Source organism: Neltuma alba, unplaced genomic scaffold (assembly GCF_004799145.2).
Source record: "Neltuma alba isolate B1F8T4 unplaced genomic scaffold, ASM479914v2 tig00011441_pilon, whole genome shotgun sequence".
NCBI classification, from domain to species: Eukaryota; Viridiplantae; Streptophyta; class Magnoliopsida; order Fabales; family Fabaceae; genus Neltuma; species Neltuma alba.
Window position 1 is genome coordinate 98,114 of NW_021636123.1, and position 54,583 is coordinate 152,696.

At 33.8% G+C, this 54,583-nt stretch overlaps 2 protein-coding genes and 1 long non-coding RNA gene across 4 annotated transcripts; all 3 read left to right on the top strand.

Annotated features, from left to right (window-relative positions):
• Positions 1-11,360: 11,360 nt before the first annotated feature.
• Positions 11,361-13,348, top strand: LOC114713624 (probable LRR receptor-like serine/threonine-protein kinase At4g29180). Its single transcript, XM_028898298.1, has 4 exons — positions 11,361-11,571; positions 12,343-12,910; positions 13,014-13,116; positions 13,340-13,348. The coding sequence occupies exons 1-4, from the start codon at positions 11,361-11,363 to the stop codon at positions 13,346-13,348; spliced, it is 891 nt and encodes a 296-aa protein (XP_028754131.1).
• A 32-nt stretch (positions 13,349-13,380) lies between these two features.
• On the top strand, positions 13,381-14,235 carry LOC114713637 (uncharacterized). 2 transcript variants are annotated; one of them, XR_003737356.1, is made up of 4 exons: positions 13,381-13,513; positions 13,617-13,764; positions 14,006-14,077; positions 14,164-14,235. It is a non-coding gene; the product is annotated as an uncharacterized LOC114713637 (long non-coding RNA). The 2 variants fall into 2 exon arrangements; XR_003737355.1 differs by having other exon boundaries at positions 13,381-13,764.
• Positions 14,236-14,302: 67 nt separating this feature from the next.
• Positions 14,303-22,203, top strand: LOC114713626 (receptor-like protein kinase At3g21340). The gene is made up of 7 exons (XM_028898299.1): positions 14,303-14,409; positions 14,606-14,757; positions 15,929-16,149; positions 16,260-16,386; positions 21,145-21,207; positions 21,284-21,473; positions 21,776-22,203. Exons 1-7 carry the CDS (start codon positions 14,303-14,305, stop codon positions 22,179-22,181), a joined length of 1,266 nt encoding a protein of 421 aa, XP_028754132.1. The 3' UTR covers positions 22,182-22,203.
• Positions 22,204-54,583: the final 32,380 nt, after the last annotated feature.

The following is a 54,583-nucleotide window of genomic DNA, read 5'->3' on the forward strand; positions in this document are numbered from 1 at the left end:
GTTGGATCTTTCGGTTTGATATTAGACATTGCAAGTCTACAGCATGCCATTAAGACATTATGAAAATGTCTGCTAATTGTCTCTCCTGAATGTTGAAATCTTTCTTGTTGCATTCTACTACTAAGTGCATGGCCAACGGTATCTAAAAACATTGCAACTGATTCATGTATCCCTATATATTTAGTTTCTTTTAGACCATGTTGTTGCAATTATTCCACTAGACTTAAGAACACACCCTGTTCCATCCTAAACATGTTATAACAACGACTGGGGTTGCCATCTAAAACGTCCCTTACCCATAAGCTTCCTGTATAAGCACTTGTATAGCGAGGCTCTTTACACAAGTTCAAAGTAGCGTATGCATTGACCAATGCTGCAACTTTGTTAACCCTTTTTTTTCGTCCCTTAGCATGCTCTTCCGCACATTTAATTTCAGCATCCATATTCGTTTTATCCTGTGCACATACACATAAAGTTTAGAATTCTTATGTAGAAATTACGAAACATTTATAAAAGTTACAGAGTTGTCTGATTCATATAACAAACCACTAGTCACATAAAACGATACACATATGAAACTATCTAATATAATAAACAAGTCATAAATCCCTAGTGTAATACTCCAAAATAGGCAGAAGTTGTTCCTTTTGATCCTTCAGAACTGCATACATTTCCCGTGCCTCCGGTTGAGTTGTGTGCACCGTCTAAAGAAATCAGGATCACTGACAACTTCAGGAACTGTTTTGAGGTGAGACAGGACTCCCCTAATTGAAATCTCATGAGAACGTGCTTCTTCTTCCAACCTTCTAGCTGCTTCTTCCAACCTTCTAGCTTCTACTTGTGAAATGACCTCATTTCCACGCTCAGTCTCAGAACTATTTGTTTCAGCAATCTTGCTAAGTGCATCCGCTATTTTCATAGAGGGAGATGTGCGTTTTTTCATGACTTCACTCTTCCTTCTGACTCCCAATGAGCTACAAGGTTGACTCCCACCTCTGCTTGTACCCCCACCACTGTTATCTTGCCTCAATTCAGTGTTGCCCCCACTACCTCTACTATTCTCATTGAAGTTCACTGAGTTAAATTCCCCACTTATACCAGTTGGTGCACCTAAAATTTCATCACTATCTTCGGACCCTTCTTCCAAATCTTCATTCGGTGTTCCTTCACTTGGAAGTGTCATGGAAGAAGGTGCCCATGCTTGTGGTCCAGTTGCAACCACATTCCCGAACAGTTGAGTTAATTGATCCCTAAATTGAAGTCTTCTTTCTCTGAATTTTTTATAGTTTGGAACTTCCTGCACATTAGACACCAATAATATCATAAAATATTCAAAAAACAGTAAATATACACAAAACATTAACAGGTAGAGAAAATATAAGATCAAAAGGTTCAATAATTACCCTTATTTTTCTCTCCCACCAATCATCAGTTGCACTGACAGTATTCCTTTCAGTATCCCATCCTAATCCTGTCTCACGAAGCAGCCTATCTCATGTCTGCCACTCCTTTCGTAGGGAATCATATTTATTCTTAAATTCAGATTTTTCATACACTCTCCCAGTTTTGGCAGTAAACTTATCACCAAGAATATCCCAAGCTCTCTTTGTTAAGCTAGTACCTTTTCTTTCTCCTTGTTGCACAAGTTCAATGCACAGGTCAAGAAACACTTTTGTGGTTCGTAGGTCCTAGGAAGCTTTCACCGTATCCTTACCCATTATGCTATAGCACAAGTACAGCTCTTCAGTCATCACAGGTTAATCAACAAAAAATCAATTGAAATAACAAGTGTCATTGTTACCTAAATCAACTATGAATACCATATTAACATTTTTCTTTCCTTCATTATTATGTAAAACAAAAAGAAATTCAATCTATGTATTTATAACATGTAATTAATTTTTTTAATCCAACATAAAATGAAACTATGTTCCCATTCCTTTCATGACTAGAAAAAAATTAAATAAATTAATTTTAATTACCACAAATACAACATCCTATAATTTCATTTAAAACAAGATTACAAAAAATAAAACATAAGGATTACAAATATGTCTTTGGAAAAACCAGTCAAACTATATGGACCGAAAACCGATCCTTTGGCCCCAAAAACAAATGAATCCACGAATGAAAATCAACCCACCACTAAAAGCAAAACGTCAGCCACGACTATCAACCAAGCAAAATCAGCACCAACCAAACACCCCAAGCCAGCACTGAAAAAAAAAATTTACTATGGTCAAACTATAAACCATGATGCGACAAAAATTATGAATGTTGAACATTTTTATTATCATGATTCAAACATTAAACACAAAGATTTGTATTTGGTATATTTGTGCGTATGAGAGTCCGGTGAAGGAGCAAGAACGAAGTAAAGAGAGATGTGGAGCTAGATAAACAGATCTCAGAACCAAAAAAAATATTCAGAGATTATAAACCAACAGAAAATACCATATATCACGCTCAAACCAACCAAATAATTTCTGTCGTATGGCACACACAAACCAACCAAAAATATCATAAATTAGGCTCAACCCCAGATTATAATTAACAAAAGCAAATTCCATTATTGGTTTGTAAAGCAAAGCATCTCTCTTTTGTAAATACACGATCGAAGATCTAATGGAGATTCCTGCCTATGAATCACAAAAGACTGAGACTGACATTGAGATTAAGCAAGATTAAGCCGTGAGCGAAAGGGACTGAGAGATCGAAAGACAGAGCTGGAGCTTGAGAGAAAGAGCTAAGAGAGATTGATGGAGTTTGTGGGTGAGGTGCCGAACAAGTGAGGGACAAAGGGAACTAGTAGACCCTGTTTGGCTTCACTTTCATAGAATGTTTCTTGATAACAGACAAAAGAAGAAGACCCAGAAGCAGAAGAAGGTCCAACTCGCAACACGCCGAATAATTGGAGTCGTAGAGGAAGAGACAGAGGCGGCTCCGGTTTTGGCTTGCAAGTTGCAAATTTGCAATTGCAAATATGATCCAGAATCCACAAATACTGAAACGAAAATTGAGCTAACAGTAGGAAATTAACAGAAATTAACAGAAGAGCATGAAAACTCCAAAGGCATCGAGTAGCAGAGGATAATAGCAGGGACTATTTCAACGCCATGGAGAAGAAGAAAATGCCGGATCGGAGCCACCTTACCTGAGCACCGATTCTGAGCCAGGGAACACCGACCACCGCCAAATGCTTCACAGTGAACCTGAGCATCGGAACTCACAACTGATAGCTGCGATCTTCTTCTGCGGAGCTGCGATTACTCTCACCGGCACCTTCAAACTGTGGCTGGACGGCGACTCATTCTGTGAAGGAGGAAAGGAAGACCGTGGATGACTGGGGAATGAACCACTGGATTGACTGGGAAAGAAAGCGTGAAAGAGGAGAGGAAGAGCAATTATTTGAACACGAACCTAATAATTGGAGCCTTTGGTCATTTGTTGAGGGGCCCACCGTGAGCTTTCAGTAATCAAGCCGAGAAGCAGATCAGAGTTGCTTCTGATAAAACCATGGTTTCACTGGTTGAAACCATGGTTTTACTTGGACCAAGGTTTGAAAATTTTATTTGCCTGTTTGGATGACATTTTGTGCAAACCATGGTTTGCAATGTTATCCAAACAAGGCCTTAATATAAGATCTAAATAACTAATTTTTAGATATTAAAAAATTAATAAAGTTAATTATATATAATAAATTTGTAATTAATATGCATATTTTGAACAAAGATTATAAACTTGAGAATCCAAGTAGATTGAAGTATTATATTTAAGATCAAAGTGAATTTCATGTCTAACTCCTATATTTAGGATAGGAGTTAGTACAGTACCTTTGTAACTTAGTTTGGACAAGCATATGATTAAAATGCTATGTATACATTAATTAAATGAAATAATTCGAAGTTATTATTAATTGATTCGTTCAGCTCATATTTTGGTAAGCCAATATTCCGGGAATATTGTAAAATGGAAAAGATGTTGATGTAATTCGTTGACAATAAACAATTGGAAATTGAGTTTTCTTTACTTTTTCATTGATCAGCAAGTAAAATCAACATCGATAGGTTCTACCAAACCCCCCCCCCCCAAAAAAAGGGAAAATTGTATTAAGGTTCTACCTAAGAAAATAAATATAAAAAAGTCTCTTAAAATTATTAAATTAATTTGAAGTCCAAGAAATCTCATTGATAAGAGATTCTACTTATTCAATTACTAAACTATCTTTATTTTCTTTTTCAACTATATGTTAACAATTGAAAGAGCAGTCATTAACAATTTAAGTTGAAACAATTAACAACTATTACGGCTAGTATTTCTTAGTGCATGACACATAAGCATATTTAACTTGAAATCCTTGTGATGCATTGAGAAAATATATTATTAATAATTGCGATGATAGTTGTTAATTATTACATATTGAGTTGTTAACTATTACCTTTTGAATTGTTAACGCATAGTACTAAAAAAAGATTATACTTAAAAAGATAAGACCAGTTTATTAATTGAATAAGTGAAGTCTCTTACAATAAGCTCCCTTAAAATTTCAAATTAATTTCATGATTTCAAAAATAATTTTTTATTTATTTTTCTCAGATGAAATCTTAATGCAATCTTCCCTTGATTTTAGGGATAAAATCAAGGGAGAATTTTAGTTAAGGACCGCAGAAAACAATTTATATCAGTCAAGGACCAAAACTTTCTGAAATTTCACTGAAGGACCAAGGAACCAAATTGAAATTAAAATTTAGAGTGAGATTACAATAATACCCTTCCCTTTTATTTTATTAAAAAATAAATATTTACTGGAGTTACTGTTCTTGCCACTGGAGGTCGGAGGTCCGGCCATTGGCGCTCAGGTGGCCGCCACCGGGGGTCCAGCCACCGGTGGTCGGAACAGTAGCTCCAGCTAGACCTTCGGTGGTAGGAGTTTTTTTTTGTTTAAAACAAAGCGGCCAAGGAAGGGTTTGAACCTATGACCCTTGGCACACCAAAAAACTTGTAACCACCAAGCCAAGCAACCCATTCAATCATAGGATGCAAATAAAACTATATATAACAAAACAAATGCAATTGTCCAAATATAAGTGAATAAGTAAAATTTGACGATTTACAAGTAGAATTCAGCAATTTACAATAAAAATTAGACAATTTACAAATAACATAATAGAAGTCATAACCCCAAATGCAAGTGTCTAAGTGCAAATGAACAAGTGAAATTTGAAGATTTGCAATAAAAGTTTATGGATTTACAACCCAAATTTAGCAAACACAAGAGAATTCACAACCCAAAATGTAAGTGTTTGAGTGTAAGTGAACAAGTGAAATTCGACGATTTAGAAGTGGAATTCAGCAATTTACAACAAAAATTAGGTAATTTACAAATAACATAATAGAAGTCATAACCCCAAATGCAAGTGTTTAAGTGCAAATGAGCAAGTGAAATTGTCGAATTTCACTTGCAAATCTATAAACTTTTGTTGTAAATCTTCAAATTTCATTTGCTCATTTACACTTAAACACTTGTATTTGGGATTGTGAGTTCCATTATGTTATTTGTAAATTTCTTAATTTTTGTTGTAAATTATCGAATTTCACTTGCAAATCTATAAACTTTTGTTGTAAATCTTCAAATTTCACTTGCTCATTTGCACTTAAACACTTGCATTTGAGTTTATGACTTCTATTATGTTATTTCAATATTGCCTAATTTTTGTTGTAAATTGCTGAATTCCACTTGTAAATCGTCGAATTTCACTTACACTTAAACACTTACATTTTGAGTTGTGAATTCTCTTGTGTTTGCCAAATTTGGGTTGTAAATCCATAAACTTTTATTGTAAATCTTCAAATTTCACTTGCTTATTGTAACACCCTATCTAAAAACTTGACATATTTAATATAATATAGGAATATCAACACTATTACCATGGTAATTAAAGAAAACATGTTGCAAACTTTATTTCAAAATTTTCTTACTTATTATGTCATAACCATGATATAAAAGAATGGGAGATACAGTTACCAATATAACATATCATGGTTATAAAAGGATTATACTTACTCATTATGCATAACCATGTTAGGAAAGGATTATACCCCTAACATGGTTATAAAAAGCCTTTCATATACCTGATTGACACAGTTTATCACAATTAATCTAACAAAATTAAGTTTAACTCGTTTCGAAGACATCCTCATAAATGTATAATCATAAATTTTTCAACATTGATAATATAAAAAGAGATGCGTAATGATATCCTAGGTGGCAAATAACTAATGACTAAACATAACCAGAGTTCGGGGTGTGATCACCAATGAAGGTGACCTCACACCTTCGATTCCTTCCCCGCTGCGGCTCCTCTGTTACGCTTACCTGAAAATTGTAGATGTAACGGAATGAGACTACCGTCTCAGTAACGAAAACTCCTACCTACCTCACCTACCAGCACCCCTAAGAGGCTCCAAGTGGGACTAACAATTAATATAATCATTAAATATGTTACTATCACATAACATATACCAGATATCATAAACATATAAGCTAAAAGAAAATATCAACATATGTGCTTGCTTTACTCATTATTTATTATCATTATTCATCATTCGATTCTTGCCTTATATCCTCCTTATACCTGCCGACTTGAACCCATGGGCTAAGTCTTAATCATGTGACTGATGACTCTCACGAGCTTCCCACGCGTGTGATGCGGACCGGCCAAAGTCGGCAGAGCACACGTGGGCCATGGGTTCCTCCAGAAAAGGGGGATTCTGCCCCGATGGGTTTACTGCCCAGTATCCTGATGGGGATGCTGCCCTCGGGGGATACTGCCCCAGGATACTCCTGGAGTGTCGCAAATGAGGGGATACTGCCCTCTCTAATAGGCCAACCATAGTGCGCGCTATAGAGGCGAACCATGTGGTAATAAATGTATATCAGGCTTTATCACCACACCTCTTCCCGAATATTAAACGAATTAATCACAGTCATGATAGTTCTAAATTCTCATCAGGTATCTCCAGAACATGTATCTTAGGATATTCAAGACATACATTAACCATATAAGATACTTAATATCATACCATACAATAGCATTCTTAGATAATCAAGGGTATAAACATATCATTCCAGAAGCTCATGCTAACATATAAAACACAATCAAATAAAATAGCAACTTGGATAAATCACCTTGGTCAACAAATAACCTTTCGCCACAACAGACTACACAGTACATCCCAAGTCCACAATTTCATCCAAAAATCACTCATCAGGCTCCTATCCAATTCTAAAGTTGTAGCAATTCATTCATTTTTCACAAATCACTCCCATCAAGCAACTTCCAAATGTCTATAAAGTTTTCTGATAGTTTCAAAACAGCTTTCCTATTCCATATTATTCAAGTCTATCCTAAAAGGGTTCAATTTAATTAAAAACTTCTCTTAGAGGAACCGATAGGAGAAAACAAGTAAGAATTCACGTTACCTGGTGCCCAACAAGTGCTTACAAGTTAAAGATTAAGACCATGAACTTGGGATTGTCAAACCAATTATCATATCTACAAACAGAAAATATACGTTACTACAGTATCTTATGGGTAAGCTACGTATCAAATTTTAACCCATAACTCCCTCTTTAAGGTTTCTGAATTGTTACTCAGAATTCTAGCTCGTACAATTTTTCTAAGATCTGGAGTAAGAACATGGATACTATGCTTTAGATTCAATTCTTAAGTTTCTTTAGCTTATATTATCTTTAAATTTCTAAATCATGTCATTATAATTTATTCATAACCCAAGTACAAAACCTTCAACTTATAGCCTATGTTCTATTTTCGAAAACTTAGGAAAACATATTTAATACAAGTTAAATTATTCTCACTACAGATGTTTAATTATTAATCTAACCGTTGAAATTAAAATATTATATGTCTTGAGTCTATTCTCCAAATTTTGGCTTCATCTAACGGTGAAAAAATTTAAAAATGATACTTTACTACTCAGTGTTCTATCCATAAAATCTGAAAATAAAGAGTTTAATGCATATCTAGTAACTCATACCTTAGATATTGAACCACTAATCCAACCGTTGAAATTGACGAAATAGATGTCTCGGACTGGAAGACCAAATTTTGGCCCGATCCAACGGTTTACGGACTTGTACATGGCACTTTACTGAGACAGTCTCAATTTTGTGAGAAAATATTTAACTTATTCTTAATTCTTCTATACTACCACCTATTTATAGGCTCATAGAATCCCATCTTCATATCATTTAGTTGATGTGAGACTTCTTAAACTTTTTTTTTATCAGTTCATATATAAATAGTTATATATAGACACACACATATAATCACAAATATTTTAATTGTTTATATATATAATTAACCACTATTAAAATGATGTCAATAAATATTTACTCACAAATTTACTTGAGTCTTAGAGACTAAAATTGGGATGTTACACTCATTTGCACTTAGACACTTGCATTTGGGATTATGAATTCTATTATGTTATTTGTAAATTGTCTAATTTTTGTTGTAAATTGCTGAATTCCACTTGTAAATCGTCAAATTTCACTTGTTTACTTATATTTGGACAATTGTGTTTGTTTTGTTATATATAGTTTTATTTACATCTTATGATTGAATGGGTTGCTTGGCTTGGTGGTTACAAGCCTTTTAGTGTGTCAAGGGGGTCATGGGTTCAAACCCTCCCTTAGGCACTTTGTTTTAAACAAAAAAAAACTCTGGCCACCGAAGGTCCGGCCAGAGCTACTGTTTCGGCCACCAGTGGCCGGACCCCAGGCAGTGGCCACCTGAGCACCGGTGGCCGAAACAGTAACTCCGATAAATATTTATTTTTTAATAAAATAAAAAGGACGGGTATTATTGTAATCTCACTCTAAATTCTAATTTCAATTTGGTCCATTGGTCCTGCAGTGAAATTTCAAAAAGTTTTGTTGACTGATATAAATTGTCTTCTGCGGTCCTTAACTGAAATTCTCCCTAAAATCAATGTCACCATCAAATTCAAAACTCAACAATTCCTCGAATGACCTGCAGATGTCATTTACGCATAACTTGTTTGACTTTGGTTAATTAGTTTAAGTCTGCGAGTTTAGTCTTGTTGGTCGATCTTGACGGACTAACTAGCAATTAGGACTATTACACTCGGATTAGTAATTATGACAGTTATCAAATTTATACATTTCATAATTAATATTTTATAGGATCAATATTATTAAAATATTTCAGTGAAAATAAATAATTCTGGACTGTCAAAATTTGGCCAAAATGCTTAATACCGGAATTATATTGGAGATAAAACAAATTGACTTAGGTCTCCCGCATACATTTAAAAGATGAAATAAAAAGAGGGTGAATAAACTTCGTTATTTGAATGATTTGGGGGAAAAAAAAAAGAGTCTTAGATCTATATCAGTTAATAGATGAATTTACAAATACACATTCGGATTCTAATAATTAACAATATCACAATAACAAGTGTCTACATGAAAATTTATAAATTTACAAGAAATTCAAAGGTACATTTATAAGTTTGTGTGTGGGTGTGGGTGTGTGTGTTTTAACAACCAACAATAACCAAAAAAAAAAAACGTGATTAGGGAACTTCACCTAAAGTTAGCTACACCTAAAGTTGACGTAAGTTTTGCCATTCAAAAAAGTGCATATCTATCCAAATTTGAAAACCAAAAGGAAAGCATTTTATTTTTGTTTTTAATTAATAACATATATTACGTACGTTGCGAGAGTAATTATTATACCAGATTTATAAAGTTTTTGTTATTGCCAGCATCTATTTATATAAAGTTCCACCACTAACGTATTCAAGAAATTTACCGTGCTTCTTAATATTTGCTGTGTCAAAACGTTAAGCCACACCCAAAATTCTTTGGAGTTGGGGGGGAGGGGTAGTTATCTTTAAGAAGGAATAAATCATCCACATTAGTGAATAATTTGTTTATATATAAATTTTATGCGGAAAGTCCACAATAAAGCCTCTTGCAGTAGAAAAATCCCAAATCGTGTCAATGGCAAAGCACCTTCTGCCACTACTGTTGGCAATTAGAGCTCTGACAAGCGACAACAATTTTATTATAAAAGTTTTATATGGAATAGCTAATAGGAACTTGTAAATTAATAAATTAGACTTGTTAATTTTTAAGATTGTGTTGTTGTAATTGAATACCAATAAAAGTTTATATATTGAAGAGCCCCATTTTAATTTATTATAAAAATTTTGTTATGAATAGCTAATGGGCGACTTGTGAAGTACTAAATTAGACTTGTTAATTTCTAAATTTATCTTGTGATTGAATAATAATAATAGATGTTTATTAGAGAATGTAACTTTATGGCAAAAATTTTGTTATGAATAGCTAATAAAACTTGTGAATTGCTAAATGATAATGTTGATGGTTTTTCACAATAAGTGCTGATTCTTACTTGTTGTTTAGAGCAGTTTAAAATAACTTTTTTGTGACCAATTGAGTCGGTTTTAGCAGAAAGTATCAATTATTCGTAGTGAACCAAGATTTAAATTCTTATTGAAAGAGTTGTCTACATTTAAAAAATATTCCTACTCATTTTTTCCTAATTTTTTTCTTCTTCATTTTCTCTTCTTCCAAACTAGGGGTTAGTGTCCATTTGTTCCCCAAACATGATTAAGGCAAAAAAAAGAACCTTTCCAAATTAAGGGAGCAACCAAAAATAAAATAAACAAAAATCCAAATGAAAGATTGACATTATTGGTAATAACCAAATAACTAATTTTGTCTATTTATATTTAGACCGCGCATAGAAAAGTCGTGTGATTATGTAGGATACTAATATTTATGCTCACTACTCCTTTTCTCTTCTGAAAGCACATCATTTCTCTATCCCTTTTCCATCTAAACTTGAACACATGATGAAGAAAACACCACTCTGGATTCTGGTTCTGCATGTGCTTGTTTCGTTCGTCATTATTGTTAGCCACTCAGCCCATGATTCAGCAGGTAACAGATTAACCACTGAACGTGCATGCTTTTCTGTTATTCCTTTTTCCTCCTAAATCTACATTGAGGAATTTTTATTTAAAACAAGGAAAATAATTAATATATTGGTTCAGGTTTCATAGGCATAGATTGTGGAGCAAGGGGAGATTACTTGGACAGTCAAACCGGGATCTGGTACCAGACAGATGAAGACTTCGTTGGCAGTGGAGAAAACCATGAAATATCAACCACCTTCGAAGACTTTCCGCACCTACGCCGACAACTAAAGACGTTAAGAATTTTTCCAGAGGGAAAAAGGAACTGTTAAGTTATGAAACCAAAACAACAACAACAACAACAGAAGATGAATCAAATGTATCTGATCAGAGCAATATTTTCATATGGGAATTATGACAACAAAAACACAGTTGCAGTCTTCGATCTCTACGTTGGGGCCAATTATTGGACAACAATTCGGCTGCCTAATGCAGCTTACTTCCAATCCGAAGAAATCATAATCCAACAGCTTCCTTCTGATCACTTGTTTCAAGTGTGTCTGGTGAATATTGGACTAGGTACTCCTTTCATTAACACTCTGAAATTAAGGCCACTTAACAACTCTCCCTATTCGGCAGCTTCACTTCCCTTGTATGCACGGTCCTGACTCAATTGTGGCTCTACGCTTGGGATCCTTTTTGCTAGGTAGGTGCTCTTTCATTTTTGTTACGCTACAATAATTAACCAGCTTTTCTCAACATTTTGTGAGACTTTATGTGAATAATATATATATATATATTTGAGCAGTCAAAGATGTACAGTAAATAAAAAGTAAAAACTACTATTATTTGAAAGTATAAAATACTATTATTTTATATGACCTTGAAAATTGATCTTTTATATACATTCGTACATGTACATATAGGTGGACTGAATGATGGAAAAGTAAAAAAATATTATTAACTCTTCATAATATCAAAGATTTCCTCACTTTTTTTTTTTTTTGGTTTGTTATCATTAGATTTTATATAAAATGGGTGACACTTTGATATCTTATAGGCAAAAAATGGTGATGTTTTAAAATTTTTTTAACGATTTTTCAGAGAAAAGATACACTAAAATTGTGTAGTTTCTTTTTAATTTAGATACAACATTTTTTAACAAAAATCATTAAAAAAAATTCGAGAAGTGGGAAAAATCAAGAGGCAGAGAAGGGCTGTTGACACCCTAAATCTCACGAAGTTTCTGCTTATGTGGAGTGAAGCTTATGAGTGGCTAAACTTTTGCTTCGATGGTTAAATATAAAACTAACCATAAACTACAATTTGTGCCAACTTTTGCGCACACAGATTTCATACACATTGACTGTGGAGAAAGTCGGGGATACATTGATCCTGAAACTGTAATCCCGTATCAGGCAGACATGGATTTCGTAGAAACAGGAAAAAATTCAATGGTGGCCCCTGATTTAAGAACTGACTTAGATCATTTTGTTTTCGGAAGACAACTGAAGACGCTGAGATTTTTCCCAGAAGGAAAAAGGAACTGCTACACCCTGAAACCAAAACTGGGCAACAATTACCTCATCAGAGCTTTCTTCGCATACGGAAATTATGATGCCCAAAATCGAAGTCATACATTTGACTTGTACCTCAATGTCGATTTTTGGGAAACTGTTCATTTTAACGATGACACTGATGGTTATGAATTTGCAGAGATTATCCATACTCCCACAACTGACACCATCCTCGTTTGCCTAGTCAACACTGGCCTAGGAATCCCTTTCATTTCTATGTTGGAACTACGACCTCTTATCAACTCTGTTTATATAATACCATCTCCTTCTCAATCACTACTAGTCCTTGATACGAGAATCGATGTTGGTTCCACCGAGTTTATTTCAGGCCTGTTTACAAGGTGACTCTAGTCTTATATTTGTTGTTGGTGTTTTGCATGCTCTCATCATCTAGGTTTCTTCAATGATATGCGTATTGATTTATCTAATACTGCAAGCATATAGGTTTAAGGATGACGTGTTTGATCGTGTGTGGCATGTGGACGATGTTTTTGAAGATCAAGGTTTGGAAAAGATCAATACGTCGCAATATATTGAAGTTGGAAGCGTAAACGATTCTTACAAATTACCAGTAGAAGTCCTCATGTGTGCGACCGCATCATTGAATCTCTCCTTTAATTTAAGCTTTGACTATGATTTTGTCTGGACGCGACCACTTGAAAAGTCTTTCAGATATTATGTCTACTTTCACTTTTTTGAAATCGAGGAGCTTCCCGCCGGGCAAAAGAGAGTAATTGATATTACTGTTAATGGTGAAAATATCAATTCAGAGCCGATAACTCTTGAATACTTAAAGCCGGTAACAGTTACGGACCTTACAGATCAAGATGGTCTTCGTTTCAACATAAGTGCAACATCAGAATCTGATGCTCCTCCAATCCTTAATGCCCTCGAAACTTATAAATTGATATCACCACTTACATCTCCAACTTACGGAACAGATGGTATTATAATTTCTCAACCAACTATTTTCCATTGTTGTTTCATGATCTGGGAGTCTGTTGGCTTTGACTTCTGATACCCTGTTTATTATTGGTAACAATATAGCGGATGCCATTCGGGACATAAAAGAGACCTACGAAATCTACAAAGTAGAGTGGCAAGGTGACCCAGGTGTTCCGAAGGAATTTGTATGGCAGGGACTAAGTTGCAGATATGACATCAATAATAACTCTAACCCCAGGATTTTCTCACTGTAAGTATCTGCTTTCACTTTTGTTGAATTACAGTAAACGTTCCTTAGAGTATCTCACTGTAATTATTAGTTCCATTCATCCCAAAATATCGGCTTGTTTGACACTTGAATGTAAAATTGACTTGAGTTAATTTGATGTTAATTACTCAAAATATAATCATCAATCATGTAAGCTATATACCACTAGAAACTTCACCCATCTCCTCTGCCTGTGTGTATATTAATCATTAATCAAAAGCAGAAACTTGAGCACCCGCAACTTAAGAGGACAAATAGCTGCTTCATTTTCACAACTTACGGAGTTGGAATCCTTGTAAGTATATAATTAATAATTTCATCAGGACAAAATCAAAACTATAATTCAGAATTTTGTCATATAAAATATTGCTTTTGGTTTAGGGATTTATCAAGAAATGGCCTGTCAGGACCGATACCGGAATTTCTTGCTAAATTGCCAAAGTTGAGAACCCTGCAAGTCTTACAAATTGCATTAATATTTTTTTTAATAACTGATATATGTGCATAACTTGATGACCCCATGCTGATTGAATGCATTTCACAATGTTTTTGCAGTAACTTGAGTGGCAACAAGCTTATAGGTTCAATTCCCAAGGCTCTTAAAGAAAATTCAGATCTGGCAATGAGGTTTCTCACCTTGAATCTGTCATAGTTGATCAGCCTTGACTGCCTTTTTTCACCTCTTGTGTTAAACTAAAATCAGTTTACATTGGCTCTTGCTTTTTTGAGGCTATTAATGGAAAAGATTTATAAAACTCAATAAATATTACAGAGTCAAATTCAATTTGTAATTTTAACTATACCCATTTGACTTATCTTTCAGTTTGGACGATAATCCTGACCTCTGTTTGAGGGATCCATGCAAGAAGAAAAAGCACAAATCCCCTATTCTATTAATTGTATCTGTTTCAGCTTTGACGGTTGTAATTCTGATTTCCCTAGGAATTTGGGTCTTCAAAATGAAAAAATCGGAAGGTACATACAAAATACTGCTTGTTTTTGTTACTCTCTCCTCACATGCAGGCTTTTCCTTAGCAAGCAAAGGATGAGATGAGAAATTATCATTAGGATGTAGGATGCACATCATAAAATTCAACCGGGCGTTGGATTCACCTAAAAAATAAAAATAGGATAGTAGATGCTCATTTATCCTTCATTATATAACATGTTTTGATAATAACTTTTTCCCTAAGAGCTTTTTTAATCTCTAACTAATAACTTTATTGAGCGTAATTTGGAGGAAGTCATATTGTTTGGGAACCAGTTTCAGTGCTCATCACTTTGAAGGGAACTTTAAACTCATTATATCTTGATCGTTTATATCTTACTTGAATAGTCCAGATTTGATTTCTTTGTCCTTTTTATTTGTTCAAAATAATTATTTCAATATGTATAGAATTTAAAATAAAGATAATTTCTTAACTATCATTTTTTCAAAAAACAGTTCTTTCTATTTAAAAATAATTAATTAAATATTTTAAATCCAGACAATTTAAATGAGATATCGACAGTCAAGATCTGATAAAACTGGGGTGCTCATCAAGATGATGAGCACTAAAACTAGTTGCTATTATTTCTTAAACCAAGTAAAAGTAATAAATCATCTACTGGCTTATTGGAATGAGTTTGGATGCTCATCATTTGGACTGTGCCATCTGGAGGTCCAAATCTGGTTTGAAAGATCCAGATTTAATTTTTTTTATTTTTTAAATAATTATTTTAATGGATATAGAATCTAAAATAAAAATAATCTATTAACTATTATTTTTTTAAAAGATGGATTTTATTTAAAAATAATCATTTAAAAACTTCAAATCTAGCCCGTATTTGATGAGTTTGGGATCAAGAGTGATGAGCATCCAAAGTCAGTTCTAATTCTAATTTATTTCCCTCATATCAAGTGACCCTAATTAAGATGTTACTGTTACCATGAATTTCAATATGTACCTTTTATATTCTCCTTTTCCTTTTGCGTGAGAATAATTGTCTGTTATTAGTCATAACCCATTTGAAATGGCAGAAAAAATATCCTAGTGCTATTGTCCACGTTTTTAATTCTCCTAACATACCTTGTGCAATATTCATTTCCCCAATTCATAACACACACCTGACGTGCAGTTCTGAAAACCCCTATTAATATTTGCAGTGGATTCTACTGTTTCAACAAATCAAGAAGTATCGGAGTATTTAAGAAATCGTGCTTTTTCCTACTCGGAGGTTCTTAAAATCACTAATAACTTCCAAAACTTGATTGGAGAAGGAGGATTTGGAAAAGTTTATTTAGGCACTCTTAAGGATAACACTCAGGTTGCAGTGAAGTTACTTTCTCATTCATCAAGGCAAGGTCATAAAGAATTTCGATCAGAGGTGAAAATGAAATCTAACAATGAAATTGTATTTTTGTTTCCTCATGGATGCCTCATTCTATTTAAGTTGATTCTTATTATAAAAATGATAAAGTTGAGTATAAATTGCAGGTAGAACTTTCGATTGTTGTTCATCATAAACACTTGGTTTCTCTGATTGGATACTGTGAAGAGAGTGGTGCTAGGGCATTAATTTACGAGTACATGGCTAATGGTGACCTCCAGCAACATTTAACGGGTAAGGATTATTGCTCACAAAAAAAAAAAAAAACTAAGCTTTGGTTTCTTTTATTTGTTTTTTAGACTGTGGCAAAAAAAATTTTGTTGGTTTTCTAGACATGTTCCAAGTAGTAAACAACTAATATCAAAAGTACTATATTAATATAAGTGTTACTTAACTAATTTGGATAAATCAAATAATTTAAATAAATTAGTTAATTATAACAAATATGATATGACCTTCCAAAAATGCCACTACAAAAATTGACTTTTAATTAATATTTTTTACGACGACTCTAGAAGTCATTGTCGAGAGTTAACTTTCTATAGTAACTTCAAAAGTCACCGCAAAAAGTATGCTCTTTAGTGGCAACAATATAAGGTGCAAATGAAAGTGTGATTTTCAGCTGTGATTCTAGAATTTCACTCCTGAAAGCGAGACCTTCTGCAGTAATTCTAAAAAGTCATAGTTGAAAGTAAGACTTTCAATAAATCGGTGAGGTGGCGAACATGTAACAACCAGTGACCCATACTTTTCTTTGAGAATAATTGTTAAAAAAACGCTTTCAGCAACATTTCTGTCAACAATGAAAGACGCCTTCAACGGTAACCTGTTTTGCCGCTTTTGAAACTAGCTTTCAGCTGTAACAAATGGGCTGTCAAAACTTAAAAAAGCCATCACTAAAATGCACTTTTGGCAGCAATTATCTTTGTTGCCATTGAAAACTTTCAGCAACAATTGTTGGGGCGGCAACTTTTTGTTGATGGCAAGTTGCCGCTAAATGTTAATATTTTTTTTTATATAATATACCTATAATATTAGATTATATATCAATTTATAAGTTAAATAAATTAGTTTTAAAAAAATGATAAATATGAAGGATAAAATGATAAATCCAAGCCTCAACTTATAAATGGGACCTCACAAAAATTCTACAATAAAAAGAAGCTCCGTCCCATATGAACATATATCATATCTCCAAACCTGTTCCTTAGCACAAGAGATAATAAAAATGGACACACCATCTGCAAAGCCAACCACAAGACCCACAATTAAAAATTGCGAGTGTGACACTCACAAATATTCATTCCTCCATTTCAAGTGTGTTAGTTATTACGCAGGATTAGCACCTGCTAGCTAAGCACCTTCCACATCCCACGCGGGATTTATGGATTGTACCCTTCCGGTTAGTCCATAAGGATCTGTATAATGGTGCGCGGAAGGTTAACAAAACTACCGCTCAAAATTCAATGCCTTAACCTCTTGTAAGCATGCATGGAGTCTGTAACGTCCAAATGTCATCTCTTTTCAATACCATTGATCATATCTTGTATTAAAATGATAATGAGGACATATTTCACAAGATCATAAAATTAAGTATTACCTTCCGTTCTTAGCATAAGATTTAGTTTATAGCTCAAACCACAAACTAGATCTTATATTAAGTGTCGGAAATAGTAATTTCATTACATTTCACTACTTTAAAGATAGGCTTTAAGTGCAAATTTGGTCCAAAAATTTTTACTTACAAGCGTGAGCACCTGAAAGTCCTTTTAGGTGCAAATCTGCCTTGGAAATTTAAGATTATAGCTATACTGTACTTTACTATTAAAAACATTAATAGTTAATGTTAGTCGTTTGACAGCAAGAGGCAATATTGCTAAATTTTAAACTTTCTAGACAAATTTGCACCCGAAAAAACTTTTGATGGATATCCAGCACTTCTAAGTGAAAACTTTCAAAGTAAATTTACACCCTAAACATTAAATATAATGACAATCTTTCATAAAATAAATCCAACTTCCTCTCCAAAACCAAGGTATGCAAAATACTTCTAACAGCACAATAATCAATATTATAATTAGAAGTATATTATAACACATGTAAATTATTTAAAACAATATAATCCTCTGGTTTTATTTATAAGGCAGAGAGAGAATTTTTTTTTAATTTATAAGTTACTTCACTAAAGTTTTAGCGTAAAGGTACTATTTTGTCCTTTATTTATTCTAGTGTAAATAGTTATTTTTTAAAAAGGTGTGTGTATTAGATAGAGGTAAAATTAAAAAGTTATTATATTTTAATGGAGAGTTAATACAGTTTAAATTTTTTCTTGGTCTGTGTAAAACATGCTAGAAGTGTTTTATAAATAAGATCAAAAGAGTTTTTTGATAAGAGAAATTTACTTATAAATTAATTGGAGCACTATTCACTCACCTAATATGTTCCCAAATATTGTAAAGCACTCTTTAATTTACAAGATTTACTCTTTTGAAGCATTTCAATGTATAAGAAAAAGACGGTAACAAATTTTTTAAAATTTCTATAATTTTAAACTTCTGAAGAAAATTAAACCAAAAAAATTTTTTGAGTGCTAAACGCTGTTGCGCGGAAATTTTCAAGCCCAATTTGCCTCTAACTCTAAAATTTTATGAAGCCCATAATAGTTCACTTGATTTATGGTACTCCCCCTTATACTTGAATTTACTCCTAAGGGAAGGAAAGGCATAATTCTTTTTCATACAACAAAATATTAAAATTTTCCATTCTCACTCCAAAGTCATATACTCCATCCATACTCCAACTTTAGCCCCAGACGACGTTGTAACCATTGCCTACTTTATAACACACTCCTTCGTCTTTAATATGAGACCTAATTAATTAACTAATTTGAGTAAATTAAAGACGTTACTTAAATTAGTTAATATGATTTTTTTTTCTGAAACACCATAATCATCTTTCTTAATTCTCTTCTTTTTTCTTCTACTTGATCATTATTGAGAGAATATTAGTACAGTTAATTTGAAAAAAATTAATAAGCATGTGAAACAAGTCTTGTATATAGGATAAGTCCTACACTAAGGACCGTTGGAGTACTTTAATGAATCAAAACCTTTGATAAATTCTTTGGTTACATTGCAACCCTTAACCCCACATCAACGTGTAACCAAAACCCCATATTTAAATTAAAAGAAGTATTTTTCATCATCTTCACTATCATTTACATATTTAAACAACCTCCTCAAATTCAGGTTCTAGCATAGACTTTAAAGAGTTTATACTAAAATGTAGACAATTAAAACATCACTCATGTTTATTAGCTGCTCAATTGAATCAATTCCTCTCACATATAATCAAACATGCGCATCCTAAAATCATGTCACAAGACAAGCACCACAGTCAGTAAAATACCAACCAAAATTCATTCCACATCATCACAAGGTTACTAGGCTTCTCAATTCTATCTTTACGGAAGATTTAAATTAAAACAATTCAAAATACAATCTAAATTCATCTCCACCAAAAAATATTCAAGGAACACTTATCCACATCAGCTTTTTTTCTTTCAACATTTTATCAAACACTTGAGATGCACTAAATAAATAGCATGCTCCATCCCTCTTCTTATCACAACCCCCAAACTTATATGCTCTAAATATAAATCCAGTTTTATTCAATAACCAAACTTGGGACAGCCAAAACAAGTACCAGTTAGAAGAAGCACCACAATTTTCCAATCCACACAAACGACATAATAAAGGTAAAGACAATGTTCTGCACGCGTACACATATGGCAGCATTATGAAAAAAACAGAGGAGGGCGAAGGGAGTTGGACATACCCTACACAAACTGACGCATGAGAGAAGAAGATGACAACGACAGAGCAACATACAAAGACTCACTCTCACACAAACACACATTGGTGACGGCCAGGGAGAAGGACAATGGCCGCGCAGAGCCCAGACGAAGATTGAACCTCCTGAAACTTCCTCAGTTCCTCCCTCTCTTCCTCGTACTTTGACAGGAAGGGAGGGAAATAAGGGATTGAGGTAAAGAAATTCTGGTGGTTATATTATTAATATTATTTGAAAGACGGGCCTTTATAACTGTTGCTATAATTTTCCTATGGTTTCCTTGCCTCAAATACATTTGTTGATTATAGAATTCATAAAATCCTTGGTTGATGTTAAAGGCAAGCTGGTACATTGAACCTTCCAACCATGTGAAATATGAAGACTTTAAAATGAAAGAGCTATTTTGTTGTAAAAGCTTGTGCATGAGATATTTAACACTCATTTTCTTCACTCAATTTCAGTATATTTACAATTGTTCTGTTAATTCGGTGCCATGTTATTTATTTTACTGGCTCAACTTGCTAGATAATTCATTTGCTGAGATTGCCTTCAGACATTTTGTAGTAGGTTTTGGATCATTGGTCCTACTAGAACCTATTGATATTATTTTCTGGTGAAAAGAGAACTCAAAGTGTGTGACTTCTAGAATGTTAATCAGTTTGATTCCTATAAATGAATATGGACGCCTGTATATTTTTAACAGAAACTATATACTTTCCAATACCGAATTATAAATATTAAATACCTTGTAGATGTGATCTGGTTTCTTATGCCATGCCAAGATTATATCAGGGGAAGCAGGACTTGATTATCCTCTTATAAAATTGTAGTAAAAGTAGAGAACATTTGAATTATGAAACAGAGGAAAATATATATGGCTTTTAATGGCAAGTCTACATGGATAATTTCTCAAATTTCTACTTGCCATACTCTTTTTAACCCCACTTTTCAGTCTCCTTCTTTTAACAAATATTCAGCGTTGATCCAACCTTGACATTTGGCTTTGCTGCTCATACTGGTCTCGTACCAGATTCATATGTGTGTGTGTGCATCTTCCTTCAATCACTACACACGAACCATTATCATCATATGCATGTTTTGGTTCCTGAGGCACTTTGACTAACAAATTGATGTCCACAGAGAAAAATTCAAAAGTTTTAAGGTGGGCCGAGAGGCTTCAAGTTGCCATAGATGCAGCAAAAGGTTAGAGAACTAGCGATGTTTTTCCACCCTATCAATCACATACTACCCCACCTTACATAATCTAATGATGTTGCAGGGCTGGAATATCTCCATATTGGTTGTAAAACTCCTATAATCCATAGAGACTTAAAACCGTCTAACATTTTATTAAATAAGCACATGGTAGCTAAGATTGCTGATTTTGGGTTATCTAGAGCATTTGAAAATGAAATGGATTCTCATCTATCAACTCGACCAGCTGGTACACCTGGTTTTATTGATCCTGAGTAAGTCACTACATTTTATCAAATGAAGGAATGTTGTTATTGATTCTTTTAGGAGGAAACATACCATTATATTTCTTGAAATTCAATTTAATAGAGTTTTTACTACTTTCTCTGGTCCTAAATATAAAACTTAGTTTATAATGTAAATTATACTATACAAATAAGGTTTTATATTTAGGATTGGAGGAAGTATTAAATTAGGAATTTACATAAGCATGTTAATCCAAAGAAAATAAAGAATTATTATAAACTAATTGTTTGTTGGCAAAAATTATAAACTAATTGTTTCTTGCTATTTACAGATTTCACAGGTCTGGAAACCTAAACCAGAAAAGTGATGTCTACAGTTTTGGAATGATTCTTCTTCAATTAATCACTGGCCACCCACCAATAAGAAGAGAACCTGAGGATATATGTTTTATTATTGATTGGATCCGTCCAAAAATTGAGTGTAGGGATATCCAAGGCATTGTTGATCTAAGGTTGGCTGGTGAATTCAATATTAGTTCTGCATGGAAAGCTGTGGAGACAGCAATGTCTTGCGTTGCGCCACAGTCTACTCAAAGGCCAGACATTAGTTCTGTGTTGCGTGAACTAAAGGAATGTTTGGCTATGGAGATTGGTCACACCAATTCAAATGGCATACCAAGCCATCAAATCAATCATTCTGGACAACTTGATCCAATCACTACCCTCTCAGCTAGGTAGTTCATCGTCCTTGAGAGTCGCTATATTAACACATCCTATTTGTTTTTCTTTTTTGGCTTTGCATATGAAACGGAAATAGGATTTTCTTTGGTGTAATATATAAAGGAATTTTATGAAATTGCCCTTTAGAAGTTATGTTTTGTTGGATTAAGCATGTCGGATCCCAGTAGTTAATGGGTAATCCCTTGAAATATGAGAAATCTCGTATTCCTTAAGTCTAGAATAATCCATAAAATATCTCGAATCTTTCTATAGATGCAATACCATACTGCAGATTTTTCTTAGATATTTTCCTTCTAGCAAAACTTACAAGTTTCATCATGTAAGTGGGACCTCGTGAAATCTCAATAACAACAACATCACAATAATGAAATCAAATTGAAGCTCTGTCACAGCTTACCATCTGAGGTGAAAAATAATTTTTCGGGGAATAAGTTTGAGTAACGAAAGCATGACAATTATTTTCAACTTCTAAAAATACAATCATAACATAAATGAAATTATATGAAAAATTATTAAATGAACAAAATTGAATACAGGCATCATGATAAGACAAGTCATTTATAAAAAAATTATTTTACAAATAATTCAAAATCTCATTTGTCATATCTCAAATTTGGGTCTAGAAACTAAGAATAAACTTAAATCAATTAGATTATTAAGCACAAATGAGCAAGTCTTAAGAGTGCCATAAAAAAGTAGAATCTTTCTTGGGGACTAAATTACAAAAGTTTCTTTCTCGGGCTAAACACTACTATATATTTACTTATATTTAATGGTTATTTTCCCCCTATTTAACGTTTAATCAATGAATAACCCTTAAATATGGCAGCGAAAAAAAATACATTGTACAAAAAAGTGGCCTTCAGGAATAGTCTAAAAGTTGGTAAACAAATGGCCTTTCTGATATATATGATGAAATGTTCTACGATTAGTAGAGCGCTCATCATATATGCTGGCTTTTCTCCTTTTCTCTTAACATCCGCTGTCCCTTCTTTTCACATAATGGCACCGTTTTCCGTTTTGGTGCAAAATAGTCACGATGAATTGCTAATCACCTTTTAAAAAGAAAAACAGAGAGAGAAAACCAATTGCTTTGTACAAGCTGGTAGACTGTCAAATTTTACATATAGGACTAATATCAACTTTTCAATTATATCCTACATTAAGAACCGAAAAGTATTTCATATTTTTTTCATCTTCATATGTATATTTTTTAATCGCCATGTGCCTCCCACATATATTTCACTTGGACCTCATTTGTCTTCGTTCACGTGGATCCATAATAAAAGATCTGATACCTTCTTCTTTTGAGCCCAATGGATCACGTTTTTGACTTCTTAAATTGGGTTTAAGAACGGCCCAAATTCACTTATTGGTTTAGAATCAGTTAATTGTCATTTTACCCATCATCTATATATGCTTGTGCCACCAACAAGTATGGCTCCAAGTGAAGGGAACTTCCGCACTTTAAGCATCATATTTTATGTTTCATTCTTAAGGCGGTATGTATGGAGAAAAACATTGTTGGGGGATCCCCGCTATAGGGCTTGATAGTACTCTGAGATATTAGTCTTTTACTGTTCAGGTGGGAGGATACTCTAGGCAAAAAAAAAAAAACTATACTTGTGCCAACAAAAGTTGATCCAGCGGGTAAGAAGCAGCTTATTACCTAAAAAGTTATGAGTTCGAATCTTAGCGTCGATGTAAGGACTTTGTTAGTGGGTAATGGATAAATCCTAATTTTATCATGATTTTTCATATCTTATTTGAGATTTTTATCAATTAAATTGGGCTTAATTACATTTATTATGATTAATTTGGATTAATTGTGATTGGATGAAAATATTGCTAAAAAAGGCAAAGACATTATATTTTTATGATTTATTTTAACTGATTGATTTTTTAAAAAATATAATATCACAATATCTTGGATTTTATTATAGAATATTTGGGAGAAATTGAAAATAAAGGCTGAAAGAGAAGGACTAGCAGATTTCAAAAAAAAAAAATTACAAAGAGGATTAAACTCATCGGCCAAACAAGAAAGAGAGAAAGGGTGTGGACGAACAAGAAAGAGAGAACAGGCGGCCAGAGATCCGTTCCCTTCCACCTTCACCATCGTCCTCTTCCACCTTTCATCTATCACCGTCGCAAACATCATCCACCCCCCACCATCACCATCTTCTATCTCCCACCTTCTTCCATTTCTCACTCCACAGACCATCATCGCCGGCTAAACACTCTTTCCTTCCATCACCGCCGACGACCTCCATTCCATTCATCATCATCTTCGCAGAGGAGGGAGACGAGAGGCAGAGCGGCGGCAACCTTGAACCTGAGCGACCATCATCATCATCAGCAACGCCTCTTTCTTCTTCCTCTGAGCTTGCTGCGTCTGACGTGATGAGTGGCTGAATCTTATTGCCTCTTAGGATGGAGACAATGATTTGAGTTCCAGAGCTATCACAGACAATAAAAGATCTCATCAGTAAACTGTAAGTATCTCTTTATAAGTACTCGTTAAGCCTAGAGGTGCATTTTGGTCCTAGTGAGCCCAAGACCTAAATTTCTATCCCAATTATCTTGTTCACTTTATCAGATTTAAAAAAAATTTCAAACTGAAATTGGTTTCTAGCTCTCCCTATCGACGGTATTGTCCGTTGGGTGTAATGTATTAGAAGAGCCAAATTGTCAAATCATTAAAAAAGCTTAATTATCATAAATGATGGCCCTTTAAATATTCTGATGGCGGGGAGACGTTCAGTTAAATATGCAACTGTGATTAAATCAAATAGCTCATTCCTCTTAAAGAATAACGCTTAACCATCCATTCCATTCCACCTTCACCATCGTCATCCGCCCTCCACCATCACCATCTTTCATCTCTCTCTCACACCCATAAACATCGGCTGCCATCTCCGTTCCTTCCATCACTGCCGACGACCTCCATTCCATTCATCATCATCTTCGCAGAGGAGGGAGACGAGAGGCAGAGCGACGGTAACGTTGAACCTGAGCGACCATCATCATCATGAACGACGCCCTCCACCTCCGTCTTTATCGTCGACGACGCTGTTCATCACTACCAGGATCAGCGACGCCTCTTTCTTCTTCCTCTGAGCTTGCTGCGTCTGACATAATGAGTGGCTGAATCTCATTGGCTCTTGGGATGGAGATAATGGTTTGAGTTCCGGAACTACCATAGGGAGTTGATTTTATTCGATTTATTTTCTCTTATCTGTATTTTGATTCTCTGATTGTAGAATGGTGCTTTGTAATGTTAGAGACTGAGATTTTGAGTTGATCATCTCTGTTGAATTGGGCAAACGTGACTGTGATTGGATTTTATAGTTTGAAAGTTATATATTCCTATATTTCTTTTTGTGAGTTTATTGATATTGTATTGTTTGGCATGGTAGTGTGGATAACACAGTTGATTTGAGTTTGCTTTTGAGTGTCTCGGTTGAGCATTATTTTTTAAGAGGAATGAGCTATTTGATTTAATCACAGTTACACACTAAGTAGTTTTAGATAGCAACTTAAGAGGTGCTTATGAACTACGGTAGTAGGACTAGTCACTAAGTCATCTCATAATCTTTTAAATCACCTTGCTCTAACAACCACAAAAAGTCCCACAATGATAATTTTACTGTTTATCCAAAGGTTCCTTTATTAGCAGATTCAAGCTTATAAGTACACTACGCTAATTAGTTAAACTGGAAGAATCTGACCTTCTTATATTGAAGTTTAATAACTTCAAGATCTCAGAAATCATACCCGAAAACTTTGAATAAGATCTGAATGTTGGCAGATAACTAGGAATTAGTTTTAAACCATCGGCTAATTAAGAAATATCCTTGCATACATCGAACAGTAGAATTTATTATCAATTTTATATTAATGCATAATTAATAATATTCATAGGGTTATGTTAATAACATGAATATAATGAGACAACTCATTGACTAGGATTCAGAGATTGATTAGTAAACTTAGTTATTTAGGTGAATCTACTTCTTCGGTCTTAAATATATAACTCATTTTATAGTTTAATTTATGTTATAAAATGGGTGTTATATTTATAACCGGGAGTATTATGTACCAATGATGAGAGCCTTAACTCCCTCCCCCCGGGGGGCCAACGAGACCCTTAACTACTTGATAGCAGAGTAAGAGCTCCAAGTCTTGCCCACATTAACTACGACTTACCATCACCTTTAAATTTTCATGTCTGACTCATTCAATTAGAATCGCAGGACCATAAGGGTTCAGTAAAGTAGACTCCTGGAGATCCAACTCTCCCCTACTTGATATGATAGTAATTATAGTATTTAATTAGATCTTTTCATGTTCTTGGAATTTTGTCAATACATGTTTTTAATCTCACTAATAAAGTAGTGGATTTATTAAAAAAATATTATGCTGTTACTGAAAAAATTACTCTAGTATAAAAATATGCTATATTTGTTGAAAGAGGTAAAATCCATTTCAATAATCTCCACTACAAAAAAACACTGAATTACTGACGGATTTACCGACGGAATTTTCGACGGATTAGAGACGGGACGGAATTTGTCACACCTTACTTATATAGTACCTTAGCAGTCATTTAGAACCATTCCAAACCACTTTGGATGGTCTTAAACTTGAAAATTTCAATTTGGACGTTAATTTTCGGAAAATTACTGTTCACTGTCTAGTTTTTAGATTACAGGTCTAACTTTGAAAAATCATAACTAATTCTAGAAAAATCGTATGGAGGTGTTTCAAAATTCTACGGAAAGCTCTTTCAATAATCTTTAAGGGAAAAATATTCAAATGAACTCATCCTCATTGAAAACGTACAGTTTATTAGATTAAGATTACTATTCGTTTGGTAAAATCTGGACTTTCCAGATTCTGCACCTTAACTTTGAAAATTCATATCTCTTCGTATACACATCCAAATGAGGTGATTTACCACTAATTTTAAATCTTGGGATGTGTACTATAATTATACCAAATTTCGTAGTTTAACTCATTCATATGATAGGTCAAACTGAAGCTTGAAACTAACTGCTCCATGACCTACGTTTTATCCCTTAACATCTCTTTACTTTAATTCTTTTTATTTCTTTGGCATACCTAACATGGGCTTACTTTTTCCCATTCATGCTCATACATTCCTATACACACCATAAGATTTATAATTAAATACATGGCATTCACAACATAAGTCATAACATAGGAGAATTATACATTGAATAATAATATCAATCATTAGTATCAATAACTCTCCACTTCTTCTCCTTGCTTCTCATGCCATTAGTGCCCACCATTGATTGACCTAAATGGTTGGTTAGGGAGGGGGTGAGATTCGGGAGAATCTCAATAGCAAATAATACCATATTAATCATGCTAAATGGATACTCATGCACTACACGCAACTTGTTTATTCTCTTGTTAATTAGTGACATACTAGCATGCTCAAAGCTAACTTTTTGATGCATGGCCATGGAGACATAATCTACTCATCATGAATAGCAATTACAGTAGCTAAAACATGTCACAATAACATTCAATAACATGTACACGGAAACACAAGCATACCACATCAAGCAATGACAATAGGTAAGTTCACTACCTTGCACCTCAAGCCTTCCTCTTACTTTTCCTTTGACTCCCTTGACTTTCCAACCATGTTAGCTTTCGGTCAACATCATCAAACATCCTCTTGGATGTTCCAAAGGTCCTAAACATAGTCATAATGATCATACAATCTATTAGGACCACTAGATTACATAAAGTTCAAAACTAGCTCTCTTGAACCTCAACCCTTTCTCTTAGTCTTAGGGTTTTCTTTCTAGCTTTTCTAACATATATCTCATTATTTCCCATCCTTATGACCATTTCTTGTCAATTAGGACCACTTTAGATGGCCTTAGATTCAAGAAGATCAAATCTGAAAATTTTGATTCGCGGGTACTGTTCATGCAGAATCTCCAGAATTTTTGCTCAACTTTGAAAATTCATAATTAATTTTAGAAAAATCAAAATTGAGTGCTTCCAAGTCTTAATGAAAGCTCCTTAAGTTAATTTTGAACTAAAAATAGTTTCAGGAACCAATTCTATGCTGAACAGCACCAGAATTGTACGAAACTCGACACTCTTCTAAAAGTTCAACACTGTTTCCAAATTTCAATCTCTAACTTTGAAAAATCACCATAAATCGTACACATATCCAAATGGAGTGTTCTACCCATGGATTTAAATCTCACAGAATGTACTTTAAGCATGAAAAATTTTAGAATCAGATATGAACAGAAACTAATTCGAAATAGGCATCAAATCAGATGCTACAGCCACCACATACCTTGATCTTGAAGCTTGAACTTAGGTGGACTTTCTCTCACTAGAAATAGCTCTTTCTCTCTCTAGATGCACGAGTGGCAGAGTTTCCCCTATAGATCCTTGCTTGGCTGAAAATGAAGGGGAGGGAATGCCTATTTATAGCCAAAAATTTGGCTTGAATGGACCAAAATACCCTTGGTGGCTATTTTGGAACTTCAAGTTGACTTTTGCATCATCCTTGCATCATCTTCTTGCATCATGCTTACCTCAACCTTCTAGAAGATGCCAAGTGTCATAAAAGTGGTGGAGGAGATGGGAGATTATATCCTAGCCGTTGGATCAAACTTAATTCCTCCGAATTTACTTGGCCCACGTTTCTCCGGCTTCCTTTATGGCCTTCCGGAGCTTAGAAAATTGTTCTGTCTGCTTTATAAATTTTTTTAGGCCATAACACTTCCTTTAAACCTTGCATAAAAATTCATTTACCAAAATACCCTTTTATCGGCAAAACCGGCTCTTTAATTTATTAAAGCCACTCCACTGACCTTTTGGTTGCGGGACTAATTTTATAAATTAGTACAACCTTTCAACCATTTAACCTCATTTTTGTATACATTTTTTAGGTCTCTTGCTATTTTAAATAATTACCTCACGTGGTATACTTTTTACCGGTAATAACCTCATAAATTCCGTTGAAGCTACCTCAGGGGTATTTTCATCTTTTCTCTTCATAGAAGAGCCTTAGAATATTATTTCCCATTTTCTAGGATTTTCTTGGAATTCTCTGCGTACTCTTCTATTTTTACCCCTGTTGGTCATAACTTTCTGAATTTACAGTTTAGTCCCTTCTTGGACTTAGCTTTATATAATCCTCTCTTTGAGGCTTCTAGCTTAACCTTGGGCTTGTATCTAGTCTCTTTTCTCTCTCTGGGCTTTCGAGACTTTACTGGAGTCTCTAACTTTGATTACACTTTAGCCCCTTAGAACTTTTACTTTGCAGTTTAGTCCCTGAAACTGCTTTGTCTTCTTTTTTCATCTTTGGGACTTCTACTCAAAAGGGGTCTAGTAGCCTATCCAATTTAGGCTATTTCTAGTATTTCTAGGCCCAAAAGTTTGGATGTTATAGAATTACCGACGGAATTTCTGACGGAATAACTTCCGTCACTAGTTAAACCGTCACTAAATATTTTAGCGATGGAATTCTAACTCCGTCGCTAACTTGTGGCGGAATTACCGACGAAAAATCTGTCAAAAACTTGTGACGGATTTTTGACGGAAATTTTCCGCCATAAATTGCGGACGAAAGATTTCGTGGCTAATTAGCCACGGAGTTACTGACGGAAAATTCTGTGGCTAAGTAGCCACGGATTTACCCACGGAAAATTCCATGGCTAATTAGCCGCGGAATATTCCGTGGGTAACTCCATGGCTAATTAGCCACAGAATTTTCTGTGGGTAATTCCTTAGCTAATTAGCCACGGAAATTCGTCACAAATTCACTAGCTAATTAGGAATTTGGTTTTTTTTTAATTTTCTTATATATTATTTTATTTATTTGTTAGTTTTTAAATAGAGAGCAAATAATTAAAAAGCATAACAAAAAATAATTAAATTTGTTGAAAGTCAAAGATAGTGTAATTAAAAAGTAGTCTAAACATAGATTCTCAATGAAAAATATTTGAAATGTCAAAAGTCTTATACTAGAGTCAATTACTCAACTACATAATAACTCTCAATTGTCATTTTCTGCATTTATACTGTTAGAGGGCAAAGGAAATGTAATTCCCATTTTTTCCAATGCAAACATGATCATGACATTCTGTTGTTTAATTTGTTCATTCTCCTCTGTAAGAGCTGTTATCTTCATGCATAATTCATTTTCAAAATTAGGATGGATGCTGGTGGTGCTGAAGAAAGGAGGGGATGCTTGTGTACAACCAATGTCACCGTCAGCCTCAGATCCAAACCCATAGATGCGACCCTTCTTGTTTCTACCACCTGTAGCCTCTAACCATATATTAAATTCTGCTTGATTAGATTGTACACTTGCAAACCCTCCTTCAGAACTTATGGATGCCTTTCTCCTTATGAAATCATCCTGTAAAACAAAAGTAATAGGAATATATAAAATAAGTGAATGTTTTATTTATTAAATAAGAGTTGACTATAATGAAGACTGTAAATAAACGTTTTAGGGCCAAAAACTAAAAACATGTCATTGCAATCAAGTGGAACTAATCAGAGACATCAAACAAACAGTTAATGTTCCAGTGCTCTCATTTAATAAGACTAAGACTCACACTATAACTAGTCAGGCCTCCGGCCATCAGCACAGTTCAAATGATCCAATATGACAAACATAGTATAAGCATATACTCACATGAACTAATTCTACCTGCTTGTCCACAAATGCTCCAGTGCTCTCATTTTGATGCGTCTTCTTGAACAATTCAAACATAGTAGGGTCTCTTCCCAACTCTAAAGCCTGTAGTTATTTATAAATATGCATTATACATGCATTAAATAAATAAAGATTTCATTTGAAGATAAATTCTTACCAGCCTCCTCTTATGCTCAGTAATAGGAATACTACCACCTTTGTGTTGAGTACCTCCTGTGCTCGAGGCTCGATTGGCTTTAGCTATTCACATTTGGCCTTATAATCTTCTGATGCCCATATTCTCTCTAACTCCTCCATTACTTGACGTGGAATCCACTTAGCTCTAATTTGTTTTTGATATAGGTCTTGCCTAACAGTATGCATTGTATTTCTTAAAATTTCTACACACTTTCAATTCCAAATTTTCTTGATAGCACTGTCATATTATGGCAACCATTTATATTTTTGCTGCATAAATAAGAAACAAAAAAAAAATCAAACTAAACATAATAAGAGGGAAAAAAACTCAATATGTAAAATAAACATAATAATAGAGAAAAGATTTACTGCCCATTCATCAAACCACATTTTCTTATACTCAGGTGGGGTTGTTTTCCAACTGGAACATGGATAGTCAAATTTTTCTTGAATAACACAGGAAGAATATTTCGTACAGTAGCAATAGCAGGATTAAACCTAAAACAATTATAAAGAAATCATTATAAATTGTAAAACGACTTTAATCTAATAATATAAGATGTGAAATAATATAAGCTTGAAGATGACTTATGTTTTCTTTTCAGGATATATCCATGTTCGACCATCTGAGAGATCATAACCCCATGGTGAAAGACTAGCATGAGGAGCTTGTGGAGCAGGGGGTTGCGAGTTTTTTGTTCCAAGAGATGGGATTGGAGGAGATGATGCTTGAGGTGACAATGAGGGTCTACTAACTGATTCATTCAAAAGTGGAGATGATGCAGGCGATAATGAGGCTCTACTGAGTGATTCATTCATAACTGGAGATGATGCACGTGATACTGAAGGTATAGTAAGTCTAGTAGTGATCGGAGGCCTAATGGATGTCTGATTCACAAGTGGCGCTGATGTACGAGTAGAACATTTTTGAAGCTGCTTAGGTAATTGTGAAGATGATGAAGTACTTAATTGTTTGCTATCATGCTTTGAGCGATAACTTGCCATCTGTATATTCAAATATGAACACTGAGTTAGGAATAAATAATAAATCAATAATCACAAAATTATTCTCAATAAAAACTAAATCAATTAAAAGTTAATGCAATTAAACTTAACTAAATGGGAACAAAATGTCACTATAATTTATTTATCATCATCATCATCATCTTCTTCTTCTTCTTCTTCTTCTTCTTCTTCTTCTTCTTCTTCATTTTCATCCATATTAGAATCTTTTTCACTCTTTTCTGTATCATCATCCTCGTCGTCATCGTCATCGTCGTCATCGTCATCATCATCATCTTCTTCTTCCTCCTCCTCCTCCTCTTGTTCTTCTTCTTCAACCATATTATCAATTGGCACATCTACTTCTTCATAACGAATTTCGAAGTCACTTTGATTATTCAATTCATCATCATCACTCACAATTACTGGCAGTACGACTTCTAGTTCATCCACTTGGAATGCTGTTATGTTTGTTTCAGATGCAGGAGAGTCAATTATACTATGAGCTCCAAGAACTCAATATTAGAGACACAACGATGATGACAAGAACAGAGGACCACCAGAATAGCGATTGCGAAGAAGAGAAGTGCAGGAGAAGAAGAAGAAGAATTACCCGCTTTCGGTCGCTCACGCACACTTGGAAGAAGCTAAGTGAATGTTGGGAGGTGGAATTGTAGAGATGAGATGGGACGCAGAATTCTCAACTCGGGAGAGCTTTTGGCACTTAGGGTTTTAAGAGAAAGAGAATAGCAGAGTCTTCAATTCGGGAGGCAATCTCTCCAAATGCTTGTTTTTTTAATTTAATTTATGTCAGACGCAGAAATGGCTTTACTGGAGGCGGGATACTGAAATTTTCAGAGGAAGAATGAATTTTCCCTCTTATAATAGCGGGAATATGAGTTTTTCATGTACATGAAAATAAGACAATAGATAATTAATTACGAAGTCGTCGCACCTCACTTTTTTTTTGTAGTGGACGTATTATTATTAAACATTAATCAGTGAAAAATAATCAATAGTAATTGAATAAGTTTATCTTGCATTGTTGTCGTATGTGACTCAATTTAAATGATTCTCTGAATATGATTTAAAACATGATAATTAAAGCACTTGTCATGATATTATAAAAACTTGTATTCATAACTTAAACATATATTTTATACACTCTCATAAAAAATTACTCACATACCACCTTCATGATTCGATTATAAATCCTACTCAGTTTAATATTATCTTTAAGGATGTATTTGGTATGAGGGATTTGAGAGGGAGGGGAGGGAAGGGAAGGGGAAGGATTTTAATCATTTTTCCTTATTTGGCAACACACAAATTTTGGGAGGGAAGAGAAAATTTTTTAAAATTTTTCTTCCCCTCCCCTCCTCAACCTCCCCTCTAAAATTGGGAGGATTTGGAAGGAAAGGGCAATATTTTGCCATATTGTGACTATTATGCCCATATTTTGTCATGTTGTGACTATTATATCCATATTTTGTCATGTTTTGACCATTATGCCCATATCTTAAATAAAATAAGAGCAAAATTATCCATATTAAAATATTTTTCCCTCCCCTCCCTTCTTTTTTTTATAAATCCAAACAAAATAATATTAAAATCCTTCCACTCTCCTCCCCTCCCCTTCCCTCCATTAAAATCCCTCCCCTTCTCTTCCTCTCATTGAGCCAAACATACCCTAAGTTTAGTTAGATGCATTTTTATTTTTTAAAACTTTAACTCTTATGCAGTCTTGTTATTTTAGGTCAAAAATTTAAAAATATATACACGTAGCAACTTTAATAACTTAGCTTTAATTTTGTCGATTACAAAAACTTATATTAATAACTTAGCTTTAAAATCTCTATTGAATGCTAGCTATGGTGGACTCATTTAAAGGATAAAAGACAAGAAAACCTCTTAATTAAATATGTATTGGTATTAAACAATTTATCAATCAGGTTAAATTTTCATATATTTTAATAACACTAATGAAAATAGGTTTTCCACATCTCATTATAATTAAATAAAATTTCTTTGAGAGAAAATTAATTAGACGGAGAGAGACAACTAATATGATAAAAGAAAATTGATTATATTCTATTAAGACAATATAAACATATCAAATTCTTATCACCTATATTCATACTTTTTAATTTTAATTCATAAGCTCAACTAAATATATTTTAAGAATTAAAAAGCATGGATCAAAAGCAAAACACGCGCACACGAAATGTTAAGCTCATATTGTTTTACTTTTTCTCCTTCTGCGAAGTTTGAGGAAGTTTATCTTAAGAAATAAAAACTCAAGTGAAATAGGAATGAAATAAAGTACAACTCACATAAAACTAAGAAAGATTGAAATGAAGTAACCTAATTGTCTCCTATTTCATCTGAAACCTCAACCCTAGCAAAAGCAAGGAATGCGGAAAATATGGAGGAGGAGGAAGAACCGCACTAAGCACGTTAGCACGCAATACACATTACCAACTTGCTGTGATCAGTGTGTACGATGAAAACAATTCCTTTACTATTTTAAATCGTGTCACAAGTCCAATATGAGCTCAGAAAATTAATTGGGAAAAGACAAAAACAAAATGATAAAAGAAAGTTGATTTTATTTTTATTAGAACAATCAAACATATCAAATTCTTATACCTATATTAATATTGTTAATTTTAATTCATGAGCTAAGAAAAATCTAGTTTTAAGAATTAAAAATTATGTATAAACATGTACAAATCATTGTGCTATTATATATAATATAAACTATTATCATTATGATTAAAACAAAAATTTTAAAATTTCCGACGGAATTACCTACGGAAATCCTTCTGTCGGTAATTTCCGACAGAAATTCGTCAGAAATTCCGTCGGTAATCTTACTGACGGAATATCTCACGGAATTAGCCACGGAAATTACTGACAGAATTTTTCCATGGGTAATTCCTTCAAAAATTTGGATTTCCCACAGAATTACCCACGAAAAAATTCCGTCGGAAATTTCCGTTGGAAATCCGTGGCTAATTCCGTCGGTAATATTACCGACGGAATTTCCGACGGATTTCCATTAGAAATTACCGACGGAATTTGTTCCGTGGGTAATTCCGTCAGTGATTGGGTGTTTTTTTGTAGTGCTCTATGCCTCGAAAGGATTATTTTCTAATTATCAACAGTTTCAAGCCAAAACAAATGTTATATTTTGTCAACATTTGGTTATAAAATATTTTCTAAAAAAGCTATAGTTTTTTTTTGGCCAAATAAAAAAGCTATAGTTAAATGTTATATTTAGATAATATTTTTTTGGGTTAAAAAAAGTTATATTTTGTATGTAGTCTCACGTTGAAGCATGTAGTTTTCCGACATAAAACTTCGAATTCGCCGGTCAACTTAATTTATTTAGTGATGAATACAGCAAATACTATAAATTTTCACTCAATAAAATGATCCTACAAAATTTGAAATGATATCTGACTTTTAGTTGTCAAGTCAATTTAAAAGTCTCCACAAAAAAAAAAAAAACTTTTAGAGCGGGTACTGCTGAAGTCGTTGACTCGTGGCCTTTTTTTTTTTTTGTTATTTTGTTAAGTAAATCTCCTCTTCCATTACTTGAGTACTTATCATGGCTGTCCCATCGGGCTCTTTATATATATATATATGCGCGCGCGCGCGCGCTTGACAACCACATAATTTTCACGCAATTATTTGAACCCGAAATGCCCAAGTCAAATCAATTTTATGAGAAATTGGATAGGAAGACGACTTCACACGTCAACCACATAATTTTATGTCTTTCTCTTAGTCCAAGAAATTAAAATTCAACGTGGGTCATTTCACTTAAATTGAATAGATGGAAAAACTACACAAACGGGCTGTTCATTATCTTTGATCAAGTCAAACCATCAATGCATACTTGAAACTTTGTTACTTTTTTATAACAACTCCCAATTTACATCTCTATAAGTTCTATATTGATAATTTCGTATATTCTTTTTATTCTTAATATAAGACCCATTTAAATAATTTGATTAGATTAAAAAAATTAAATAAGTCAATTAATTATAAGAAATATTAATTGTTTTGCCTAAAACACTATAATCATCTTTCTCAATACCCTCTCTTCTTTCTATACTTGATTATGGTTGAGAGAGTATTTATAAGAATAGTTTAGAAAAAATTGATAAATATAAGAAGTGGGTCTTATATTTAGGACTAAAACTAACTCTACAATAATTGAGTCCTATATTAAGTACCGGAGTACTTGTTATTTTGTTATTGATAGTTGTCAAAATGAAGACATATACTTGTAAATCTTGCTATTTTATTAGTTGTAAAAATACTTATATATACTTGTAAATTTTTTTATGAAAAGCTCTTTAATGTAAATATTGAGCTGTAAATGATGCTGTTTTCGCATGTAAATTTTGTTATTTTACTTTTTAAAATGCTTATATGTATTTGTAAATTGCAAATTAGGACTAAATTTATTATATGAAGGTTTTGCACCATAGAATTAACAGGGTTTGGTGGTTACAAACTTTTTTGCCAGTTGAGGAGTCATAAGTTGAAATCCTCCATTTGGCTACCTTAGCTAAGAGTGATTAATTTTTTCCTCAAAAAATAAAGTAAGAGCGTTTTGGTCATTTCACATGAAAAAAAAATATTTTTATTTTTATTCTTGAGTGTTAAATTGAAATTTTAGAATTTTTTAGGACCTATTTAAAGTTGTGTACTTTTTTAGAACATTACTGAGATTTTCTCCTTTTTTTTCTCTAGGTTAAAGGACTCATTATGTTACTATATCTTTGTCAGTTGGTACAACTACTTTGTCAAATTTATGATTTTCGTTGTATTGCATGGAGGTAGTTAATTTGAATAAATATTAACATTTGTTAGCCAAAAGATAAAATATAATAAAATAGAAATAATTAAAATAAAAGCACTAGTTTCCAAGTGTTGGACTGTTCGACATGCGCAAGAATAAAGATCCGAACTCGTTCCCCATAATATACATTAACTAAAGATCAAACTTATGAATGATCCAATTAAATTTGAAGTTAATGGAACATATTTCTGTTAGCTGGCAAATATTCAAGGTTCGCGCACACATACATGCGTGTAGATAAATATACATATATATATATATGTATATATATATTTCTCACAAGAAAGCAGTTACAACATATTTTATTCCAGTCAAGAAAAATTTTGAACCTCGTTAACTCTGCGCTACAATTTAAAAACTATTCAACTTTACTTTATTTGATATACATAAAATTTTAAATAAAACAATAATTTTGTATTATATATATGATAATAAATTAAAAGTAAAATTGCACATCCATGTGAAAATTTTAGTGATGTGATTTACTCCTCTGGTTCTATTTATAAGGTAGAGAGAGATTTTTTTTGGGTCCTATTTACAAATCACTTCATTAAATTTTCAGTGTGAATGTACTATTCTGTTATTCATTTATTATAATATAAGTAGTTATCCATTTTGAAAGGTGTATATATTAAATATGAGTAAAGTTGGAAAATTTTTATATTTTGATGGAGAGTTCATGCATTTTGAAGTTTTTCTTAATCTGTATAAAATATACTAAAAATGTTTTATAAATAGAACTAGAAGAGTATAATAAATAGAACTAATAAAATATTCTCTCTGCTCTATATATGAAACAATCTTCGCGTCCCAGACAAGCCTATGGGATTTGCATTTACGGGACCAGGTTGCGTTCACACTCCGCGCTTAGTACTCAAAACGCTAGCGTTTCGAGTACTGAGCAGCCACTTTTTTTTTTGGGCTTTTTTCTGCCTTCTTCATCACAAAAAAAATATATTAAAATTATTTTTGGGTTAAGTTTCATCTAATATTTTAAATAGTTTTTTTATGTGTATTTAATAAAGACACTGGATGCATCTAGGAAAATACTTTAAAAAGTTGGATAAATCAAAAAAATACTTTAGGATACTAGACGCATCTGACAAAATATTTTAGGATGCTGAATAAAAAAAAATACTTCTAGGATGTTGAAATCGTTTGAAAAATAATTTAGAGTGCTGGATAATTGCATCACAAAATACTTTAAAATATGGGACACATCTGAAAAAATACTTCGTTATGTTGGATAAAATACAATATTTTATACTGATGAATATACCTGAAAAATATTTTAAAGTACTATATGAAACTTAAACCAAAAATAATTTTAATGCATGTATGTTTTTTTGAACAAGGAAGGTAAAAAAGGAGAAAAGCAAAAAAAAAAAAAAAGTGCTCATCGGGCTGCGGCCGGACCAAGTCAACTGGGAAATAAGAAAGATCTTCCATCGAAAAAATAAAGGAAATAAGAAAGATCCATCATTGATTATTAATTCCCTACAATTTCTAGTTATATAAACATACACTACTCCTTCACCCAAAAAAAAAAAAAAAAACTACTCCGTCCTCTTTACTAGCGTACACAAGCCCCTGCTCATCTTAGTTTGAATCTGACATCTCCTGAGCTGCATGGTTAGTTCATTTCTATTTTTCCCCCCTTATCTTCTGCTTAATTAACTGTTCCCATTTTATATAAATATATATATATATATATATTTATCGCGACATAATAATGTGAGCCAGAGATCATAGAATTCAACGATCTAATGGAGGCGCCGCAATGGATTGCATGGTTCTTCTTCATCCAACTTTTCCTTAATCTCTGTGACGCAATGGTGGACAGAAGGAAACTCACCACCGGCAACGACGCTGCTCACCCTGGTAAGCACATGGGGGTTGGACTTAGGGTGTCAACTAGCCCTCTTAGCTGGCCCTTAATTTTTCCTCATTTCTCATTTTTTTTCCTTTTAATCATTATATTGGGAAAAAGACGGAAAAATGTAAAACTTCAGAATCCCAAAAATGTCCGGCCAATTTCAGAAATCCCGTTTTGGTACCATAAGACCAAATTGGGATTATTTTCTTAGATGAAAAGACCAAACTGCCCTCAGTGTTATTTTAAACAAAAGCTGGGGGACAGAGGCGGTTTTTTCATACTCTCATTCCCGATCCAAGTTGAAGCCGACGAAGCGAAGAAGAGAGAAGAGAGGAGAAGAGAGCAGAGGAGGAAGCTACCGGCGTGGAAGAAGAGAGAAGAGAAGAAGGAAGAGCGTTGGGTGGTCACCGTCGAAGAAGAGAAAGGAAAAGAGTGACGGAACGGTTACATTGCGCAATCGATCGAAGGCGAGGAAGAGAGAAGAGGAGCAATTTGCAGTGAGACAAAGGTAAGTTTGTTAACATCCCTTCCTTCTCTGTGTTTGTTGAAGTTATATATTTGATACTGCTACTTTTAAGATCTCGATTGAATGTGTGTGAGAGGGAGTGGGTAGTTTCTGGAGATGAAAATGACAAAGTGAATGTGCAGAAAGTGGAGGACCCAACTAGATTGCTTGGATTTTACCACATGATGACTGATATACTTTCAAGAGTGTGGACTACATACACAGCCCACACCCCGTACCTTTTCTTTTCTTCTTAATAATTTCACTGTTTCATCACTACTTTATCTCTACCTTTTTCTTCTTTTCATTCACATTTACCACTTCTCCAGCCCAGCCACCAAGCTATTTCTATTAGCTTAATTAACGTCGACAACACTATTATCTCTATGGACAATAACCCAAAACTCGTTATTTTTGCCCATATATAGTTGAGATGCAATAGGTACGTTAAGAAGTAACCGCAAATATTGTCTTTCATCTATTAGCCTAAGTTAAGTGCATATTATTATAATTGTATAGTTTGATTTAAGGTATGAATCGCAGAGACGACATGATGGTGTGGGGGAGTGTGTATAAGGGTGTAGAGGGGGCCAAACTTAAAATAATTATTTGAAAAAAAGGTGAATGTACACACTCTCATGTAAATATATATATAGATGTTATTAATCCCTACACTAGAGTTGTAAAATTCTAACCGAAGTTGGAGAAAAGGGTTTGTGTTTTCTTGAAAATACTGTTGTGAATAGCCATACTGAAGTTGTAATATATATATATATATTTATTGTTAATCCGTACACTAGAGTTGTAAAATTCTAACCGAAGTTGGAAAAAGGGGTTTATGTTTTCTTCAAAATATTGTTGTGAATAGCCATACTGAAGTTGTAAATATATATATAGATGTTGTTAATCCCTACACTGGAGTTGTAAAATTCTAACCGAAGTTGGAAAAAGGGGTTTATGTTTTCTTCAAAATGCTGTTGTGAATAGCCATACTGAAGTTGTAAATATATATAGATGTTGTTAGTCCATACACTGGAGTTGTAAAATACTAATCCCGAAGTTGGGAAAAGGGGTTTATGTTTTCTTCAAAATCCTGTTGTGAATAGCCATACTGAAGTTGTAAATATATATATAGATGTTGTTAATCCCTACACTGGAGTTGTAAAATACTAACCCCCAAGTTGGAAAAAATGGGTTTATGTTTTCTTTAAAATGTTGTTGTGAATAGCCATACTGAAGTTGTAAATATGTATATAAATGTTGTTAATCCTACACTGGAGTTGTAAAATTCTAAATGAAGTTGGAAAAAGGGGTTTATGTTTTCTTCAAAATGTTGTTGTGAATAGCCATACTGATGTTGTAAATACATATATAGATGTTGTTAATCCCTACACTGGAGTTGTAAAATTCTAAGGTGAATGTACAAACTCTCATGCTTAATGAAATCAGCTCCCATCTAAAGATCATGATGTTCCCATCCCTAACAATCATGAATCACATCTCTCTATTTCCTGCAACAACATTTCAACCCAGGCCCTCCTCTCCACTTTCTCTTATATAAATAGATATATATATTCCCTGATCCCTTCCCGCCATTCTCTTTCTCTATCTCTCCAGTGAGAAAGTTGATGCTGTGTCTGCAACTTCTGTCAATAGCACAAATATTTATGTTCAAATTGAAACTTATATGTCCCTGTTGTTTACTTGTTCATGTGTTCTGTTTGCTCTGTGTTCCTCTGTTGGAGTTATATTTGGCAGTGTATATTTTAATACAGGAGTAATATAGCATCAGAACTTTATCTTGTATAATTGTGTCATTGTCAATCACAAGTTCCTAACTTTTATTATATTTTTAATATTCCTCGTGTGAATGAAAGGCTATGAATTGTGTTGTTCTGGAAAAATGCCTTATAACTCCACTTTTAAGCTTGTAATGTTTTGCCTAATGCTTTTTAGCTTATAATCCCACCCTCAATAATTGTTTTCTAACATGCTTGTATTAATGTGTAATGTGCAGAAAAAATAGTGTTGGAGGGAGAGACATCAACTTCAAAAGGGCCAAGGAATGGGTATGTCTTATTTAGAGAGGAATTTGCTCAAGGACAAAAATTCAAGGGTGCAGTAGATAGAATTAATAAGGCGAAAGAGGCATGGGCAAGGCTCTCTATCAAGGACAAGAAAATATATAGTGAAAGGGCCAAACAAATGAGGCCGAAGAAGAAGAAGAGTAAGAGAGTATGGAAAATGTTCACCTGTTGCTCTGTTCGTCAATTCATGTCACTGGCGGAAATTGTTAAAAGTGATGAAAGTTTAAGACAAAGGATAGAGAACATAGGATTCTCTAAGTTGTTGGATGTGGATTGTGATAGACTCCCACATGAGTTAATTGTAGCTTTCATTCAATCGTACGATCCAGCAACACATCAATTCTGATTAAGGGGGAGGACAGAAGAAGTTGAGGCAAATGATGTGGGAACATTGCTTGGTGTGCCCCATACTGGGCAAGAGGTAAAAAGAGATGTTGATGAAAATCATGACACATATAAGAAGTTGAGGAGAAAGTACGGTAATGATGTTTATAGCAAGATATTAACTGACATAAAAAGTAGGATGGATGATGAGCATTTCGAACTATTATTTATGTTGGTCATACTTGGCACATTTCTAGCTCCAACTTCAAGTGCAAAAGTTGGTGAGAAGTTATTAAGGTGGTATGTTCAACTATAAATGAATATGAACAGTATGATTGGGCAACGTACATCATGAATGACCTCTACAAGGAAATGGAAGATTATGTGAATTTGTTCAGGAAAGAGAGGGATCTGCGCTGCACTGTGGGTGGCTGCCTATACTTCTTGCTGGTATGTTTAGAGCTAAACATGTTGTTCAATATTAATGTAACTATTTAATCTAATTGGCTAATACGGTGTGTTCTATGATTGTGGTTGCAGCTATATTTGGGTGAGAAATTCCCATTGTCAAAAGCTACTAACCATGACCCAACAAATGCTATTGCATATTGGACGGATCAGAGAATAAAGGAATTGGTCAACAAAGAGTCAAAGAGTAACATAGGCCTATTGTACAAAAGGAAGTCTACAAAAGTGCCGGAAGATACAATAAGTATTGCTCATCTACGGCCGGTATGTTTGTAGTTTTGTAAGTATAAACTTCATTAATATGTAAAGAGTTTAACTGTTTAACAAATGTGTTAGCAGGAATTGAAGGAAGTGCATAGAAGGATAATGGATGCACTTGAGGAAAGCCATAAAAGGCTTAGTAACCAATTTACAGAGGAGCTTATGAAGGTACAGCTCCATCTACGGGGGATGCCAAGTTCAAATCTGAGGGACCTTGTTGACAACACATGCGATGAGGTAGTGATTCTTCAATTTGATGGTAAAGGTGAAGAAGGAGGTAGTGACAAATGTGATAATGATGGAAATACTGCTGAAGGTGAAGCCCATGATTAGGAAAGAGGTAGTGATGAAGGTGATGAGGATGGAGAGGAAGGAGATAGTGAGAAAGGTGATGATGAAGGAGATAAAGGGGTGGAGTCATCAGATGAAAGAGACTAGCAAGGGAGAAGACCAAAGGCCATCAAAGAGAACAATCATTTCAAGTCGTCAAGTAACTTCTCCGTGGATTTCCATGTTGAAGCCTGTTAATAGGAGAAAGAGAGTGATAACTGAGAAAGACAAGTTTTTCAACATTGTCTCTCGTATGTGTTCACGGGAGGAGGGTCAAAAGTAAGATATGCCATGCATGGAACATTGAAAGCAGGAAAGTTTTTTCATCTTATTTTGTTGTTGCTGTTTTACTTACATATGATGTACACATTGCAGGATTATGGTTATAATGTATGATGGACAAATTGATCGGGATCAGTTGCACACAATAGGTAGAATCGAAAGAGTGAGTAGCCCTTTGATAACAATGGTTGATAGGGCATTAATGGCAGAAACAGGTGAGGGAGGACAAGTGAGGTGACACATTTTTTATGCTGAATTCATAGTGAGCCCTGTGGTATCTATGGTTTTTTTGACAATTAGGGGTTGTGATGATTAAACTAATATGTTGTTTTGCAGATGAAAATGCTTGGTAACCCTTCATAATGGTGAGTATCAAAGAACAAACATGCTATTTTGCCACAACATATCGGGTACAACCTAGCTTACTGTGATTTAATATTTGGACCCGCAATTATTGAGTCTCACTGGTTTTGCTTTGTGTTGGAGCCAAAAACAATGCATTTTTATGTCTTGGATTCCGTGAGGCTGCCTAATGATATGCCAAAGAAGACCAAGAAGAAGGATTCATTGGAAGAAAAAAGAATGTTTCATCTTCATGCATATGTAAGGACCAAACTAATGCAGCTGTGTATCACAAGTGCTCAATGTTTCCACCTTTTTAGCTCATATTTTGGATTGTTGTTGTCAGTTTGCAGAGAGACAACTTTTATGATATAATTGCATTAGTCAGACCTCAACTTGTTGGGAAGAAGCCTAAGACTGATATTATTTTTGCACCTATTCCACAACAGAACAACTTATATGTTGTGTTGACTGTTGACATTATTTTCTAGTTTAAGATGTGAATTGTAGAAGCAGTCATACTAACTTAAATGTTTTATTTCCCATTGGCTGTATAGGAGAGATTGTGGGGTTCATGTGTTGATCTGGCTAAGCAAATGGGTCCCGAATGTGACATTTGACTTCAATGAGGTATGAAAGTTGTCTGTAATTAATGATTAATTATTTGCCTGGTATGGTGGACATTAACAGTGCACCTGTCTTATATGCATAATCATGTAGCCGAGTTTAGGCGTGAGCTAATGTGGTGGCTAGTTAATCATTCGCTAAATTCAAGTCAGGAAGAAGTCTTAACTCTCCTTTCAGAACAGCAGAACAAGACAACCACCAAAAGACGACGTTTGTCATAGTATTTATTAGGAGGTTCCTTGCATATGTCTATGTGACACTCTGATGTAGTTCCATGTTATTTAACTTTGGAGAAGATTTATATACATGGCAGAAGAACTGATTTCAAGATTAGTAATTGTGTCTTGTTAGCAACGGGTTCTTACCATTTGAGACATTAGTAATCAGACTTTATAGTAAATTTTACAACTCCAATATAAGTATTAACAACATCATTATATGTGTTTCCAACTTGTGTATCAGTTTTCACAACAACATTCAGAAGATGAAAACAAGTACCCCTTTTTACAACTTCGGTTAAGCTTTTAACAATTTCAGTATAGGTTTGTCACAACTCATGTATACCCATTAACCACCTGGTTCCTTGCATGCCTACATCCTCGTTGGAAACGTGTTTAAGATCTGGAGGAAATTTTACAACTCCTGTATATGGATGTTACACTACTTCTAAACTTGTTTAAATACTAGAAATAAAAACTAGGATGTTACACTTTTGGCCATAAGAGGATTATCAAGGTCACTTTTGATGATGGCAATTCACTCTCTCATGAACTGACACTTGAATACTTGAAGCCTATCACCTTAAGTGCCAACAAGATAAGTAATAAAGATTATGTTAGCTTCACAGCCATAGCAATAGCTGATTCAGATGCTCCTCCTCTATATTCTGAATGCCTACGAAATTTACGAAGCCCTTCCACAATTCAATTTCCCTACGGCAACACATGACATTATTTCTATTATTTTTTTCCCCTTTCCATTCATTTGTTTTAGGTTTCATTCTATCATGCAGGGTTCTCTAATGTCTTATTTTCTAATGCCTCTTTTAATGTCCTAAGCTCCTTCCTTTTTCTATTGATCATTACATTCTACATAAAATTAGCAACATTTTGATATCTTACAAGCATGAAATAATGCAGTTTTAACTTTTTTTTCAACTTTAAAAAAATAAAATGCACACTTTAAAGTATTTTTCTTTGAAAAATTGTATAAAATTCAAAATTGAATAATTTCATACAAGTAAGATATTAAAAATTTTATGTAGCATCCAATAATCAATTAAAAAAAACATTTAGAAGTTTGAGGTATTACAAAAGGGCACTTGAGAGTAGGGCACCGGAGAGTTCTTGTCTCATTTTGTCAAGTTTTGCTGTGTTTATATAATCAACATATTAAAGAGAATAACAAACTAGACAGTGTATTGTATTTATGATTGGAAATTTTTTAGTTAATGTTATGTTGGAAATCAAGCATACTTATAAGATCTCTAGAATTAGTTGGCAAGGTGATCCATGCGTTCCATCTCAATTAGCATAGGATGGCCTGATTTGCAGCTCTAGCAATAGTATAAGGATCCTTTCCTTGTAAGTAGTCTCATGTTGCTGCTCTTATTTATTATGATATGTTATATTTGATTCATTCAAGGACAACATCTTCACATGCAATATATAATTAAGGAGGATATCTCAATCTTATATTTAAACCTATGCCCTTAGATTAATTCCCTTTTGTTTCTCTCTCTTAGTTGGTTACAATGGTCGATAAATTGTGAAATACAAATTGTAGAACTTGAGCTTAAGCAACGTCAAAGTTGAAATAACTGAATCCTTTGCAAGATTGCTAAAATTGGAGTCCTTGTAAGTTGTTACATAAGATAGGCTCTAAACTTCAAATACTATTATTGAGCACGTTTTTAGATTTTATGAATAACACTTACTCCTGTTCACAGGGATTTATCAAAGGTTGAATTGACTAGACAACTACCATAGTTTCTCTCAGCTCTTCTGAATTTGGAATTCATGTAAGACCTTAATTAAAATTACATTAGAGCTTTTAATGCTTACTGTAAAGTCTTGGCTCTTAGATTGGACTTGCAGAAATTTGGTAGGAAACAAGCTCATTGGTTCAATTCCCAAGGCTTTGAAGAAAATGTTAAATTGCAGCAAGGTTTACCTGTCTTCAATGTTAAATTCCAATTTCAATTAGTTTCTCCTTTGTCTTAAAGCATTAAGGGATAAAAGTAACCCTAAATTGTAAGCATAGAAACAATTTACTTCAATATAATAAAGGGCTAAAGTTTATTTTTGTCCTGAAAGTTTTCACAAAATAGTACTAGTTGCCAGGAAGTTTTTTCTAGAGCAAATTTCACCGTAGAAGTTGTAAAATTGGAGCAATGTCGCCCTACATTAACAGATCCAAACTGTCAACTAACAATTATGCTAACATGGATCTACCAGGCAAGACATATTCTACCACATATTATAACACATCATCATCTTCCTTACTAAAATTATAACAAAAATCAAAAGAGAAAAAAAGAGGTTCAATAATAATACCTAGCTTCTTTCTTGGCTATCCATATGTTCGATTCATTATTTCCACTGCAAATAAATCACCTTTTCACTATGATTTTATCTAGTAGAAGATCAATTTACAATTTGTGAATTTTCACAAGGCAAGCAATTACTTAATTGAAATCAATCATTGGGCAAATCAACAAAAATCAAAGAATACAAGGAAGATCAACAAAAAAAAAAAGCCCTCTCCCCCTCCACCATCTTTATCAGCATCCCTGAAGAGAGAAAAAATCAACAATATGAAAAGAATACCTAATCTGAAAAAGTTGCCCCCTTCATCATCATCAAGAGCCAACAAAAAAGAAATTAATGGTCTAAAAAAATTAGGGGAAAAAACCCCTTCCCTTCATCATCATTGGTGTCTATGAGTTGTGAGGAAAAGATAAAACCATGAATTTTACAACCTTAGATTCTATTGCACAGTTCAAACACACTAATGTAACACTAAAATCCACTAGATTGTGAAGAAAAGATGGAATATCCCTACAAATAAACCCCTGCTCATGCTCCCATATGGATAGACCTTACTCACCTTGAAAAGAAGCCCTATTCCCACTTAGATTGATCCAGGATCAACCTGTTCTTGTTCAGATAGAAGAAAAACCTATCCAACAACCTCATGCTGCAAAGCATTATTTCCATCCTCATCGTCCTCTGTTGTAAAGTTGGCCGAAGTTGACCGCACATTCTAATGACATCATGAACCAAGGTTAGGGTCTCGATAGCCTCAAAGTAGACAGAGTTGACCATTTCGACGTCATCGTTAGGGAGCGAGAGGAGAGGGTCTTGCCTTAGGGTGGAAAGCACAAGGAAAGAAGTGCGATGGATGCTTTCTTGGAGGAGGCTTGAAGAAAGTAGAAAGGATTTGTGATTTCTTTCCATTATTGGTGTTTCCATCGAAAAAAGTAGAGGGGGAGAGGAGAGCAGTTAGTGAAGTGAGCTGTCAATTATTAGATTTTGGATGATGATATGGTGTTTAGCAAGTGCTATGTGTATGTATGGGTCAAAATTAACAGTGGGGTGACATTACTCCAATTTCACAATTTTTGAGGTAACCTGCTCTAAAACAAACTTCTTGATAGTGCTCTTTTATGAGAACTTTTAGGGCAAAAAAGGACCTTTAATCCCATAATAAATCAAATTTGATATGACCCCATAATTATATTGTTTAAGTCTAACCCCTGCTCTATTTTACCAGTGTGGCCAACAATCCAGGTCTTTGCCAAAAAGATTCCTGTTAAAAACATAATTTTGTAATTCCACTTATTGCATCAGTTGTAGCTTTAGTCATCTTAATTGTTATTGTCTCTTTGGTGATCTGGAGATTTAGACATAAAAGAGGTATTTATTCTTACACATGTTGCCAACTCATTAATAGAAACGTATATCCACAAATTCTTTTTTTTTTTTCCAAAAAAAAATTGCCCATGCCTTGATGAATCCCTTTCTTCGAACAGTCTAATCTCTTTGGATAGGCAATAATGTAACTAGTCCCAACTAATTACTTTTACACTTTTATATGATAATGAAAGTTTCTCAAAATTTCATTTAATATTGTAGTCATCCTAAGTGAGTCTCCAAAAAGGAAAGCTATAAAACATAAGAATCAATCATTTTCTTACTCAGAGGTTCTCCAAATCACAAACAATTTTGAAACTGCTATTGGAGAAGGAGGATTTGGGGAAGTTTACCTTGGCACTTTCTTTCACAAGGTTGCTTACTTTCTCCATCTTCAAGGCAAGGCTATAAGGAATTTCAATCAGTTAGAAATAAAAGTCATCAAGTTATAGTTTTCATTTTTTTTTTTATAACTCAATGTTGAATATATTCCTATTGGGCCGTAGAATGACGGTCTTGTTAAAAATTATATTCTAAAATAAAGATCTGACTAATTTTAATTTGTAGGCTCAACTCTTAACGGTCATTCATCACAGAAACTTGGTTTCACTTGTTGGGTTTTTTGATGAAACCGACATCAAAACATTGATTTATGAATATATGGATCTTGGAGACCTTAGTAGACTATTGTCAGGTTTGTCTCAAAATGATCAAATTAAAACTTCTCTAATTACTCATAATGGTTGGTATAATTTTACTATGGTTTTCTTGCCTTTAGAATATATCTACGAGTAAGAAGTTGGTTGTGCATACCTCCGGCAGGAACCTGCAGAATATGACTTTGAATTAAAACATCTATTTTATTGACTAAAAACTTGTGCACAAGAAATTTATTGGCGCTCACAGCCAAGAAGCTTAAACTTTCTCCATATGTGTCCATAACTCCTCACATGATTTCACTATCTCTAGCATTGTTCCATCAATTCACATCAAAGTTATTTATTTTACCAGCATATAACTTCTAGAAAACTCATTTGCTGAGATTACTTGTTAGAATTTTGTGAAAGCTTTTCGATCATTGATTCCACTAGAAATTTTCATTTTTGCCTGATTATTATCATCCAACTAATTAGATTTGAGATTTGTGGCTTCCTTTCTCTACAAAGATGTCTCATCTGAGACTCAAACTCGAGACCTAAAAGAATCTAATAGGACTTATATCGCTAGATCAACTCTTTGTTGGTAGAAACTTTCATCTTTTTTCTGGCCGAAAGTGAATTTGGACTCCTATATACTTCTAATATATTAACTTCAATGAAAATGATTAATTGTCCCGGCACTTAGTATCAAAAACTATATATATTAATAAAAAATTAATTATAAATAACTCACAGATATTATCTTTTGAACTGATTTGGCTTCTCTTGCGAAGCCAAGAGTATACCAGTGGATATGGGGAGACTTGATTATCTTTTTAGAAGATAATAGTAAAAGAAGATAACAACCAAAAAGAAAAAGGAGACAAAATATATTTCCTTTTCAAGGGCTAGCCCCCTCACAAAGTTTTCAAAACTTCTACTTTACCATATTGTTTTTAACCCACTTTTTCTTTTTTCTTCTTAAACAAACTTAGGGTTGACCCAACGTTGACACTTTGATTTCTTGTTCAAATTCTTTGAAAAACTTCATTTATATTGTTTACCGTATCGAGTTGTTACATACATCATCATATGCATGTTTTGGTTCTTCGCTACTTGTTGACCAAACACCAATGTCTTTACAGAGAAAACTCAAAAATTGTAAAGTGGAATGAAAGACTCAAGCTAGTATAGATGTAGCAAGACGTAGAGAACTAATGAGTGTTTTCTCTTCTTAATAATCACGTTTTACTATAACTTACATCATCTGATGAAGTTGTAGGATTGGAATATCTTCATTATGGTTGTAAGACTCTCATAATTCATAGAGACTTAAAATCATCCAATATTCTGTTAAATCAGTCTATAGTAGCCAAGCTTGCTGATTTTGGATTATTTAGAGCATTTAAAAATGAAAGAGACACTCATCTATCAACTTGATCAGCTGATACGCCTAGTTATATTGATTCTAAGTAATTCATTGCATTTTATCAATAAAGAATATTAATTCAAAGAAAATTAAAAAACTATTATATTATAAACTAATTGTTTGTTTACACCACAGATTTTAAAGATCTGGAAACCTAAACAAACAAAGTGACATCTATAGTTTTGGGATGATTCTTCTTCAACTAATCACAGTCCACCCACTAGTAAGAAGAGAACTTGAGGATATATGTTTTATCATTGATTATCCAAGGCATGATTGATCTAAGGTTGACAGGTGAATTCAATCTAAGTTCTGCATGGAAAGTTATGGAGACAGCAATGTCATGCATTGCACCACAGTGCACCCCAAGGCCCGACATTAGTTATGTGTTGCATGAACTAACGAAATGTTTAGTGACAAATCTATGTTATATATATATGTATATGTATATTCATATCTTTTTAGTGGGTTTTTGTCATTATTATTGGTCCTTAATTGTATTATTTGAGTATAATTCATATTAGAGTGCTTTACTTTGAATTCGTGCATAATATGGACAAATTTATCATAATTCTAATTAATTAATCTTTAAGGACAATTAATGCTACCTCTCTTTCAATTTTTAATTGCAAGTATTTTGAAGAATTAAAAATAAAAATAAAAAGGAAGAAATATATTAAAAAAAAAAAAAGAGACTCAGGTAGTAAAACGGTGCGTTTTACTGCCTGCCCTAAATTCGCATCGTCATCATCTTCGTTGGAGGAGGGAGACGGCAGAAGGGAGAGAGTGAACAGAGGCACACGAGAGGGAACCAGAGCTCGACGGCGTGGGGAACGAAGGTCCAGAGGAGCTCGCCAGAAATCACCGTCGACTTCATTGTCTCCTTCTTCTCGGCGTGACAGCGGACACAACGTGAAGGACCAGAGCTTGACGGCGAGCAAGACAGAATGAAGGACCAGAGGATTGCGACAGAGGCAGACCAGAGGAGCTCGATCTTCTCTCCATCAATCTTCTTCTCCGTTGAATCTTCCTGGTGGCTGAGAGATCGGGACAGAGACGAGTTGAGCAGAGGACGGCATGAATGAACAGAGGATCAGAGGAGTCGACGGCGAGGGGTACAGAGTGTGCGACAGGAGCCTTCAATCGTTCTTCATTCTCCATACTCCTCACTCTCGGCCAATTCCATCATCTCCCTTGAATCCAAATATTCGAATCCACCACCATCATCATTAAAATCCATCTTCACCATTCCATTCCATTCAATCCAGCATCGTCTACATCAACTCTCTCGACCTCCTTCATATTTGACCTGAATCTGTCCCTTCACCTCAACCTGCATGGCTGCTTGGTGCTTCACACCAGTTGTATCTGTATCGGGTTCCATGAGTAGCTGAGTTCATTGCCTCCTGGAGATGGAGCAGTGGCTGGAGTTCCAGAAGCTAATAGGGGAGTTAATTCAATTCAATTCATTTTCTCTTATCTAAAATTTGGATTCTCTGGTTGTAGAATGGTGCTGTGTAATGTTAGAGACTGGGATTTCGTTTGATTATCTCTGTTGAATTGAGCACTTGTGATTGTGATTGAATTTTGTAGCTTAAATGTTATGTTCTTGTATTGCCTTTTGTGAGTTTATTGATGTTGTATTGTTTTGCATGTTAGTGTGGATGATACAATTGATTTGAGCTTGCTTTTGAGTGTCTCATTTCAGCATTTGGTTAATGTCTCGATTGAGTATTATTCTTTAAGAGGAAGAGCTATTATTCTTTTAGACAAGAAGGTCATTAATCCATTTCCAAAAAGCATTCATCTTATACATTTTATCATATCCATTCTCATTCACTTTTATAAAAGAAAATATAAAAAAAATATTAGTTTAGATTTATTCTATTACATCTTTAATAGTTAGTAAGTAAAATTAATTTTTAAAACCCAAAACCTTTTGCCCAGTCAATTTATTATTTTTTATACTTAGTTTACTTAGGATCTTTTTAGAGGCTTCTTAAAATGAATACGACTCAAATTGTACACTATACTGTATTAATTCGATTAATTTTTGAAGTAGAGATTCGTTCTTCATTTAGCTCTGGAGATTGGTCTTTCCAATCGAAATGCTATACCAAGCCATCCAATCAATCATTCTGGGAATCTTGGTTCAATTAGGTAGTTTCTTTACATTAGTTTGTACTAAAATGGATATTGTTGTGTGTAATATAAAGTAGTTTCTTATCGGACTTGTTCTGTAGAAGTTATGTTTTGTTGGATTATGAAACTTTTTGACTTGATCATTGTTGTGACATCTCTTTCTGTTAATTTGCTACTGAAATTTCAGCCGATTATTGGGTTTTTATGGCTCTATTTCATTCTTTATTTTATTCCCAATTACCGTTTGGTTTGATTTCATGAATGGATTGATAAGTAATGGTCTGAGCAGATGGAAAAGGGAACGAGACATGGCAACAATGCAATAAAGGATGCGAGGAGGATTAGCCGAATACTAAATGGAATCTTCCGTTGATGTCATTACTCGAATTTTAAACCCGATTCATATCGATTTTTCTCAGGCCATTAAAACTTCAAGTTTTGTTCGGGACTTAATGATTCCACCTACAAATCATATCAACATTAATTTGGAGTGGAAAAGGTCAAACATGATTTTTCCAAATTTTTGTTGGCCCTCCCGTGGAGATGACACACGAATGGCACAAAAAATATCGATAAAGATATGCAAAAAAAAATTAGTTTTCCAAAATGAAACGAGGGCTTACGAATCATATTATAGGGTCAAAATAATCCAGAGTCTGGGTTAAAAAAAAATTGTCAGTGGATTGGTGATTTTGACTTTTTCTTTTTATGTCTTTTATTATTAAACTAAAAAATAAAAATTATTTAACTCTAACGTCATATTTTTATGTATAATTTCAATGAGAAACTATCTTCCATGCTAAGTGAATTCCACAATCCAAATCATCTCATAGTCTTTTAAATCACCTCGCTCTAACAACCACAAAAAGACTCACAATGATAATTTTACAGTTTATCCAGGTTTCCTTAATTAGCAGATTCAAGCTTGTAACTACACTTTAATTAGTTTAACTGGAAGAATCAGACCTTATCATGATGTTTGGCGACTTCAGGATCTCAGAAATCATATATACCCGAAAACTTTAGATATGGACTCTAAACCATATGTTAATTATTTGGACAATTATAACATGGAGTTTTAATCGATCCAGATTTTGAATCTTCAATTCCGTACCTTTTTTTTCCTCTTCCAAACTCAATATTATCATCCTTGTGATACCACCCGATTTTCTCTTATGGTTACTAATAAGATCCCACAGTTGGCAGATAACTAGGTTAACTATGAGTATGAAAAAGACTTTGTTAAGAGAGGCAAAACTTATGTGATCTCCACGTATTAAAAGGGATTGGTTTTAAACCATCAGCTAATTAAGAAATACTCTATCCTTGTATGCATCAAACAGTAGAATTTATTATCAACTTTATATTTTGTATTAATTCATAATTAATAATATTCATAGTGTTGTTAATAACACGAATTATAATGAGACAGCTCATTGACTAGAATTCAGAAATTAATTAGTAAACATATTTATTTAGGTGAACCTATTATATGCCAATGATGACAACCTTAACTATTTTTTCTTTGTGGCCAACGATACCCTTGACAGTAGTAGATTAAGAGCTCCAAGTCTGCCCACATTAACTACAACTTACCATCACCTTTAAATTTTCATTTGTGACTCATTCAATTGGAAGTGCAGGACCATAAGAGTTCAGTGGAGTAGACTACTAGACATCCAACTCTCCCCTACTTGATATGGTAGTAATTACAGTATTTAATTAGATCTTTTCATGTTCTTGGAATTTTATCAATACAAGTTTTTCATCTCATTAATAAAGTGGCAGATTTATAAAGAAATATTATGCTGTTACAGAAAAAATTACTAAAGTATAAAAAATAATACGTTATATTTATTAAGGTAAATCCACTTTAATAATCTTTATGTCTCAGAAGAATTAGTTTCTAGTTATCCTTGGGGAGATACCACAATTTCAAACCAAAACAAATGTTATATTATGTCAACATTTGATTATAAATGTTTTTTTAAAAGAAACTATAGTTAAATAATGTTATATTTAGATAATATTTTGTTGGTTAAAAAAATGTTATATTTTGCGCGTAGTCTCCAGGTGAAGCATGTAATTTTCCGGGACAAAACATCAGCACAAGACTTCCAATTCGCCGGTCAACTAAATTTGAAGCGATAAAGACAACTTAAATATGATCCCAGAAAGTCTGAAGTAATCAAACTTTGAGTCAAGTCAATTTGTCTTTCTCTTAGCCCAAGAAAAACACGATAAAATTATAATAGCAAAAATTCAAGGTAAACCGGACCAAGCTAACACAGTCTGATATTCAAGGCTTTAGTCCAAGTAAGGCCACTCATTCTCAACTCATCGACGGGCCACGTTAGGACTCTTAACCTTGAATACCAGATCTATGAT

Bases quoted from the DNA above. Each gene is read 5' to 3' on its own strand.
- LOC114713624 (XM_028898298.1), top strand. From the start codon at position 11,361: ATGAATCAAATGTATCTGATCAGAGCAATATTTTCATATGGGAATTAT. The intron at 11,572-12,342 runs GTACTCCTTTCA...TTGCGCACACAG, and splicing joins TCTGGTGAATATTGGACTAG to ATTTCATACACATTGACTGT. The intron at 12,911-13,013 runs GTGACTCTAGTC...GCAAGCATATAG, and splicing joins ATTTCAGGCCTGTTTACAAG to GTTTAAGGATGACGTGTTTG.
- LOC114713626 (XM_028898299.1), top strand. From the start codon at position 14,303: ATGCTGATTGAATGCATTTCACAATGTTTTTGCAGTAACTTGAGTGGC. The intron at 16,150-16,259 runs GTGAAAATGAAA...TATAAATTGCAG, and splicing joins ATAAAGAATTTCGATCAGAG to GTAGAACTTTCGATTGTTGT. The intron at 21,208-21,283 runs GTTAGAGAACTA...ATGATGTTGCAG, and splicing joins TGCCATAGATGCAGCAAAAG to GGCTGGAATATCTCCATATT.